The sequence below is a fragment of the Myiozetetes cayanensis genome, unplaced genomic scaffold, assembly GCF_022539395.1.
Source record: "Myiozetetes cayanensis isolate MyiCay16 unplaced genomic scaffold, myiCay2020 scf1, whole genome shotgun sequence".
Lineage (NCBI taxonomy): Eukaryota > Metazoa > Chordata > Aves > Passeriformes > Tyrannidae > Myiozetetes > Myiozetetes cayanensis.
The window spans coordinates 68958967-69031055 of NW_026086604.1; the positions used below are offsets into that span (position 1 = coordinate 68958967).

The following is a 72089-nucleotide window of genomic DNA, read 5'->3' on the forward strand; positions in this document are numbered from 1 at the left end:
AAAAATATTAACACCCCACTCATTTTACCCCAAAGCAGATCATTTGACCCTGAGTTTCCAAGGCTGAGAGAGAATCAGGGCAGACTCTCCTTTGCTCCTCTTTGTGAAGCACTCAGCCCTTCAAGATAGATCTCAGCGCAAGTGAGAAAGGTAGAAACTTTCAATTAAAAAACCCAAACCAAAAACAAAACCCCAACCAACCAAACCAAAACCAACCCACCAGATTGTTAAAAAAATTCACTTGAAATTTGTGTCTTTCTTTATTACCAGATTTCAATTTGAAGTGAGGAAAGTTCTGAGAATTGAGGAATAAATTCCGGTCAACTATATAGATTATAACAATAATGCCTACTACAAGTCACAGATTAATCCAGCCATGACAAAGCTTTCAGCCATGGGAACTTTCCTATCGCATACGACTACTGGAATACACGACCCTTCCTACGTCATTTCTGCCTAACCTATATGGAGACTGTCCCAGCACAACTCTGCCAGCTCACAAAGAGGAGCTGCAAGCATATTCACAATTTCCTCTAACTGGCGTCTTTCAGTCCCACCTTTCCCCTGCAGCTTCATTCAGGCTGTTAAAGCTTCTCATTTAAAGCAAATGCCCCCTCCACCTCCACACAGCTATTAGCAACACTTATTTTTGCACCAACTCTTTCCCTTGCACTCCCACTGAGAGGTTTTTGCTGGATATGATGGCCAAAGCTGACCCATCTCTTCCCAGTGCCTCCTAGGTTCAGGATGCACCGGCTCGCTCCCACACGGCTCATTTCCTCCCCCATCTCGGTTTCAGCACCTCCCACTGACCTCGGCAGGAGAGTATGAAGTCTTGACTATATATAGTAAGGTGCTGAAACACTTCTCACATAATCTGTGTGGGCAGAAGTTGGGACCCTACTTGGAAGGGAGCACATTCAGACTTGCCTTAGAAAAAGTTGGTCTTCCTAAATATCAACAGTTTCAGTGTAAATACTTTGGAGTATACCCTCATCTACTGTGCAGCTCTTAAACTTGAGCCATTACGCATCTCTGAATGGTGTTTTAATTATGAATACAATGTTTTAGTATTTCTATAGGGAAAAGGTGCCTATAACAAAAACTATATATTGCTCTACATTTGAAGTTGCTTTTAAGTGCTTATCTTAAACATCACTTACTATAGGTATCATATAACTAATGCCAATTCTCACAGTATCACTCAGCTGCAGATTTTACTGGGAAAACTGTTTTTGTCCTCAGGAACTAACAAAAAAATCCAAACTAACCAACCCATAAAAATACCCCCCAAAAAACCAACAACGAAAAAAAAAAGAAAAAGAAAACCAAAAACACAAACCCAAACCAAACCATAAAGCAAAAGCTTTCTAATAATGGATTTCAAAATTTGAAATTTTTCATGTGTTGCATCTTTCCTTTTTAAGCCATTTTCTGTCACCTACTCCATGTTCCAAATATTTAGCAGAAATGAACAATTTGCACATAAATATTTTCTTTCAGCAACAGAAATCCACTTTTTGTTTTTTTTTAACTACTTTCCCCAAAATTCTTTTGGTAATTTTGTAAATCTTCTGGCTGCACTAGAAACAGCCTTGGCTGACAGAGGCCACTCCTAAACTGCCTTCCTCATACACCACATGCATTGCCAGAAAAAGGACTGTGTTGGTTGTTTGCAACACCCTAGCACATATACATGGCAGTGCTGGGGTTAGTTTCTCACCCTTAACTACTGCAGCAATATTGGTAAATTCTGGCAGTGACAGCTTTCTCAGCTCAAAAGTGCTCCCATTGAAACAAAGACAGTTCTGCACTAACTTCCGAGTCTTTTCCTGGTCTAAGAGTCCTCCTTTCTGCATTGCCCATGGATATTTAAGCTCCCTACTTCATACATGCAGACTTACGTGAAGCAACACTGAGGAATAAGGAGCCTTAAACTTGGATTTCGGTGGTACCCAGCTACTGGTCTCACTCAGCTTGAGACTGAACCCTTGCCTCTGAATGCAACTCTTTTTCTTGAGGTGTAAAGTAAAAGCCTATCCAGTGACCTACAGAGCAGAGACATTCAGGCACAGACTTTCTCTGAAGCACAGATACAACGTGAGAACATTGCCATCTCAGTGAGCGGTGTGAAAGATGAGCTAATACACAGGTTATGAGGACATCCTTTAAAATTCAACCCTTCAGCTGTTGACTGCAGTAGCATTCTGGCTTCTCTAGGAGCAAATTCAAGCCATAAAATAACACTCTGGGTCAAAAATAGACCTTTAAAGAAATTAGAAAGAAAAAAGAAGAAAAAAACCAATCAGAAATCATGATCAGTTACCCTCTTATAAACTGATCTTATCAGGGTTGAGTCACACCAGCTATAAACTAATCTCCAGGAAACAAACCCCCCTATTACTCTTGCTCTGGAAACTCTTTGCAAGCAACACCTAATTTTTGCCTGTGTAAGTGTTACACAGAGACCATGTGAAATAGCGAAAAGCAAAGCTCAACAGTGAGACATCAGCCAAAGTTACATTCTGAATTACCACCACATTATTCTTCAAATAGGTATTCCTCCAGCAAGATAAAATTTAGTTGGGTTCTCTGTCCAGCTGCATCCTTTAATACTGAATGTGCGGCACAAGTAGAACCATGAGAGCTCCATCTCTCAGTTTTCACCCCAGAGAATCAATCCCCTTCTTCACAGGGATCCTCCACAGCTGGGGAGTTGGCAGCAGCTTTTCCTGCTTTTACAGCAGTTTTAGTGCCTCCTGCTCTGGGTTGAATGCTACAAGGCATAGTGGGAAAATACATGTCAGGGGTGTGGGGAGGAAGCATCTTTAAAAGGAAGCAGAACCAGAAACTTTTCAAAGAATGAGAGAACGAAAAGGCCAGGTAGCAGATCACCAGAGGAGAAAATGCACTCTATCTTTAGGTCTTTAGATAATAAAAACAATGTGCAGAAGCCACACAGCTACATCTTACTGTTTTCAAAGCACAGGTACAGGAAAAATAATTAAAGGCTTGAGCTGATGTTCAGATACGTTCCTGGCAGCTAGCAGAATTAGAAACATTGCAAGAACCTCAACAAACTCACTCATTTAATGGGACAACACTGAAAGGCTACATGACGGGTAAATAATTAAATAAAAAAGTAGATTTGCCATAGAAAGAGAAGACCAGGGCATGATGGAATAAGCTTCATTATAGCCATACACCTGAGGAATTAACTACAGGTCAGATTTGAAAACCAATGCTTAATAAGTTTTCTCAAAATAAATTATGGAAAGAGGACATTGATGTACCTCCAAAACAACCTCTCCTCCACAAAAAGAAAAATTAAATCACTGTGCTATAGACTTAATACTAGATTAATACTTTTGTGTCTCTCCTGTGTGTAGAGGAGGGCTATGATTCTCTATTGTCATGTTTCCTATTAGACCACATGAAAACCAAATGCATGGGAGACTGTGTGCCCATCTATGTCTGTGTTGTCAAATACCTGAGTGTGAAACACTTCCAGTGGAAACTGTCCCCTGTTTATGTATTTCCTATAGTGGATTAAATAAAGTATCATGTAGCCCTGCAGTGTCATACAATTATACAACTACAATTATATATCATATACGTACTCACTTGAAAGTAGGTATTTTTTATCTGGGATTAAAATCCTGTTCTGATGACTTTGCTGTCCAAGTTCCTTCCAGTTTCAGTGAAGACTTTTTTCCCTGCAATACTTCATGATCCTTCTCATTTTTAGCTAATACAAGTCTTGAGGAATGTGCAATACAGGCAAATTTTAAGTGTTGAGTTCCCAAGTCAGACTTTTGGGGGCATTGGAGAGAAAAGTCAATACACAAAGCAGAGCTGCCTTTAGTGTTAATCCTCACTAGATGTGTGAATTTGGGCAAATATGTGCTTTTTTGTCTTGGTTTCCCTAAAACTAATGTTGGGCTCTATTGATGAAAAGTCATGTAAATAGACCAATGAGTTATTATTGCTATATAATAATTAACCCTTCAGGGAACTTAAAACAAAAAGCATAAAAAGTAGCCTAGCTTCTCATCTCCCGATTAGTTTGACTCAAGGCACTTTGGCAGGGCAATGTAGGAAAGCTTTGGGCTGGATTCACAGGAGACACTGGGGCACACAAATCCAGCTTATATACACTACTGGTGTCCATTCCACTCAACAGCTAACTCTAACCCTGCAGACACTTTTGTTTCATCCAGGCAAGCCCCTGATCTCCAGGCACGCCTTACAACTGCTAGAGCCCTGATTCCTCTGGGCAGCTACACACTTCGCTCTCGCCAAGCCATGGTGGGATTCAGATTACTTCTAGTCAGCGGCTTTCAGCACAGCGAGTCCTACACAAAAGAAATGGCAGTAGTAGGATCATTTTTCACATATTAAATAAATTGCTCAGCTAGAATACAGAAAATGCAAGTTTCTGAGAGATGCAGAGCAAGCACTTTGAGTCCACTGCACAGGTCTGCACAGGAGACAGTTTCTCTGGGTGTGATCTAGAGGAATGTTTGCTAATTGATCATTGCTCATGGTTTCCATACCTGCCCTGCCTTGATTTAACTTACAAGAAAGGAAAGCAGTTTTGAGGTAAATATTATTTAACTCTTGGGGAAGGACCATGAGACAGTTCTACCATGTGTCTTTGCTTTCAAATTCTTGAAGCATTTCATCCAAAAAATTGCCTTTAAAAGCGAGCTCATCTCTTTCCAAAACATTTTTGGAGTTAGTTAGGGCCACATCCTTGTACACAAATTGAATTACATGGACACAATGCCAGTTTTGAGAAAATGCCCTTACTGACTATACAAACCCAGAAATGTGTAGCCAAGCACCTCTCTACAGTACTGCTCTGGTATATATTTCAATAAATTTTCTATTAAAAGACAAGAAAACCAGAGGCAGGCTTCAAAATTACTGAACAGGATTATTTAACCTGTGAGGAGGTGTGAAATCAGGAAGCAAGGTACAGGTAATGGAGGATTCCATAGCACTGCCTTCATATTCAAACACGGCTCAAAACTTCCAGGTACCCTCTGCGTTCACACAGTGCAAGCCCATTTTTCTATATGATATCTCACATTACTGAACCTGGAGTCAATTTGGACGTGTGTGGAAGTAACTGGAGGTTTGCAGTATGTGTGGTCATGTGCTGCACGGGCGGTATCCTTCTCCTGGATAGAATCAGACTGCAATGCTGAATACTCCATCAACTGGGACTGACTGTCCAAGTACTAATGAATACTGAACTGGCATTTCTTAAATTTCTAGTGCATTCACTAAACAAAATTAACTCTCAGTTAGCATGTTATTTTTGATGAAAAAAACCTCACAGTAAAAACCTTAAGAAATACATTGTTGTAGACATTTCCTGAATTCAGTAGATCTCTGCAGGGACAGACTTAATTTTTTTGCTACCAAGAAGAAGAGAAGTAAAAAAACCCAAAAAACCAAAAAAACAAGCTGGTCATTGACCTAACCTGTCAGTTTATCTTAAAAATCATGAAACAGCAGAAAGAATACCTTTGAACCTGTTTCTGACTGCTTTCTGTCTGTTTTTAATGGTTCCTTGGGACAACATTCAAAATTTGACCAATCCCTTTTCTTCCTCACCAGACTACAAGAGAACAAGCTTCTAGAACCAAAGTGAACAAGTGTCTGTTTGTTACCTGTGACTGGATTTGTTTGTAATTCCCAACACAGGCTAGTTAGCTTTGTTGAGTGTGGAATCAATTGCCATCCCAAAAGGCATTTCTGGCCATTCTTTACTTGCAATTGTGATTATTGGCAATCCTATGCTGTGTGCTCTAGGATGACTCTGCTTGAGCAGGGGTTGACCCAGCCCATTCTGTGATTCTGTGACTGCTAACGATAGTAATGTCTAAATTTTTCTGGAGAAAAAGAATGACACTACTATATTGTTTTGCATGCAGTGAGTAAATGAGTCAGCACGTTCTTGTAAAACAGTAGTAACTTCAGTGTGCTGAATCACAGTTTCAAAGGTAGTCTAAAGTTCTCTTATCTCCATGGGCAAGACATTTTCTGTTTGCTTCAGCAGGGAGGCTATTACTCTGAGACTGAAAAAAGGGGGTTGTGGTCTCATGTCTTATTCTGACATCAGCATTTAACTGTTTCAGTTCATTGCTTCTGCATCTTCACATGAGAGTTTTAATTCATTTTTCTAAGTGATAGCTAAAGTCTTTCAGAGGTAAATGTACAGCCTACCCAAACTCCATGCTGTCACAGGCTTGGTTAATGAGTGTGGGAAGAGAAAAGGTCATGTAAAAAAGAAACTGTGAAAAAGAAACAGAATATGTAGTATAGATTAAAAAAAAAAAAAAAAAAAAAAAGGTTCTTTGAGTATGAAACATTTTTTCCTCCGGAATGAAGTACCCCACTTTTCTCATGTCCCCCTTCTACAAAACCCAGCCCCTCCTATGTCACCTTAACTTCCTATGTGCCTCTCTGTCACTCTCGCCTCCTCCTGCTCTCTTCCCACATCCCTTGACCACTTAGTTGAGATGGAGGCAGCGTACTCAGTGGTTGCCTCTGTGTGACACGTGTTGGCAGCCTGGCGATAAGCACGTGCTGCCTGGAGACCTGCACTCTGCCATTAGTTTGGGCAGGACCCAGCCTCTCTCTGCTTTCTCTCAGTTCAGACTCTTTTCCATGTACAGACACGAATTCTCTAGAATGGCTGGTAGGAAGTTAATATACTTTTGATCCCTACATCATGCCAACTTTAGCCAAAACTCACCAAGCAGCTTGCCTGCTTCCTAAGGTGTTGTAAGAACACAGCCTCATAACCCTCATGTTCTTAAGAAAGAGACCAAGAAGAAAAGAAGATCACATATAAACTCTTTGCAGTTGAGGAACAGGTGTACTTAGGTACTGGAAAAATGAGATTAAAGTTCAGCAGATATGTTAATCTTACATTGCCTGAACTCACACTTCACAGTCTTTCTTCATTTCCCTGCTTTTCCTGATGAGATGGCTCTAGAGGAAACAAGAGGAGTAAGTGCCTGGGCTGTTTTTTCCTCCCTCTCTACAATCTGTCCTGTTCCAGATGAAAACAAATCCAGGGTTTTTTTATCCCAAGGGAGGACTTCATTATATCACAACTTGTCCTTTCTGAGCCAAACCTTCTTTGTGTTGTAACCACTGGCAGGACTGACTTCACTGGGAGCAAGAGGTTCCTACATCCACATTGCCAAGTGAGTTCAAAGTTGGGGCTGTGAAGTCATTCTCAACACCAGGGCTCATTTCCAAACTCATGAAATCAATCCCATGCAATTTTCCCACCAAGATCATGTGTGGAAAGCACAAACATGTTTTTCCCTGTAGAGGTAAAAGTATGCAATCGTCCTATCTACTTTTAAGGTGTAATAAATTTTGCACTTTAGTATTCATTCTATAGTCCAGTGCTTTGGTATTAATCATTTTGTTACTTGCTTTTTTGCTCAAAGATTATTTTGGTAAAACCTTTCCTTCATATTCTCAGAGGAAACTGGAATAAACGATTGCCAAATGCCACATTTCCCATTGGGAAACAGCATTCTCAACCATCTGAACACTTGGTGTACCACTGAACAGCAAGGCTGTGCTACAGATAGTATTTATAGTACATTTTATGAGACCAAAAGTTGTCAGTTAAACCACTAGAAACTAATAAATGGGCCTAGTGTCATTTGAGTTGTCAACAGGATATAAGCTGATGTAAGGGGAACACCTACATTTTGTAGGCTTCTTTTGCATGAATAAATGTGCCATTGATAGTCATGCTTGACTTTGTAGGAATGTTTTGAGTAAGGAATATAGTAATTTCCTCCATTTCAACAGTAATGATCATCAGATGACTAAAAGACACTCGCTCTATAGACATGCCCAATTCTTGAATATGATGTTGCTCAGAAATCTTTGGTTTACAGTAAGAGTTCTTTCATACTCCAGTTTTGTTCAGTGAGACAGTTAGCAACAGAAAAATCACAGTATTGAAAACTGTCTCTGTGATGCAAAGGGTAGATGCTAAAACACACAGAAGAGGGAGATAATATTTTATTTAGTAACCAGAAAACCCCTTTGAATTAAATCACAATTTTTCAATGCATTAAAGCCAATAAATACATTGTCTAAAGTGTGAAATTGCATTTGTATATATATATATATTTATAATATAATGCATATATATGTATAACAATAGCAAAACCTTCTTAAAATAAAATAAATCAAATTCTCAATAGATGAGATTCTGTTCTTTGTCCCCTCCCCTCCCAAATAAGTGGTGTGAGAGTAACAATTTCAAACAACTGCTTTGAAGAGGTATCAAGAGGCAGAGGTTCTTATTACCCTTCTGTCATAAATACAGAAACTATGGATGAAATATGAATCTAACCAAGGGCAAAGGCTTGACCACAAGGTTTGAATCTGCTAGTTTCAGATCAAGAACTCTGAGTGACAAGATACCAATCTATTTCTTTATTTGATTCTACTTCTGGTTATCATTAATACTTGTCTGCATGATCAAAGAAAATCAAACTTGGTTACAGATCCTTAGGATAAAATGCAGTTAAATCAGTTGCTGTAAGCTGAAAAATCTCAAATTTTCAGTGAAAGAACAGCCTGACCCTCTTGCACGTTAAGTTTTGAAAGTTTAACACAAACATTTAAGTGCATCTCATCCCCTCCTGGAATTACAAGATAAAGCATAGATGGCACCCTGAAAATGTAAATTACAATCTGCTCAGAGAACATGTGCTTTTAAACAAAGGCAGAGATTTCCCTGAAAAGGGAAGCCAAGTAACTTGCCTGTGCACACACTTACCAAGAAGAAATCTGTGCCACATTCTTTTCAGTTTGGAATAGGAAGTGTATGTGTGGGAAAGATTTTTCTAGAAATATATCAGCCTGTTTGAAAAAAGGAAGTAGAGAGAATCTCAATAGGTAACAGGATTTTTAACAATTTTTGCTATGAAAATTTAGACAGAGATCTGATAAAAATTCCAGTGAGCCTTTGAGCTATGCTTTTGCTCATTAATTCTCTCCTGTTCAACAGAAAGAAAATACTGCACTGTTCAGAACGAGCACTAAACTTATGTCAAGTTGATCTTAAAAAGACAGGTAGTCTGAGGAAACTTGTATTTAGAGCTAGGAAGGACAAGTTCATTGTCAAGAGCCTTTATTCCTATAATTTGCCAAAACCGAACACAATAACAAAGAAGAAAGCCAGATATCAGAGATAAAACAGAAATTTTAGATTATTTTCATGCAGAAATTGAAATAATAAAAGAAAACATGAAGAGTAAACTTCATTCTACTACGGCAATGTTTCCAGCACACCTGACATTTTGCAATGTGGACTGGCATTTGGTGGGATCATGCTAGAGAATGGTTCGGAGGAACAATGGACATTAAGCCAGAATTGCTGGTGCGAGGGAGACCCTCTAATAACACACAGGGCATGTTTGCATTTGTAAGTGGAGATACAGCCCTCTAAGCATGGAATGACCAAACCAAGACATCTTCAGCCCAGCAGTGCCACAGCAGCAGCAGAGACTTCAGCGCAGTCTTGCTCCGGCTGCCCCAGGGACCCCAGGGCAGATCTGTAGATCAATTGATGTACACACCACATCGATTGACGCTTTGCTGACTTGGCTACAGTGTCATTGGGTACTCGAGTTTGGCTGAATCAAGGCAAAGCTGAAGCTGTGCACATCCCAGCTTCTGTGCAGAGTCCATACAGCTTGCCTTGGGCTCTGCTGGTTCTGCTGGTGAGAAGAATCTTCTTTATACGGCACATCTCTGGCTGTGGCTCTTCTTTCACCAGCCAGACAGCACAACAGAGCAACTGTTCTGGCTTCACTCCAACCCAGCATTCCTCTGATGTGAAGGGAACTGCTGAGCTGTGGGCTTTCTTTGGCACTTTGGTATGGAGGGATGCAAACTACCTCGATTCCATGTGATCAGTTCCTGCGTCCCATGTTAAGACAAAGTGCTTATCAGAACAACTTTATAGGAAGCCCCACCAGTTTAGGTCAGCTGTGAAGCTTGATGGTCCAAGGTATTTGCACTTTGCATGAATATGTAATTTTTTCATTGGCAAATGAACACAAATGAGTTATCAGTAAATATATTTTTCTTTTTCTTTTATGTTTCTTTGATTCTCTCTGCTGTAGATTGAAACACAGATACCTTTATTCTAGTCAACTTAAAACTAGAAATGCTCATTACTAGATACAAATGACTGATATTTAAAACTGCATGCTACTCATCATTGTGTACCTATGTGGAATGAGTCACTACCTGGAACATTTATCCCACATCCATAGTCTAGTTCCTATTTGAAAGCCCACAGGAAAGAATCAGGATGACTCCAAAACGTACCTGATATCAGGAAGTATTTCTATCCCTAGATGAAGAGTTAGGATATTCAGGAAAAAGACTATATTTGCAGAACAAAGGCACTGCACATTCCCCTTGTTATCTAGCAGAGCTTACTGCTCGGACTCGGGCACTCAAAATCCTTATCCAATGTACGCAGAGATGCTAAGTGCCTAATGTGGGACCCACAAGAATCACTGCCTGTCTAAAGCACACAGAAACAGCCAAGGAGGGGAGTGCAGCTGGAGCCCCAGCTAGGAGAGCATGAGGCATTTTTCCTACAAGGACGAACCTTTCCCCAGACCCAAGAACACACTACATAGCTGTGAATCAGAGGTCTAAGCCAAACACCTCTGCAGGAGGTGAGCAACCGTACCTATAACTAAATGCTTAGAAGTCTCTCTCAAAATGTGGAAGTTTTCTACATCTGTGAGGGCTCACAGAACCACAGAATGGGTAAAGGGAAAGGACCACAGAGGGTCATCCTGTCCAACCTCCCTGCTCAAGCAGGGTCATCCTAGAACCTAGGATCATTGCACTGGATCGCATCCAGATGGTTCTTGAATATCTTCAGATATTCAACTCAAACCTACTTCTCTGGTGAAAGTCTGTTGTTGATCAGACCATATGTTAATTTGTACCTAAAGCTGTCTTCATTCCATGTTCCATTTTCAATTGTTTAGGGAAATAACTGTGGGTCAAAAGAAATCTCCCAGCTTGGAGCCTCTGTTTCCAAGCTGGAGAGAAATCTCAATGGCTACTAAAAATGAGATAGTTAAACATACATTTATTGGATCTTTTCTTATCAAGCTCTAAACTATCCACTTGAGTTCACAAAAGAAACTTTTTCATGTGCTTTTATGTATCTGCAAACTGAAGACTGATAATTCATTTTAGCCCTTGACTTGCAGAAAATGTCTGAAAATAAGATATCTAACAACAGATCAGTGGTATATCAAATTGCTGCTGTAAGAGGAAGAAAGTGAAGGCAAGTGTGAGTAAATTCCCAAATAAAAGGAAAGTAGGAGGAGAAACAGAAAGCAAGGACAATTTCAGTACTTGTTTGGTTGTGGGTTTTTTGTTTGTTTGTTTGTGTTTTGTTTGTTTGGTTTTTGTTGTTTGTTTTTGTTTTTGCAATATTTTCCTTTTTTGGCTACAAAGATGGATTTACTTAAAAAAATAACTAAGTTTCCCATGCAAGAACTATCCTAAGCAGTTATCTACTCACTAGCACCTAGCTACCAATCCACTTGTTTGATTCTTTTTCGCTTACTTGCATAGCTTGCAGCAAACTGATTTCTCTGGGGATTCCATTGCATGAATTCTGTGACTTTACTGAGAAACTATCTGGGCAGTCTTCTCTATCTGTTGATATGATAGTGTGATATTATTTCTTTGACTCTGATTTCAATGCAGACATAGTTCAAGTACCTGATCTATCTGCCAGCAAATGGCCCTGTTCCAAGCCCATGGAAGTCAGCAACTACCTCTCTGCTGGTTGACCACACCACAATTAAATAAAGTTCTATCACAAATAAATCAGACTATTTAATTGGATGTAAGAATGCTAAATGGACAGGTCTCTCTTGAGGAGGCTTTTTTGTCATCATTTTAAAGTCAAGTCTTTGGAAGAAGAGGTAAGGCTTTAGGCCCCATCATTGTTAAGTCTACCTTACATCCAAGTATTATTCATACAGTTTATCAGAACAATTATTTTTCCAGCTCCTAACTACCATGCACACCTGAAAGAAAAGACTACTCAGTGCCTTTAACAAAACAGAATACTTTAAAACAGCAAGGTGGTAGTCATATAGCCCACTGCTCATTCTAGCTGGCAGAGTTCAGAACAATAAGCATGTAAGTTATTATAGAGGTTCACACCAAACAGTATGGCGGTTGCTGGGACAGAATCACTCTCTTCCAGTTCTAGTTCTTAGATGTATGATACTCTTTTCCTCCACCTCTTGAGGCTAATGTCCAAAACAAAATACAAAACAAAACTCCAAACCAATTCCTGTGTCTAGCTTCATGGCATGTCAGACAGCTTAGTGAGGTTGAGGTTGCTGTTTTGGGTTTTTTTACGTTTTGGTTTGGGGAGTGGGGGGGACAATACACACACCTGAATTTTTCAGTAGAGCTCTCTCTAGATAGTGTGTGTGGGATTTTAGGTGGTTAGTATTTGCCCAACTCTGCAATCAATAGTTAATAATGAATTCACTACTAATGAAATTTGTCCATAGATTTTCTTGGTTTCCTGTAAACCCAAGACCATCTGTTTATAAAACCATGGGATTTTTGCCTTTGCCCTTAGTAACAACATTTACATAGTATCCCCATATACCTACCCTTTCCTACCTGTTTACACACCCAGGCACTAGATTCTTTTCTTTAACAAAGAAATATTTGTACTCTGCCCCTTAACTCATGCTCACCTCTACAGCTCTTCCATTTACCACTCCCCTGCTGTCACCAACCATTTTATCGTCATCTCCACTTCTTCCCCCAGTCACTGTATTTTCTATCCACATCTCTCTTTTTCTCAAAGTTGTGAAGGTTCACCACTTTGGTTACAATCTTTCCCACACCATTAGTGTGCTCATGTCCTTCCCCAAACCTCTATCATCCCTTACTGCTTCTTCCTTGAATCAGGAATTTACTGACAAGCACTTACGGTTCAGGGATGAAGGCTATGTCAAATGTGGGGCACTGCTGCATTTTCCGCTTTGACTGGTTTTCCTGGAGCAACTGTATGGCATGGGAAGGCTTGTCAGCCTGGCTGTGCTGATAATGTCATGGAGGAAAGCAGCAATGAATCCCAATCTCAAGCTTCCCCAGCACTTGGGAAAGCTCCCTTCCCTCAAGCAACCCCGCAGCCTCATTGAGGCCATCCCTCTCCCTCACCAGTTCCTTTCCAGTAAAGTCAAAATATCTGGAAAGGGGATTATCTAGCCATTTGGCAGGCTACTTATGTACATATTTACTGGGATAAGCAACACTATTTCAATTAACAGAAACTTTTAACATGATGAAGTTAAGTACATGTGTGATTATTCACAGAATGGGGGCTGGCGACTGCTGCCTCTTTGGAAAATGGCGGCGCTGCCCTGCATTTCCTTGTCAGGACTGCTGTGGGAGGCTCCAGGGAAAACACGGGGGCTCACAGCTGAAGAGAAAAACTCAACCACCCCCTATTATATTAGACATCCTCAGCTATAACAAAACATAATTATTAAATTAAAGCTGCGCGCTCATTAACTTAATGACAAGAAAACCAGAATTGAAACGAATTTAACTCAGAGAAAGCCTTAGGGAAGACTCTGTTACAGGGCAATTTTTTAAAGGCTACCTTGACAGAAACTTTCAAGCAAGCTTTCCAGAAGCCCGTATTTTAAAAAATACCCAACAATACAAAGCACATACCTTTGGGCAGCTGGGAGACCTGTGCTGCTTGGGACGGAGTCTCCCGCCCCCTGCTCTCCAGTGCCCCGGCACCTCAGCACAAGCTGGCCGGGGCTCGCCTGCTGCCCCACAGCGTGCGGTCACCCAGGGCCCGGCGACAGCTCTGCTTGGCACAGCCAGGCACAGCCCTGCTGGGGCTGCCCGGGTGCCCACAGAGGAGCCCTGGCCTGTGGGCACGGGGGTGGGTGAAGTCCCCAGACGAAGCTGCTCAGGCCCGCCGAGACCCATCAGTGCCCTGACATCATTTTACAGGGGCTCTCAGAGGGGTCAGTGAGTACCAGCACAGGGTTTATCACTGCTGCAAAATGGCTGCCCCCCAGGGCAGGCTCACAGCGCCTCAGCCGGGGCACTGCCCCAGGGTGGTGAGGTGTCGCTGTCATGGCTGGGCGCTTGTCCCAACACCTCCCCGGGAGCCACAGCCCAGCAGGGTGAGATGTGTGACACCGGCATGGCAGACAGGCAGGAGAGAGGCCTGCCATTTCCAGGAGCTTATCCTAAAGCCGGAGCATTTGCTGTCACCTTACAAAGCAGCGAGATGAGACACTGTCTGCTCATCCCGAGCGAGAAGCAACTAACTTTCTTGTAGTTCACAAATCTGCCTTTCAAGTCCATTTTCCACCCCAAAAAATGCTCCATTTGGTTATGTCCCTGGCTGTCCACAGTGTGCAGAGACAGGCTCTGGCACATGAAGCTCTAGCCAAAGAGTACCCTGGACCACATGTTTTTACTTTGTGGGATTGTTTTATGAATGATATTCTGATGTCTTCTGAACACCAGCAGTTAGTTCCCAGACCTCAGGCAGAGAGGTGAGACTCAGGTCTCCCAGGGAAATCCCTGTTAGTCTGGTCCTGGCTCTGCACAGGTGTAGAGGATGCCACCTTTCCTTCTCTGACTATAAACAGTGACTTCAAACTGTTTGATCCTTCAGAAAAACAAACAAAAAACAAAACCAAAATTAACAAACAAACAAACAAAGACAAGAGCATCCACAGGTTTTAAAAATGGCCTCTGATTATCTTTCGGTGGAAGTTAGGGCTTTTGTTAGATATTGAAAGGATACAGCATACCCTGTGACATATTCTTATTAATAAATTAGTCTATTACAGGACAGGAGTGGTATATCCCCCTACGTCTCTCTGTTAATGCTGTGCAATAATTTCCACTCTAACCCACTCTTCTCAGTCACCCACCTAAACTGCTCACTCAGACTTTCAGCCTTCGGGTTAAAAATTTCCATGCCTGGCTTCTTGTGTAAAGCTACAACTTTTTGGAATTATGAGATAAAACTGGCTTCTGAGAATAAGAGGAAAGGAAAACATGTCTCTTTGTCAAAAGCGCCCAAACTCAAAATTGAATAAAAAAAAATTCACTGCTTTTTCACAGCTCTGGGAATGATGTAAGATGAAAAGAAGAGTCATTACAAAAAGAGTCTTGTAAAAGAGCAGAACTTTGCCTAGGCTTAAAGGCTGCTGGGTTGGACTTGACAGAAACATGTGTTTGCATGCTTTAGTAAACAGCTGAAGTGTGCATTTATGTACTTTTATAGAGAGAGAGTATAAAGTGCATACTTTTGACATTATGTATGCTTTTCTATATATGTTTATCCATATATATAGTAAAAATATGCATAATTATCTATAAGTCTGCACTGTGCTGATACAGATACTGTATACATAAGTTTGTAAGGTGCCTATTCAGAATCAAAAGTCTTAGAGGAGGTGAGGCAGTGGTGGCAAAGGCACAGCTAGATGTCTGCAACACATTTGCCGAGTTCCTGCCTAGGCTTTATAAGGTAGGCAATGATTCAGAAAATACAGTCAGGGACACTGACTGAGGGCCATTGAATTTCGTAGTTTTCCCTCTAATTATTTTGAAAGTTTTGTGACTTTGATTTCCTAAAGACTGCAAACACCTATGTGAGTGAGGCCTTGTTTTGTGTACATATCTTATATGTACCTCCCCCAGCTGTTCATCTTCTCAGTTGCCAAGGACTCCCACTTTCTTAATCCCAAACATGCCAAGCTCAGGCAAATATCTACCAGGCAGGATCTCAGAGTAAGGGATTCTTGTGCAAGCTGGTGGACTTTTGGCAAGCTTCAGAAAGTGAAATAATTTCTTATGAAATTATGTAGAAGAATTTTACTAGCAGAATCCTGATCATGACTAAAAAGTGGGGAGAAAATATGTTCCATGGTAAGTGGACCTACTCACTTGGAAGAGAAATTGCTCAAGAGACCATCCCAGCAGGTGATGACTGCCATAGCCAGTGATGTTCCCTCCTGCTTCCTCCATCCCTATTAGCTGTCGCTCCCAGGTAAGCAGTGACCTGGGAGAGATATTGACTCCAGTGATATCCTCTGTGCTTCTGCTGTTATCGACTGTCCCTTTTCTGCATTGTGGGGCATTCTTACAAGTGCAGTTCTTCAAAAAAACAACTGATTTGAAGTGAGAGCTGATGTCATTGCTGACATTATGTTCTTTCCATTTTACCTCGTGTATCTATGGCTGTAACTAAAAATGGCACAGTTTTACATTTTTAGAAATAATATTGAGTCACATAATTCTCTCCTCCTGTTTACAGTTTCTTAACTTCTCTTCTGCAAATATGAAAAGCATGTCTTCAACAAAGCTGGTTCAAGAAGAATCTATTTTTAAAATAGATTATCTGAAGCACCAGTAGTTGATCTTATTCTACTCATACTAAAATAATTTTTTATTTGTTTTTTAGTGTTTTTTTATTTAAATAATAAAGAATAAGAGAAAATACTATCTGATCAGAAGTCCTCTGAATCCTATAGATACTCTCGTCAGACTGTGAGTGGTCAGGAGGTTTCTCCTGTTCCAGATTGGCAAAGGTCCCCTGTCCTGACTGTGCCTCTATAATGGGGTGTCAGTCAAGGTTTTGACCAGCATAATTTCTAGAGTGTCTTGAGATAGGCAATTCCTGTCTTTGGAGAAGGCACCTCAATCCAGAATGAAAACTGCGTCCTAAGAGAGTTTTTAAAATCAGCATTAGCTCTATTTGTACAGCAGTTGTGCAGATGCTATTCAAATTCTATTGACAGATCCTGCATCTCACAGATACTTTCTTTGTATTTTTTGTTCTCTGACTGTACAACCTCATGACAAAGTGAAACATGGAAAAGTTGTCTTAAAATATCTAGCTAAACTTCAAACAAACAAAAAAGAAAAAAGAGAAGGTCTATAAAATTCAGTTGATCTAACTCTCCGATTGAAGTAGTAATAGTAAGGAGGTTCAGTGATCAAAGTAAAGCCTCTGGACTTCACACAAGAAGGCTTTTCAGGAATAAAAAATTTTATCTTTCAAAAGACCCAACCTTTTGGGCCTTCCTGGTTATGCTTTGTGTGTTCTGCTTGCAAGGTACATATGCTGTATGCTAGAAAGAATGCTTTCTCATGAAGAGTAGACAGTTTTATAGAGATTAATTAAATTTATCTAAGTCACATAAACTTCTATTAAAGTAATCAAAACCCCCAAATTAAACATAAATTAATCACCTTGTTTAATTGGGATCTCAACAACTCTTTCATAGTTCTATCATTTTTGAAACATTATAAGCGATTTGTATTTTTGAATAGGACTAAAGAGGCTTCCCTGACCGATGGAGTTGAGGTAGAATGGGCTGATAACAAAGGATCTATTAAAACATCATTGGAAAAAGCTCTATAGTTCATGCATGGGCTCAGTTAATCTTTATAGATTTTTTTTTAATGCTGTTGCTGGAAGGCTGGTGGTGGAGAGGGAGAGAGAAAGAATGCAACCTTCTTTTCTGTACTTCATGGATCCTTAACCCTTATTTAAAGGTGACTTTGGATTTCAGACCAAATAACTGTTCTTGTAATTATATCAAACAGTTAAAAAAAAAGCTAGTTAATGATGTTCAACATAAGTAATCATGTTAAATAGTGAAATTTAATTTCTTAAAAACTTAAATCCTCATATCTTTTGGAATGCATTGTACTGTAGGATGTCTGAGTAAATTAAATTCTCCCCTGCACACTAAAACATCAATTTCCTTATGGTAATTATCTGCTAGATTGGATCTGTCAGTAGCAGGGAAGCATGCCTGACATTATACCCTTTTTACAAAAAATGATTACAAAAAATTAAGACGAATGAGTAAAATTAAGGCTGTGGCTGGTAAGCCTATATAAAGCCCTCATAGATCACTTTACATAAGCTACCATTGTACTGGATACTAAGCTTTTAATGACTAGTTGCATAATGAGGTGAAGGCCATTAAAGAACAGCAGGGGTAACCGATCACAGAGATAAGAGCTAAAAAATGATTTTCAGCCAACTAGAAGCAATTTATTATACACAAAAACACAGGTCTAAATGAAATGTCTGGATGGATGAGGAACTTTTGAAAATTGACAAGATTTTCTTACTAGTAAAGTTTTACGAATATGGTGGGAGCCTGTCTCTGTCGTATTAGATTCCTTTTCTCTGCTATTCAGTACTCTAGAATTGGGGAAGTGGGTTGGGGTTTTTTATTTTTGAAGATGGCTGGACTGTAGCAAAGCATTTCATTAGCCCACTTGAAAGGTAAATTAGAGTGAGGAGTAGCTGATATGAAGGAAGTTCATAGCACACTGCCAGGAAGTAGTATATGGAGGAAGGTAACTTATTGCAAGTCAGCTGACACCCTGGGCTGAAAAATAACATCCAAACTACAGAACTGCCTCTTTAGGGTTGCAAGATACCATATTGCTCTCAGGGCAGTGCAAAAATGAGTATGTAAGTAAATTCTTTTATAATGAGCAGCCACTCGAGGACAAACAGGAAAAAGAACCTAAGTATCTTGAAGGTAGCGCAAAGTCAAATTTTGAGGTAACCTCATCTCATAGGGGAAACCACATCCCTAATTTAGACAAAGGGAATGTGGGGAAGAGTTCCTAAAGAGAGGCTGGAACGGCAGGCAGAGGTGAAAACCTGAAGCTGGGCTGTCTGAAACATTTGGTGTCTAGCCTCTTTAACATAGGCAGTGGGAGATAGATACATTCTCTTTCTCTCTCTCCATCTATCTACACACACATGTATATGTGCACACACATGCACATGCATACTAGCAGACTTACTGTGTCTGTATAAACCCCTATTGTTTACTAGGAATATAACCTTTACAACAAAAAAAAGTCTGCAAGAGTCTTTCTAATATAAAAGAACCTGAGAAACTAGTTTCCCTTCTTTCCTCCCTTCTTCCCACTTCTTCTTTAGTGGTATGGAAGTTCTGGCTTAAAGGTTTCAACAAGGCTGGATAAACCATAAGCTGCTTGGAGATAAGGGAGGTTGCTACTGACAAACAGGAGTGTCCAGAGGAGGGCCGCAGATAACGGTTGTGGAGCACATCATCTAAGGACTTAGGAACTGTGTTGCTTTAGCCTGAAGGAAAGGAGTCAGATGGGAGGGTATAATAGACAGGTTACAGAATAGACAGAGCCAGATGTCTCTGTGAGGTGCAATGCCAAGTAACATGAAACAGTAGCCACAAACTGTAACAAAGGCAATACAAGGAAAATACATTCTCAAGGAGAATTTGGAATCACTGGAATGTGTTGCTCAGAGAGATTGTATGTGGAGTCTCCATTCCTGGAGATTTTTCATAATCCAGCTATGCAAGGCCCTGAGCAACATGGTTTGCTTTAAGCATTGGCCTCATTTTAAATTTGGAGTTTATACAGATAACCTCCAGAGTTCCACTCCAAACTACATTTTCTATGATTCCATGATTCTTTTGAGGCTTATGGCCATCTTATTCCCATTGCAACCGTGAGTCCTATCCATATCTCTTCTTCCCAAAGACATATCCTAATTCTCAGGGAACTGGCTGCTTATGGAAACAGTTTCTTTATTATTGTTCCTTTCTGGAACTTGATCTGGCTTATGCACTATATAAGGTAAGCTCTTTGTAAGCTTATCTGTGTAAGCTCTGAAGCAAATTTCTGTAGTCGTGTCTATGTGAGGTAATTAAATATCACTAGAGACTGTGCCTGGCTATTCAACTACCAAAAGATATCTCAGAGATACATTTTGAAATTGGCATGAATTGCCAGTTCTTATTGGTGGCACCCTTGTTTTGGAGTCTTGTCAAGTTAACAGTATGGACACTGGCTGTTCCTTGACCTAAGTGCCATCAAGTGGCCCTTAACGTGTTTTATTTCACCAGCATGGTCACAGCCTCAGTGTCTATGCAACTTTCAGGCCAAAGGGTCAACTTCAGGATGTGTTGGCAGTTGTGTAGCTTGATATATATCATGGGCGGGAGAATTAACCTCACTTTTTGATTTGATAATTAAATCCCACCTGACTTCTGGTTTAAGCATGTATTGCCCTCCACACTCCTAATCTTTATTTGTTAGAAAGCTGTAGCCTGATTTACAAAGCACTGAAGTCAGTGGACACTGTCATTAAAGCTTTTCTTTTTAATTGCTTACATTTGTGATGTGGCTTGCCTTCTAAAAAATCTTCAGCCATTTCAGTAAGTTCTCCCTTATTCTCTAATTATTTAAAGTGTAAATTAGTTTGATCAACAGCCTGCTGGCTGTGTCATTATTTGAGATGTGTACATACTAGCATATTTACTGTTTCAAACTGATAGTGACTAATGCAATTATATGCTTTTTTTCACTGATATCTGATCTGTTAATTAACTGGAAAATATTTTGACTGGGGTGACTGCTTACCCAAATTATTTAATTGTTCCATGCAAGGCTGTCAGGAAAAAAATATGGAAATGAGCCTAGGAAATTCTATGAGATTTCACAGTAACAGCTCTCAGGTTTGGGCTGGAATTAGACAGACAGAGAAACAGCAAGAGCAACTTGGATCCTGCAGCAAAAGAAATTAGCTCACATTTTAATTTCAATACAGAATAATAAAAAGAGTACTTAGGTTTTGTCTATCCCTTTTCCTCCTTGATTTTCTTACTTCTCTACAAAATAAGACTCTCTTATCTCTGTATCAAAGGAGTCTGTGTGAATGAGATGAAGATTAAGAGAACTGAGAGTAGGATGCAGGTAAATTCAGGTCTGTTCCTAGTTAGGATTCTTTCTGATCTTGGGTAGGCTTTTTATCCTTAATTGTCTGGCCATCACTGATGAACTGAACATGACAGAAAGTTGCAAGCAGTTTCGTCAGCTGAGAGTTTTATTTTTACCCCATGCAGAATACACTGGACATTGTTTTTTTTGAAAAGTATAGAGGTCCTGCAAGAAACTTAGTCCAGTTTTTAAGGAGAAAGTCTAAGAATATATATGGATTTACCTAAAAGTAGTGGACTAACTGAATAGTCAAAGGTTCTTGTTGAAGGAAATTCAAGGATTTAATAAACGCATCCGTGCTTTACTGAATAACTTCAATATTTGCATATTAGACTTTATATCAGCAATAAACCATTTAACTACTTTAAGTGGTGTTGAGTGACTGATCTACAGGGTATTAAAAGATCATCAATATAAACAAGAAGGTTTAAGCTACAGGATTCCGCAAGGTGTATGATGTTCTAAAATTGAGAGACAGCAATAAACTTGTGCTTAGTATTGTCTGTAAGTACTTTGTTATATATGAATAATTTCTTGAATCAAAGGGACACAACAAAGATGAAAGGGACACAACAAAGATGAAAGAAACTGCACAAATGTAATTTTATTCATGTGAATAGTTCCACTGAATTCCTTCATACTGCTACTTGTGTTGTTTAGATCTTTATTAGGAGGTCCTGGAAATTTCATTTTGTATTCCAGTTATGAGAATGTTGAAGTTCACATCAAAATTCTAAACTAATGAGTGTACACATAATTTTACACACACAGATTTGTTTCATGCAGGATGACAAGAAGCCATACAATGCCTTTTATCTAAAGATGGAACCTGATTATTATCTATCTATGTATATATGTATCTATAAAAGATAGATATATACTGTCAGAGGCTTGCAGTATAAGCAGGAGGAGAACCACTTATGACCCTCAGATATCACCTAGCTGCTGAATTAGTGATGCTCCAAAATTGCTCTAGCAGGCAAACAAAAACGTGAGTCAGTGGAACGTGGATGCCTAAAGGCCTTTGGCTTTCAGGGCTACTTCATAAACTTACTACACATGCTCATTACTAGACTAAGTAATGAGCACAGACCTTCAGAGCAGCTGCAATGGCTTTGTCTGGTCCTGTAAGCAAGTACACATAGGCTTGATTCCTATTTCTTTGAGAAGCACCCAATGGAATTCAAATTTTGTACATGAGGGGTGATTTGGGGACTTATTTCCCTTCTCTGCCTTTACTGACACGTTTTCTAAGGCTGATCTCAGAGCTGAAGTTTCTCAGAGAAGATATGAGGCACAGTCTTGATTTTTACCACCATAAAATGTCACCACAATGGTATTTGCAAGAGAAGGTGTGTCCTCACTTCTTACTACAAAGCCAGCAATTGCATGTTCTAAGTACAAATGGACCATGGATGAGGTGATAAGCAGCCGTGCTGCCTCAGCACGTGACAGTATTTTGGGAACAATGTCCTCTGGGATGGCTTGATACATACTTTGAAGGGCTGTTTGCATTACTGCACATTAGGGAAAACATATTCTAAAGCATAAGTGAAGCGTCTCAGGTCCTCTGCATTCTGGGGAAGAGAAAAGACAGAAAAGGCTGAGAGATGCTGAGAAACAAGCTGATTTTAGCCACCAGTGGAGGGGAACACCCCACTTAAACTTTGTTTTCTTCTCTGGTTTGCCAGAGTTCTCCAAGGAAATCATACTTTACCTGTCAATTTCTGAAAGCAACACAAATTCTCTACTTGGTCATAATGTTTTTCTGTTTTTAATGACACTTTATCAAATAAAAAATGCTGTCATCTACAGCAAAAGAAAACAAAGTTGCCAGTTATTAAATGCTTTTTGTATCCAGCTCCTCTATAAGTACCTTATTTTCTTCAGTAATTTTCAAGATTTCAGGCTAGGATCACCACAGACTCTTATATCGTATTATTTTCCTACCATGAAGTTGTTTATGTGTATTGTTTACCCAACAGACATTTCTCTTTCACTTGGTATATTCATTACTAAATAATTCTGTGAGAAGATACAGGCCACTGATTTTTTGCAATTTGCATCCCCATACTCTAAGCTATGTTGAAAGCATAGCTTTTTGGTCCTCTTGCTTTGGGAGTACATTAATATTTCTATGACCTTTACTAGATGGCAGATGAGAAGCATTAGGAATAAAATAACAAATAAACCAAAGGAAACCAATTTTTTAAAACGTGTGTTTCTGAAAGGAGCAATGGGAAAAAGAGTCTAGTCTAAAAAATATGAACTTTAGCTAGAGTTATGATAATTGTTCCATTGTACCTATTTTTCCATGTCAAAATGCTTCTTTATAATCAATCCACTCAACATAATGCAAAAATGTATTTGAAGGGGTTTAGTAGCTGTGCATACAAAAATATATGGATACTATTTAGAGGTATTTAAAAAGAAGCAGAGTAGTTTAAGACGTGATTATTTATTGTGCACATCAAAGTGACCATATTAAAAACATGGCCACTATACCAACAACTACTTTACACAAAATGACTTCAAATCATTTAACTTCCAAACCCTGATGATTGTAAAGAGAAATTTTGTAAAACAAGCTGCAAATGCAGCGACTTTGTGTGTAGTGTAAATCCTTTGCTTTAGAAGATTATACTTTCTGAAGGCTTTAGAAGACTGTAGGAGGAAAACCAACTAAATTTTACCCAGGAAACCATTTCTCTCACAGCAGCATTGTTTTTCAATGTTTTTACTACACACCGGAAGCCTACTCTGTTCCTGTTCATCTAGCTGTTGATGCCATAACTCAAAGGAACAGATCCAAAAATCATTTTTAGTGACTTTAAATTTGACTGCTTTATGAACACTGTGTCTATGTTAACAACACCTGTGATTCAGCGTGGCATTTAACAGAGCGAAAGCAAAAGTTGTCCCATGAACTGAAGTATTTGTTCACTGGTTTCCAGCTGGAGGGAAAGCTGAGATTCTTTAATAACAATCCTCTTTCATGAACCTTTTAACATACACTTATATCATATGCCACAGTATCAAGTGAAAGGATATTCAGGGAGGGAAAGAGGTGTGGATTATTTCTCTTTAGGATAGTGTGGAAGAGTCAGAACATTTTAAAATAGCAATAACCAGATCATCATACCTCAAATCACATGAATCTAGAAGGGTTCAGATGAAATCAAGTGGTTCTGGTTACAGGATTGACATGATGGCAGGAATCCCCTTCTGTCTTTACTATCAAGAGCAATGCTTCTGTAGCCAGTAGAATCAGGCTAGACCTTACATTGAATGTGTCACATAGTTATTTTTTAGACTTTTGTAAGTCTTCTGGAGGAAAATTTGCCCTTCTTGAGTTTTCAAGGAATACTACCTTATAATTTCAGGGATGAAATATAGTTTTATTATAATTATAAGAACTTCTTAATAGAAAAAAAGAAAGTTTAAAAACATGCTTATTTTTGGTTTAGTTAGTTTATTTTAAGTGAAATGAGGGACCTCTTTATAGTTTGGATACACAGATTTCCCCTCCATTTGCTCTTTAAGTCAGCTTGTTGATCTTTGCTCAAGTTTTCAGAGAAATTGAAAGTAACTAGAAACTGACTTTGAAAATATCTTTTCTCCTCAATGTTTTGTTTTGTTTTTTTTTTTTTAACGAATTTCCTCAGTTTGATCTATCTGTATGGAGAAGTGTAAATCATCTTTTTTTTTTTTTTTTTAACCGATTTTCAATTATCTAGAGTATTTCTAAGACACATCTTTCACTCATTAGATGTAGAGATTCTGGTTCTTGACCAATACATAAAGTCAGAGGAAACTACGCAGTTATCCAGCTGAGAACCAACTTATTTTAAATATAGTTTTTCCTTAGATTATTGTGCTTTAATTATGCCGTGTGTAAAATGTTTTTATACATAAAGCCACCAATCTGAACTTACTGAAGTGATGGCACCTGTCTTTGCAGTCAGTGTTCTCAGCCCACTAATGGTATAAAATATAATCAGTTTTCATCTGCTAGTTTCAATGGAGTTAAAGTTTCTGTTCAAGATGTAGCTGTGATACTGCATTGCATTGCACAAAGACAGTTTCTGCACTTCTACCCAGTATCATATCACTCACTTTGCACTGCAGAATTGGGGCTCTGAAAGATTTCACTGGAATCCTTCTCAAGCATATAACAACATAGTCTTTGTAACCACTAATAATTCAATAGGAATAATAAAAAAAATTTGTAAAAGAGGCTATGTTTTCATCTAGAATATTCACTATCTCATATACATGTGTACCTCCAAATGGACAAGCACAAAAGGCAAAGGTAGGTTGCAACTTTTCATTACCTGTACATATGCTTTAACTTGGCATGTGTACATGCAAGGTTTAAATTTAATGCATACAAAGAGACTAACTAGATGACAGCATCTCTTTTAAAAAATCAGGGACTGGTGATTTTTGCATGATGGAAATACAGAAAGCCAGAAGTGTAGAAGTTTCTCTGTAGGTCAAACATTTCAAGAACTGGAATCTTTCTGCCCCACTACAGGATAAACAATCTGCTACAGTCTTATTAGGAGAAATGGTAGACCCTAGTGTCTTGCTTAGCTATCATCTCACATTCCCTAGGGGCTTGTATATCCTCTGTGACTGAGATTTGCACGGCAGTCTCAGGGATTTGGATGTTCAGTTCCCATTATTGTTGCTGATGACTCAATTCCTTTGTTAAGGGATGTTCTTTCTGTGGATTTTCTGTCTTTTGGTTCTGTGGCCTATGTTCCCTACCTTCCAGTATTTCCAATGAGTCTTCAGTCGGCTCTTGAAAAGCCCTTTCACCATTGGTGCACGTTCTAATCCTTCACAGAAAGCCCTTCCGTAGCTATAGGAAAGCTATTTCTTACAAAGTTGTTACACACATATCTCCCTCAAAAGCCTAGAGAAGCTGTACTGGAGAAAAGCAAGCAGGAGAGGTAGTAGAGCAGAAATATAGATTACTTGGATGATATCAGAGACCTTGGGACAGAAACTTCTGAGGAAGCTGCAAGGCTGTCCAAATTAGAATAAACTATTTGGACTATTTTGGCCCCTGGAGCACAGTAGAACTCCCTGACCTATAAATTCACATTTGATCTTCTCTTTTTCAGGGATGCTCCTTCCTCATGTTATCTACACCAACACCAGAAAATAAAACAGTGCCAAGACAATTGCTTAAATACTGGTCCTCCATCTTCCCTATTTAACTGTTTTCAGATTAAGCATAAAAGAATTTAACCATGGATGCAAGGCACACAGTCTTAATTAACCTTCAAACCAGAGAACATAACCTGGATCTTTTTATTCACTACAACACACAAAGCCAGTACAGGCAAAGGTTAAAATCTCACTCTGTGACATTTAATCATCTTTGCAAGGCACACTTAGGACAGCTGATGAGAAGGGCTGCTGCTCTGTAATGATTTCATAGTTAATAATACATTCACATATGTGTGTCCACATGTGTGTGTGTGTGTGTCCACAAAATGTTTATGTCAATGGATGGAACAGCTACAGCATTATTTTCAGCTGTACTTAACAAGGCAATCCAGTACAGAGGACAAGTTTCAAGGCTTTGACTTACAACTCATGTTTTTAATATGGTTTTAACTGTCTATGTTAGTAAGTCATAAATATGAAAATAATACACCAAGAATAAACACAAACACCCACTTCTATGTTATTTCATTTTTTCTCTGTATTTAAAGTGTCCATGCATCTTCACGTTTCCCTCCTTCTCCCTGTCAGTCACTGAGGTTCTCAGTTATCCAGGTGAAAGGGACTGACACATTCTAAATTGTAAAGGTTTCTTTTTCTGCCTTGTTGAAAGAATTCTGAGGACCAACTGGAGTAAACACTTGAGAAAAAAGTCCTTGGTGCTTATACTGAGACAAGCATGCATGTTTTGCTATGTATCTGCAGTCACACAAAACCAGGGGAAAAAAGACTTCCAAAGCATGTCCTCATGTTCCTAAACATTCTCTCTTTCCCCCTCTCACTGCTTTCTTCATAATGTCCTTTGGCCTCAGAGAATATTAACAATTTGTAATATTCCATAGTGTTAGAATCAGCCGCCTTAAGAACAGTGGTGGTAAACCTTACTAAAAGTTTTAAATTTTCCTTTCTGAATATATGTAACAAGCAGTGTGAGAGAGTGTGTTCTGCCTCTCACTTTTTTTCAGCATTTCTTGAACACACACACACACACACACACACACACACACACACACACACACGCACATAGATACACACAGTTCTCTCACAACTAACCTGCACAGTATCTATACAGAACTGCCATGAGCATGCTGAATGCTTTCAAGCACATAAGCACATCATCCAGAGATGCCTGGAGATCATGTTGGAGATTTGACTTTCAAGCCCTCTAAAAATACTTTTTTTGGCCCCATTGCATGCCTGCTTTAAATGCCCAGTTCTCATAGTCAACAGAGAACTGACCACAGAGCTTTATGTTCATTCACTCTCCGAACAAAAGTTTTTTGTTTTTTTGTTTTTTTTTTTAACCTAAAGATATCTTTTGAAATCTTCAATGCTACTTGCTGAAAGGACACAACCTTTCTCTCAAAAATCAAATTAAATCTAGCACTATTTTACATTAACCATAGTGAAGCCAGTGAGTTTCCATGCAACTTGAGGTGCAATTGGATTTTTATTTCTGTGAACCACTGGTCAGTCCTTTTAAACACAAAACAAAACAACACATAAAACATTCCTTCTCATGCAAAAGCTAAACAAATCTGCCAGAATTTAATTGCACAAAAGGACTTTGAAACCTAATTTTCTGACTTCACCTTGGGATTACCTGGATATAAAAGTACAATAAAAATACATCAATAAAGCGTGACATATAAAAATGCTATTCATGTTCAAAGATGAAGAAATCATATTTCTCCTGTTTCATATCCTATGCAGTCTTGTTGACTTCCTAATTCTTCACACCGTTGTGCAAAGATTTTGCCCCACATACTGTAGGAGCACCATGCAAAAGAAACACAGCGCAGTAGTGGTTGCATGCTGCCTCCTGTATCTGATATTGCTGATACTTTTGACAGGAACATTTATTAGACCATGTTAGCAGTAGACAAGAGATTCCCTCAGATACCCTTAACTGTCTTCAGCAGACTGACCATACATTGTAGACATGTCAAATAAAGCAGCTATAAAATATCCACCACATGCAATCACTTGCTACTTTATGAGAAATTGTTACAATCATGGCTTGAGAATGATCAAAGAGAGAGAGAAAAAAAGAGGCCATCACTTTAAAAACAGTTAGAATGAGACCATGTCCTATATGAAAAGCACATGGAGGTTAAGCGGGTAGTCCGACTCCAAATTCCAGGAATAATCTCCCTTCTCTTCATCTCTCCACTACAGTCTAGTTTAACATGGAATTACTGAAATCAGTAGGATTTTTTATAATTTATTTTACAAAGGGAAAGAATCAAATGTTAAGCTTTTCTCTTTTATGGGCATCACTAACTAATGTTGAGGGGAGATTCTCAGGATCCCTCATAGGTTTACATTGCAGTTTCACAGAGGACTAGAACCTTCCATCTTAACTCAGTGAACACTAATTTACTCCACAAGTAGGACCAGAGAAAGTAAAACAGATCTGTTAAAATTTTGCAACCAGGGATATTGCCTACCCAGGGGAATGTACAACACAGCTCAGGAAAATGGTGGTAAAACCTGCTCTACAACCTCTGGATGTGAAAGTGGGAGATTCTGTCCTGCTCCTGGAAAGTATTTATTAGCACAGAACAAGAACCATGTTCTTGATATCCACTATTAATTACACCCACATTAACATCCGTGTAAAGTGAAAGGAAATAACTGATGTGTTTTCCTTACATCACAGTGGCACCTGTCTTTTTGCTTTTGAAATTTGGTACCTATGCGAAGTCTCTCAATAATCTTTGCTAAGATGCCTTTGTCTTTTTATTTATCTATGACATTTACAAGCAAATTAATGTTGCATCAGGCTGGTACGAATACAGCTTTATTAGCCTACAGAGACTCAGGACTTCATTGCATCTTTTCATTCCCTGTCAACAACAACCCATGACTACAGATGACTGCCTACTTTCCAAGTTTAACCACAAGAGAAAAAGAGCAGAGGTGACATGGATGGGCATGGAGGGCAGAAGAATGGAAATCAGTGCATTCATCACAATGATGAAACACAAGGTGAATTCTTTAAATGCCATGAAGCTCCCTAAATCTCCTCAATACTTTCTCTGGATACTTTTCACAGGCAGTGCTGAAAAAGAGGGTGATGTGTTGTGAACAGAATCCTAAGGCCGATGAAACAGTTTAATTGGAGGATAAATTTCTCAGGAAAAAGTGGAAACTTGGGATAGTGTCATCATCCTAGATCATTACAGATACCAAGAAAACACATATAAAGTACAAAATCATAAAGGATAGATGAAAACCAAATAGTTACTATTATAGCTCATATGGGGAGACAGGAACCTTCACTCAGGGAGGTTCAAAACATTATCGTAGGTTGAACCAGAATGAACACTTCATTAAAATGGCTTCCCCCTTCTATATGGGTAGTAGGGAATCTTCCAGAAGGATGGGTGTGGGTACAACAAATATGGAAAGGGAAGGAGGGGGCTTGCCCAAACTAGGTAATTAGGGGAGGGGTTACAATCACATATGGGCAAGGAGGGAAGGGTCTTTAACCAAAAAAGGGACATTACATTACAGCATTTTTCAGCCAGTGGGTGAACAGAGAGAAAGAGACTAACAACTTATAGGGATTCCTATAAGGATTATGGGGTACAGTATAAGAACTTTACATAACAATACTAGAATTCAAATAACAAGGTATTTGGTTTTTGAACGTCCTTAGCAGATTTGAACAACATCTTCATCTCCAGTTGACTCCTTTAAGGTCTCCACAGATCTTCTGTACTGTTCTTCCTCTTCTTCCTCATGTCCATCTCCCACAAGTTACTAAGCTTTTCCAATGCTACTGGAAGAAAGGCTAGGTTGGTCCTCCAACAGTGTCAGAAGCTCTTTGTACTAACAGCAGGAAACGGATTTTTCAGTTGTTCTGATGTGTCCAGCTCTTTTGAAACCAACAAAATAGACATCTAAGTACTTATGCTACCTCATAGTTTTAAAAAGCCTTGCATGGAAGAGCAAGAGAGAATAAAGATTGCTAATTCACTTCATGAGGCAGCCACAGTAGTGATGGGGGAGTTAGGATGATTTTGTAGTCACAGGGTCCTGGGCTGCATCAGTGTGGTGGCATGGCATGATTTTGCCTCTCACTGCCCTTTAAGTAAAACAACTGATTTTTAACAACTATTTTTGTATAGAAAATAGCCATTTCATAAGTCTGCCAAAACAAGTTTAGAAACTTCACACAGTTTTCCTTTCAAGACTTTGTAACTTTGACATTCATGAGCCTCTTTGAAAATACAGAGATTAGTTATATATATAGTCAAAAAAGTCACCTTCCTAAAGCACAGCTGACAATGTTCCAGAAAAATTCTAAAACCTCAAAAGGATTTCAGATTAGCATCACAGTAATGTGGTGGGATCCAATCCCAACTGTTCTGTATTTTTTAAACCAATAGAATGTCATGCTTAACATTTAATTGTTCTTTAACTAAATAAATACAATTATGATTTTCCCTGTAATCTTCCTGAACAAGCTGAGAAATATACCTCATACCTACCCATGCATTCGTGCAATTACTGATGGGGTTGTTGATGGAAGATTAGAATTTCCCGGGTGAGTTGCTGATCAATGAACCTTGCCAGTGTATCCAGGGATAGCTGGAGTGCTAAAGGAAACAGTTAAAGGAGGGGGGAGGGAGGGTGGGTGGAGAAAGGGTAAATTAAATGACTAGAGGCTTGAAATATAACTTATAGGTCAGTTCTAAAATGGCTAATGCTTATCAAAGATGGATGGGGTAAAATGTCTTCATAATATAATCCTTAGTCCTTAGAATGTATCAACTGCCATAGCTTCTTTAAGGTCAGGGAAATGATTTTATCATGATCCAGCTGATGATCTGGGCCAAAATCTCTGGTTAGACATGGTGAAAGTGGCTTCTTTAGAGACTTTTTTTTTTTTTCCAATTTGTTTATGTTTAATATCTGTATGATATTCATGATTACAAGAAACATTTAATCACAAAGAAAAAATGGAGCACAGGGTTTATAGAGACCACAAAAAGCAAGAAAATATACTTTAAAAATGTAATAAAGATTTAGCTTATATTTAGTTTCCACCTTAAATATGGAATTTAGATAGCAGGCTTTATGCCAACAGGTGTGATTTCTCATGAGCTAAAACATAAATGGTTTTCCAAATTATTCTAAAGTTATCTAAATTTCCCCTTGAATTTATTAAGATGTAATATTAACAACACTGCTTAGACATATCAACTTCAATTCCAGTTCGAGTGCACCAGTGGACTGAGACATTAAGTGCCACATTTTGGAAAACTAAAGCCTTTTGTTAATTCTGATGCTAAGTTTTAATGTGAAAATGAAAAGCAGAGTTCCTTAAAGAGATGGAGTTAAAAAATTCTACTTATCTGAGGTAGCACAAGAGAAAATTTTGATAACAGCTACTGGAGATGAAGTGAAGATGGACAAAATTAAAGAAAAAATAGGTACTAATATGAATTCAGACAAATAATCAATTAATATTAGAAATAAAACAATATAAACGCCTAATATGGTACTTTTTTGCAGCTCAAAATTATTCAGAGTATCATCAATATTGTTCTATATTGACAGCTCAAAATAGGACACTGTTGAAGTATACATACATCCAGATTGCCCATACACATGGAGATAAAAGCTCATGACAGGTTGTTTCATCCACTGTATCAACTAAATATTTGGCATTATACACCTTGTCTCCATTAGTCCCTTGTGGGTCTTCACACTGTATAAATGATAAACAGTGCCTCCTTTAAAATAATTTCTGAGGTATTCTTTGGTTCCCTTGTACTCCAGGTAAAAATAAACAGTTCCTTTGATAATAAAGTGCATAGAGCTATTAGTTTCATACAGTTGATCAGCTACTTCTCCACAACTAAGTTCAGCATAGGATACAAAAATGGGCATATGTAAGTGATGGGGTTTATCAGACTTTGTGTGTCTTTGACTTGTGTACTAGGAAACTTGGCTCTGAAATTCCTTCCCAGAATAGCAGAGGTAATGACAAAATGCTGTATCTACTAACCATGGTTATAATGAAGGACTGTGGGTGAACTATAATTGCCATGGGAGCACTGGGGAGACAAGCTATAGTCTTTGTACCCATAGTTAGCAGAAGCACCATCTAGGTCTTTCTCTTATTTTGGAGTAGCCTTGCACTAACCCATACATTCATACACTGCTATGCTCCCTGGGCCTGCTCCAGTATACAATCCTCCAGACAAGATGGCTTTGTACAATCAATACAGAAGTTTTGCAGCACTTGGGGAGTTGTTCCCTATAGGGAATCACCGAGTATTTGGCTGAGCACCTAACAAATCTACGGTCTGTCTTGACAGGAGCCATGCAGGCGCAACAAATAGGCTTGAAAATCCAGTATAGTAGCAGGACATATTTTCAGAATTGGCCAAAATTTCTTGCATCCAAATGTGCTTTTTCATGTCAAAGCAGACAATTGTTAGGTTATGTGTAGATTAGGTGACTCTGTAGGAAATTTCTTCTGCATATCAGGATCCCTCCAAAGGACACAATGGATATTGGGTGGCTGTGAGTATAAGCATATGCATTCATTCAAACCTGAAAACATACCTGATACCACCTTGAAGGAATCAGATCTGAAAACAGTTTATCACCCTGGTGATGGGATACATCCCAAGATACATCTCTCACATGTCATGGAATTGCACTGACCTCCTTGAAATTGTATGGATGTCACACAAAGGAGAAGCAAATCACAACAAGAAGTCCTATATTAACTTGCAATATTTTATAGCCTATTTGAAGTTAACTCACATAATAACTATACAACTGTGGAGATATTAGAATACACTGTGAGGCATCTGATTGATAAAAACTTCTCACCTTTAAAACTTGCAAAAGTAGAAGATAAAAGCATCATAAATGTCCAAACATGACCTAAAAGTCAGTCTGAAAGATGATACTAGATGAAGATTTGTTGTGGACCATCTGTTAGAAAAAAATCAACAGAAGTTGGTACATTCATGGGATGGATGTAGATTTGACAGAGAAGAGAGGTGGGTAGGGAGAAGATAAAAGTACTAGGAAAGTGAGTGAGCTTACACTAAAGTAAAGTAGCTGCTCTCCTGGGAACCTGCAAAGAAGATGCAGAAATGTGCTGCGGTTATGTAGGTGATAAAGCAGAAGAAACTGAGGTTCAAAAAACAGTCCCTTGGGTTTTTGGTTTTTTTTCGATCCTGCTGTCTAGCCCTTGTGTGCTTTCTCTGATGAGCTGCTAAACCATATTGCTGCTGCTGAAGAAAACAACTAAGTGCCAAGCTACCACTGGGCAACACACAAAACTCCTCTGTGGTTATGCTGTCGTCAACAAGCTTTCTTTCTCTAACCATGACATCTCTCTTGTTCATGCACTTCCTTATTATCGTCCTAGCAGCTCTTAGTCCTGACAGTGAGAAACATTGAGTCAACACTGAAAAACATTGAGTGTTGGCAGTTGAATATGTGTAAGCACTAAGATTTTTCAATTGGACTGTAGTGATTCTGAGTGCCTCTGCTTTGGTGTGCCTCTGTTTTGTATGCCCATAGAGTCATAGAATCATTAAGGTTGGAAAAGACCTCTAAGGTCATCAAGTCCAGTTGTTAACCCAGCACTACCAAGTCCAACACCAAACCATGTTCCTCTGTGCCACATCTACAAGTCCTTCAAATATCTCCAGGGATGGTGTCTCAGGCAGTCTGTTCCACTGTTTGACAATCCTTCCCATGTATAATTTTTTCCTAATATGTAGTGTAAATCTCCTCTGGTGCAACTTGAGACCATTTTTTCTTGTCCTATTACTTTTCACCTGGGAGAAGGGACTGACCCCAACCACTCCCCATCTGATTTTTGGGTAGCTAGATAAGATCCTCCCTGAACCTTGTGTTCTCCAGGCTAAACAACCCCAGCTCAGCTCCCTCAGCTGCTCCTCATAAGATTTGCACTCCAGACCCTTCACCAGCTCCATTGCCCTTCCCTGGACATGCTCCAGCACCTCAGTTTTAGTTCTTGGAGTGAGGGTCCAAATCCTGAACACAGGATTTGAGGTGCAGCCTCACTATCTCGGGATGTCTTTGAAGACTTTTATTTCCTAGTAATATTCAGGCAAAGCAGTGTGAACTTAATTTAGTTGGTCCTCCATACTGATATTTAGAGCTGTTTGAGATGCCTTAAGGTATCTGAGATAACCTCCTATAGCCCAGGATTCACAGAAGATAAATATTTTTCTGAAGTAGCAGTTGGAAGTGATGGTCTAGGGTGCCTCTAGGGTATCGGATGCTTAGGTTTGCCATGTAAATTCCATGTCAGCTATGTTTGTGGAAGCAAATCAAGATTCCCTCAACCTTGGATCCAGCACTTCAGCTTGAGCAATGAAGGTATCCAAGTTCTTTGTGAAAAAACTCTGTCTAGTGAAAGCAATATGGTAGACCTTGCCCTTCCAAGGAAAGAGTCCTTAATATTTTACTCTTTCTTATAAACAGTCCTGTATAAATATCATAGAACTAAATCACCATATTAAGTTATTAACTAGCTCTTCTTGTTACTGCAATTATAAAGTAGGCCTCTCAGATCCCATTTCCAGTACAGAAGACTTGCAACTGGCTTCCTCCTTAAATTCCCTTTCAGGAAGACTGACATGTCACATGTTTGTGGCCCTTCTTGATCCTATTTATCTCCATGATCCTACTTGCTAAACAGAGTAACCTGTGATAAAAATGCCTCAGACATGATCCTGTCTCAGGAAACTCAATGCATACACTCTCTTGTGTTGGGAAAGAATATACCTGGAATATTTGTAAAATCAAAACAAAGTGCTTCATGCAGAGAATGGAATGACAGGATTTTTGAGCAGTGCATTATGAGTTGCATTTCATATCCTTCTCCTCAGCTATCAAAGCAGGATAGGGAATGCATACTTACAAATGGATTTGGGGTTTCTAAAAGGATAAAACCATCAAAACGGCAACTCCCTAGAAAAAAATTGAATCTTGTTGACCCGAAACATTTTGTTTCTACAATTTCAAACTGTTTTATTCTGCTTTCAACTTTTTCAGCCCCCACTTTTTAGTATGGGATAATATTTTTCAGAAACAGTAATGAATTTCAAGCAGTAGCAAAATCTCATTTGAAGAATGTCAAAGTAGGATATGTCAGCACACCCCTGCCCCCTGCCTCAAGCTCACCAATGAGTCAAACTGGAAAACCACTAAAAAGGCATCCATGCTGGACAAGCTATCAGTTTCTGAAGGAAAGATATGTTGAGAGAGAGTTCTTAGGCATCCCATATAAATGACTGCGCAAGGTGCAAGGCAGCAGAGGGTTCCATTCCCAGTTAATTGTGCCTGTGAGGTTTTTATGATAACTTGAAATTATAAGGGATGCATGCACACAGTCAGTTGGAAAATGACTACTCTGAAGAAATATGACCGAAGTCAATACAGATATACTGACACGATAGTACGATTTTGCTCAATATGCTTGAGAAACCATGATTAAAGGGGAGTTTCAGAGAATAGCTTTGTACAAGAACTTCAGGACTTGAAACACTTAGGACTTTATCTTCTTAGAAACTGTATATATTAAGTTCCCATTTCAATCAAGTGCTTTTGGACAGATCCTTTCCTCTCTCTGACACATGCAACTGTGGGCTTGAACAGGTCACTTCAGCCTCGTCTGTCAATATCTTTCAAATACCAGTACTGTAACCTCTTTACCAGTGTTCTGGCAAGGCATTAGTCGATGCTTCAAAGGTGCTGCCAAGTAACTAACACTTAGTGAGAATGCACATGCATTGTGTAAGCACTGCCCTCTACTGTGGATTATGAGAGCTGAGGAATTACGAGTACCAAGTTTTAAAAAGCTAACGGCTGCCAGATTTTTTTACTTAATTATGGAGGCAAAGGCTTTTAATGTAGAACAAGAAAACATAATCACTGTCCTGCTTTTGTTAATTTTCAAGAAGCAGGTTCCAGTAAGTACCACAGTGAAAGCCAGGAAGTTGTTGTGCTATAACACAAAAGACACACGAAAGACGAAAGCACAACTCAGACATAACACTCGATTGATACGAACTGTTGCTGCACACGTTGGAATGCACTGTGTGCTACACTATTACAGCAACAAGTACAGCCATCTCACTAAAGGTGTGAGCTCTAACCGTACCAAGCAGAAGAATTATTTATGCCTAACATACCAGAGCCCTGCCCATGAATGCTACAGAGGAAATCCCCATCACCAGCGTGGGAGGTTTTTTTTCCATTGACCCTTAAAACACCTGCAGAACTAAAATACCACATAGAGCACAACCTTGTTTCAGCAGCTGCTTGGAGAAGAGGTCAAAAAAGAAAAAAAGCTGGTAGCTAGGGGTGGAGGGGAATTATACAAAACTACATATGTGTATATATATATATATATATATATAAAGATTTTAAAGTAAAAAAGAACAGTAGATGATTATGTTGGAAATACATATGAGGCAGCAAAAGCACTTCCTCTATGGTTTGCATAATTATTAAATTCAAAACACATTTCTGAATAAGAAAGAGAATTTTTCAGAGTAGTTGTTAGCAACAAGAAACAATTATTGGGTCATTACTTATTTTCACTTTTTAATAACATGGAACCTCTCAAAAGTGCCCAAAGGATTTAAAAGTCAGTCTTCTTGGAAGTCACTGTAGCAGTGCTGCAAAGTTTCCTTCCCTGTATAACTTGCCCACAGGAGATGAAAATTCAGTGTTTCTCCAGAATTTGTACTGTTCTGCTCTTCCTTGATACACATTTGGGTTGGAGCAGCAGTTACACGCAGAAGATCAGATTGTGGTGTTTGTGGCCAGGTTTTCACAGGAGCTTAGCGATCAACGTGCACTCTTTCAGAATTCTGGTTTTCATGTGTGGTTGCTGAGCTATTTTTGAAAGCCTATCTGGCTGCACGAAACGTACTTGTTAGCACTTGGTTGCTTATCCACCTAGTATATGGTTAGTTATGTGACATATAAAACCAAATGCAGCACTCATCTTCCACAATTAAGTAAATATTATAATAAAATAATAATAATAAAACCAGAAAGAAACAAATGAAAAATAACCAAGGAAAACAGACAAAATCAATTCAGAGTTTAAAATCTTGTAAAAGAAATCACAGAGGTCGTAGTTTTGCAAAATATATGAACAGATACTCAATCCTACCCCTGTTCAGGCAGTCGTGCTAAGCAGATACATTTAACTCATTGATTTCAATGAAATTTAGACTTCATGAGTTTGAAAGACAAGAAAGCAAATATGAGGGAGGTTAAAGTTGGCAGACAAGTAGAGAAAGTAGGAAAAAAAACCAAGAAAAAGAAATTATGCACAAAAAGAATCGGTACGTTTCAAGTTGAGCCACTGGACAATTATTGTTTAGTAAACCTAACAAAAGCAACATACAATGAAAATACAAAAACCATCAATGCATTCAATTTGGAACCTTGCTATTTAGTGGCATAAAAAGATGAAATTCAAGCCTGCAACACTTGTGCTCTGACAATGTAGCCTACTCAATGAAAACTCTGTAAAATGAGATCATACTCTCAAAAGTGTAAAAGTGTAATCTCAAAAATGTAAAAGTGATTACACTCTTTACAATGAGATCATAAATTTTAGAAAAGATTTTTGGAGATCTGTTGGTGAAAAAGGATTGCATCAGAAAGAGATTTTCAGAGAGCTCTTTCACAACATCTTCCTAATTTTTTGACTGCCTCTTTACAACCCCCTGATTTCTGTTACCCTTGCCAAAGAAATGACAGAAGATGCCAGCTTTTAGGCATACATTGCAAAATAACCAAGGATGAAAGAGAGGAACATGATACTTTTAGAACAAATTCAAGAATGCACATACAAAACATGGATGTTAAGAGCAATGCTACACTCCAAGGCTGGAACAGACTTCAAGAGGTTATGTCACCCATGCCTTTCCCCTAAGGTAGATTTTAATGTAAGCCTGGAAGAGAATGAAAAGAACTGAATTATGATCCAGGATTTTTGGTCAAGTGCAAAGATGAAGCATCTGACCTGAAAAGCCACCGCTTACTTAGGGAAATTCCCACTGATCATCCTAGACTGCCACCAGATCACAAATATAATTATGATTAATAAATTCAGATTCAGAAATGAAGCACTTTTTGATGAATCACAACACATATGACATGGCTTTTTATGCATGCTGAAGGCTCCCACAGCTATTCCATGTCTGAACCACTGAGAAAAACTGGATAAAACATGACTAAAATTCCAAAGTCTTCACTTATGTCTCCACCTAACTTTTAAGAACTGTGGCCATCATTTTGTGCTAATAATGTTATTTAAAATTAAGTTTCTTCAAAGCACCACTTCAAAAGCTTCAAGATCCGAGTTCAGTTAAAAAACAGCACAGACTTGGGCTCAGGTTATATGAATTCTCATTCCTAACTGTGTTACAGATTCTGAATGGGATTTCATAAACCACTTAATCACACTGCACCTGGATTTCCATCTGTAAAACTTCCAAATTTCATTGCAAAGGACTTCAGAATATTACCTAAAGTGCTAGATATATGCACAGCAGCTCTTCACAATACTGATCTTATATTAGGTGCTTTTAGGCTGATCTACAGCACAAGTCAAGACTTTTATCTTTTTTCTAATTCCTTAAGAAAAAAAGAAGAAAAACAGAAGATGGTTTCCTGTTCTGCCAAAAGGAAGAGAGGGTGGGTGCAAGGCTAACATACAAAACATGCCCAGGTTCACCACTCTTCCTGTTTGTCTCTGCAGTTACATGACAGATGACTTTTAGCTACTTGCAGCTTTGCTAATAATTTGAATGTTGGCAACCACTTTCTTGCATGCTCTGGTGAAAGAATAGTGTCTCACTCCAGAGAAATGCCTGAGCATCAACACTGCTGCCCAAGTGCTAGAGGCAGGAAGTGCAGCTGCTGGTCCATGAGAGTGAAAGTGACTTCTCTACAAAGAGATTTTTATACTTTACATTTACAAACCAGGCTTTTAAATTCAAAGAATAAACCTAACTTTTCAAGGATTTTGGGGGGAGTTTAGCAGCCTTAATAACTGTTTACATCCTTCCAGAACTACTGACAAACACACAAAGTGGGAAAAACAAATTATAGGCAACAGTTTTATACCTTCTGACTTTCTTCTTTTCTCTGCTCAGAATCACAGCAACCTTGATGTCTGAAAGTCATAGATAGAGAACAAATATGAAAAACTTTATAGAATTTTACAGGTGGAATCGAGTTTTTCACAGCTTTGACATGTTAGAATCTTTTAACTCTTAAAGATCTTCCTGGTTGCCAGAAATCAATGAAACCTGTAGCCTCACTCACTAAAACCCAGAAAACTGAGATGCAGTATACTAGAAAAGGTAACACAGAACCAGTTGCTCGAATCCACCACAGTACCATATGCTGCAAATAGTTCCAGACAGGATGTCTGCCTGCAGCAGAGTGTGCACATCAGCTTCTGTTCTTCAAAGCTGCACAGCAACAGTAATACAATCTAGCAGAACTAAGGTTTAACAGCTCTGTAATTTCACTACAACTCAGACATCTCTGTTCAGCACTATGTTGTATTCTCTACGTGCTGTTATTTTTCAAGCACATTCATTTCTGAGTAATCATTTTATACTATTTTATGTTTTAATTCAAGCAGAAAAATTTGATGCAGGCTATGAGAAACCAGATAACTTGTGCAGAGGGTGAAATAAAACAATTGGAATGGTGTATTATGTCATAAAAGCTTGGCATTAATAGGCTTGGCTGCCGTAATATGGGTCAAATTTGACCACCTTACAGTGCCTTACTTTGCTTGTGAACCTACTGCTGTAATGAGTAAGGCTGTCTGAAAAATGATGGACTGTTTCCCACATATGTGTGACAGCATTTGATGGATACACATTCACCCTGAATGCCATGTAAGAAACATAAATAAACCAACCTAAGGTGAGGCTCAGAAACTCCAGCTACTTACAAGGCAGCTCCCAACAACAAGAAATGTTTAGCACATACTCTGACATAAGCAAATAAGATCCAGCACTGCATCTTCACAACAGAGAGGGCAATATTTTTACAGCTTCTGTCCCTCTGCTTTCCAAGTGAAGCATCCCTTCTGTAGTTTCCTCACAAATGTGAATTGTGCAAGACCGCTGCAAAGACACACAGGAAAGACTGATGCAAAGAAAAAATCGGATTCGGTACACAGAAAGCCTCTTTCCTCTTTTGTTTTATTGTTTTTAGTTCTTATCACTAAGCTGTTACCTTTATCATTTTACTTTCTCAAAAGTTTGCAAATAAATGCTTAATATCAACTCAAGCTACTAAAGACAGGTTTAGGAAAGGTTTAACGTGAAAACCTTCAAATTTCAAAATTCATCATCTAGCTAAAAGTATGGTGTTCCTAGTAGCATTCGGGGAGCTTTTGCATACTCAAAGGCCATCTAGTGACTAAACTTAAAAATAATACACTTTTAACATGGCAATATTCAAGTCATAATACCCATCAAACAATGGAACAGGTATTCCTACTCAACAGACCTGTTCATTAATACTAAAGAACAGAAAGCATCCGAAGTATGAAAGTAGGGCATAGTTTGAAAATAAACATAATTTTTTGGAAGTAATGACTCTATTCAGAACGGCATCAGCAGAAATTCCTGTTGCATACTACACTCAGAATCTTCTCTTCCATGTCCTACTCAACTGAACCTTGAACATAACACAGATCTACTTCCCACTGCTGGGCATTTACAGGGATGCCTGTGTTAGGTAGTCTCAACATCATTAGGAATCACAAGTCAGGTGTTTTGGGTTGTGATCCAGCAGATGTGCACAAGCTACCTTCACATGGAACCTTTCTCAATTGGAATTCCATTTCGAAAAATGGAAAGGTGCCTGCTGAGTTCCTAAAACTTGGTTGTGCAATTAGTCTATCAAGATTAACAGCAGGAGAGATACTCTGATTTCCATCCCAGCCTAGGTCAGAGCCTGCTGATCGTGAAGAGTTCATTATACCATGACAGTATACTGCACTGGTGTTACCACAGGCAGCTTTTACTTCCAAGGACGGTCACACTAAAGGTAGCTTTTGGTCTGATGATCAATTAATGTCAATTCCTTATGACCATTCTGTACAGAACAGATGGCAGGGTCACTTGGGCCACAGAACAATTCCTGGATGATGAATAAAACCCCAAATCAACATTTCTGGTTGAAAAGCATGATGTGTGGTCTTAGAAGCATAATTTCCCTGAAACTATAACATTAATGTGATACAGTAAAGAATCAGGCCTTAATGTTCTATGACAAATTCATACTTAATCAAAACAGGTTGCATTTCAGCCTACTGTGAAAAAAGTAGATGGATAAAATCTGTTATAGCATCATCTCAGTAGACATATCTCTAGTCAATTTGTATCAGCTTCCTTGACTATTTTTATATATCTGTGCTGGATGGTCCTTTAGGTTTATACAGACCTAAACTGACCACTTCAATGAGTTACCACTGTAGGCCATTTACTATTGACTCAATTATTAAAAAAGACTCTCAAAGTTCAGCCCTGAATCTGAAAGCCCGTGGTGCTTCTTGTGTTAACAGACTTCAGACTTCATTCAAGTTATTAAAAAGAAAAAAGAGCGTTCCCTCCAAATTTTTCCATTCCTTTAATCAAGATCAGATTTTTAACTGCTTTTTCCCTCTTCTCTAAGTAACAAGAACTCAAGAGGCAGTATCAAAATCATGCTAATAAACAAAACACACTGTGCAGTGCTCGTGTAGTGAGGCTTTGAAGTTTGCACATGGTTAAGTGGAAATAAGTCTACATCGCCATTGTCAATGTCTTCAAAATATACTGCACCAGCACAGCCACTGTTTGGGTAGAAAGGAAACCAAAAATATGTACATTATTCATAAGACAGCTGGTGGAGGCAGCTGAACAATACACTGCATGCTCCAAAATTCTAATTATTTATTAAAATGGTCCACAAGAAAAAAACCCCACAGAGGTGAACTGGCCCGGCGTGCTTGGCATGTCCCAAGATGAAAACAATTATCTGCTGAACTTGCAGCACACACCAAATGACAGCTCTAGTACATATGTGCAGGAAAAATCTGGAAATAAGATAGAAATGTGTCATCTCCGTCCTTTTGGCTCATAATCAGATTGGGATATTCTTACAAAGAGGAGATAATGGATTCTGATTTCTAGTTTACTGGTAAAAGGCTGGAGACACCCACAAGCCAGGGAAACTCAACACACACGCTTCTCAGAAAACACCTTAAGATTAGATAACATAGTCCATCTACAACTCTTGTTTCAGAAGATGAGAGAGGGACTGCTTGAGCTAATAAAAAATGTAGAAAGTAGAAACAACCCAGGGACATTGTACTTACGTATACAAAGGGATATGACAGGTTCAAGAGCTTTGGCTTACACTGTTAAAGACAAAATAGATCAATCACTTTTTTTTCACCAGACAGAACATTCTGATAGAATATTTATGAGGGCCTAAAAGACAGGTGGTGACAAGTCAAGGTTTTGCTCTTGGAATGATGCAGTGCCCATTTGAATTTGTTAAAATACTGTGGTAAATAATTAGGTTGGTGTGCATGTGATTCTCATCTCTCTCATGTTTTAATCTCCTCAGATATTGGAACTTCAGTAAATTTCATAACCATGTTTTCTTTAAAAATGAACTGCTTCTCTTCCTGTAACACTTCTCTCATTCAGTTCTTGAGAACACAGGGCAACTTTACATCAGGTCTGAATTTCTCTCTTGGTCTCTCCCTGAAACCGACTCTGGCCATCAATGCCTATATTCTTTGAAAGAGTAACATTCAAGAAACCATGATAGATTTTTCTGTCTACCTATGGCATTTTTCTTCCACCCTGCAGAGGTACCTGTCTCTCCCATTGCATGCCTGACTCTGCCCACTTACACACATGTCCACTGGGTTTGCCTGAGCAGATCGGCTGTCTTGTGGCCTGGAAAGAGAGATGTGTTTGCTTCCAGCAGGGGCAAGAAGTAATTTCTGCCCCTTATCAGACTTGTAAACAACCTGGTTCATTCTGCAATCCCCATGCCCACCTCTGTGTTAAGCCCTACAAATAGAATAACAACTGCAAATTGGATATGGGGGCTTTGTCACCAGGTTTCCAGGTACAAATATACCTCCATGGTCAAATTCTGAGGTCCTCTCAAACACTGCAAAGAAAACTTGAGACCACAGAGAAAGGGGTAGAAACTTCTGTTGTCATGCGAGCGAGAGAAGAGGATTCTACAGGCAAATATTGTAAACACCTTGTCTCCTAGCACTGAGCACCTTCCCTATACTGACCCAGAATACATGAAGAATAGTTCCTCAGCTGTCTCTTTCTCTGGCAGGCTATGATTCTCCAGTCTTAGAATGGCCTTCATTGTCAGTTTCTTGCATTTGCTTTGCTGTTACAGAGCTTCCCTGAGTTTGCTTTGCTCAGCAGGTGCAACAGCCTGCTAGGGAAGTTCAAAGTTGTTGACTGCCAAAGCCATAGCACTACATCTTCTCATAACAGAGAAGCCCCTGTCTGCTGCAGATGTTTTATAAACCGCAGCTCATCCGTATCAAAGACAGCTTCTGTCTCTTTATTTTTTACATTCATCCCAGACACAGTGGAGAAAGTGACTGTAGAATTTGCTTGCAAAATGTGTCACTGATCTCTCTTTCAGCACAACTTCCCCAAACAACTTAGCTGTGGAATGTCTTGGAACTTACATTTAGAAACATTATCAAGTTACATCACACCATGTGCCTGCAGGTTGGTAGTTGGGCCCTGAATTATATAGCTAAAATCTGGAATTTGTTTATGTAGTCTTATTAAAAATAGTAGCTAAAAACTAATCTATTTTTTATATCTATATTTACTCATTTGTAGTAATACCTCAGCATCACAGGAAAACTAGCAAATGCATACTATGTTTGGAAGAATACTTACATGACTTTTCAAAAGAAATTTATACTGGACCATGCCTGTTTCATGGTTTGTCCCAAAGTTAAGTTTGACTTTTCCTTACAGCTTCAGTGGAGTTAGCATTTCACTCTAATAGTGACCTTTACTCAACAAAAAAATCACCAGAAAGCCATCAGACAGTTTCTATCTGCTTTCTGGAACTACTCTCTGTTTCAGACCACTTTCTTGACTGTAACCTGGGTTACTGATTTGATGACATTCAATTTCAAATTTTCTCTGTGTTCATTTCAGATGTGCCCCTATTTGATAGAGTATGTCTCTGTCTCTATCTGCTTTTGTCTGCACTGGAATACTTAATGGTCAGATAGAACTGCATATCTCAAATATTCTTTCCCCTTCACTTTTGCAGAAAAAAACAGCTGAACAGTTCTGACTGATGTCTGAGGTCTAATTTCATATGTAAATGAAGAATACAGTAAGTGAGAAATAAGAGTGAAAATTACATGGGATGGGTAAGAAAGAAAAAGAGGAAAATTATGTAGTCTATTTTTTATCCCTTGTGGTTTCTTATGTTCTTTAGGGTTCTGTTATATGACTGCAGCAAACATAAAGAGATTTAAAATGCAAAGTTTGAAGACAGAAACAAGGAACCAAAACCACTGCCTGAATTTATGACACTTTGAGACTTTTTGGTGACAACAGTACATATAAAGCATCTCTAACTGTGCAGTAACTGCACTACTGCATAATAAAATGGAACAAGGAGCTTATTTACATTTCTTTACCATATTCTAAGAAGTGCCTCCCCTCATCTACGAGCATGTGACATGAGACACCATAAAATTTTGTTCTAGCTGTAATGAGCATCTCTCTATGAAAATTACTGAAATTGTCTTGAATCATATTGCTTATTGCTGATTATGTCTATCCTTAGAAGCCTTGGGCAGATATTTCTGCTTTCCACAATTTTTATAAGACAATTCTGAAATTATCAACCCAATTTTGCTTCACGTTATAAGTAGTAAATTTCTATTTTGATGCTGTAACCAATATGAAATGATAAGACTCAACTTTATGTGTAAGACAGTGATATAAAATAAGAGGGTAATAAGAACTTTGACTAACATGTGACAGCAGTCCTGAACTTCTGTTCTCTGAGCAGCTAGACACTGGAATAGGTCTTTAAATGTGCTGCACCAGAAAGTGTCAGGAAATACTAAAAGACACAAAACTATCCAGGGGATTTCCCACCTCTGGATTGATTTATTATTTTGGTTTGTAGTAAAGTAGATGCTCATTAGAACTATGGTATGTAACTTCACAATTTACATAAATAGATTTTTAAAAAGCATTAATTACCTTCAAAGATTTTTTTTCTTTTTTTAGCATTCGAATTCCCATTAGAATTTGCTGACTAGTACTTTTTGACTGACTAGTACTAGTACTCTTTGCTAAATCAGGGACAATGAAACATACAAATACTACTGCAGTTATTATGTCCAGTTCAAATATCGAGCGCAAATATATTTTATAAACTTGTTCTTTTAGGACCCTGGGGAATGGAATTCAGAAACTAATTTTATTTATTTGTCAAGCATCACCAATTTCTTTGGTATTAAAGAAATAAAAATAGCAATTTGCTTTACCTCTGAATCCCTTTACCTGCTTTACCCTGACTCCCACCCTCTGTCCTGGCTGGTTTCCTCCTAGAGGCCTCCTGTGGGCAGGCTGGGCTCTCTCACCTATGATGGGGACCACTGGTGAGGTTTCATATCACTGTAGTCTACGAGGGGTTCAATAGCTCTTCCAAAACTGGGCTGCTGTTCAGCATCTGCCACTGGACTCACAAAACCTGAACAGGGATCTCTTAAAGGCACAACATCCTGGTGTGAGAATAAAGGGTAATTCACCTCTACAGGAGGGCTGAGTAGATAAAATTTAAGGAAATAATTACTGTTTTTCTCTTCAAAGCTGGAAAAGCCATAATTGCTCTCAGGATCCCTGACAACAGGCATGCACATCTTCTTTAACAGGCTTGGATACTGTTGGTGATCATCTTGTCAACTAACAGCTAACAAATCACAGTAAAACTAGAGGTCATTCTCCAGAAAAACAGTGCATAGAAAAGCATCGCAGTGGGTTAAGAACTGAATTCTTTCCTGAAAAGAGATTTATCAAGTATGGTACAAAAAGAACAGAGCTATTGAATGTGCAGAATTTTTCCGTTGCTTGGTAATGATGGAAAACACCTTACAACGAAATGTCTCCTGGTGTGAAACATGGTTCACGAGTACCACTGTAATCCAGTCCTTCAAGGGGATATACACAGCAACTTGCAATGGCACTAAAAATTACTGACTCATCTAGTAGAGACAAAATGAAGAAGTTTTCAGTCTCACTGACAATCATATGGTGTTTTCATTGAAGAATTTTACAATAAGCTATTCTGTTTCTATAGAAATCACAAACATGAATTAAATTGCAACACAGATTTAACACAAAAAATGTATCAAACCCAACCACAGAGAAATGCAATCCAGAAAACTTAAAATTATTACTTGTAATAAGTAAATCACATTAACATCAGAATTTTCCATGCAGCTCAGTTATCTCCAGAACTTTGCCAGTTGTTCTATCAGATTGGTAAATCCACCAGTGTCTCAGCTCAGAATAAGCAGCATTCATTTCCTGATTCCAAGGTTGATGTATGCATTTAGCACTCTAAACAAAAGCAGTCTGATTTATAAGGGTCCTCTCCAAATGAATTCAGTGCCATCTGCAAAGGTCTGGCTCTTCAGAAAATTCAAACTATGTTTATTTGGACAGCTTAATTCAGACTATGGGGGCCTTTATTTTATGGCCTTGTCAGGAGAAACTGGGGAAGAGAGTCTGATAATTCCCTCATTTATGTTAGTCTCACACAGATGTAATTTCTCTGAAATCCTAACTTGCTGCTGATTAACAAAAAATTAGAAATGAGCCTAGAATTTATTATAGGATAGGTTTATAGTAATAAAAAGTTGTGTTCTGTGATGCAGAATCATGGTGGGGGTTTTTTTGAGTAGTTTGCTGATGGAGTAGAATAAAGAAGTAAATAAACACACCTTTTTTATCGTATATAGATCACAAGAACTAAAATGTGTAAAAAGTGACAACTGAGGATATTTTATATGCTGTATGGGCAGTGTAAGGCTAAGTCAACACTCTAAAGACACAGAACTCTGTCTGACACATCCTGCTTTCTATCACAGTTGTACATTCGCTTGAGTGAAATGAAACTTCCAAAATTTGACTTCTGTCAGTAATAAGCCTTTAAAATGCCATACTGGTGTCTATATTTACTGACAGTCTATAATCTCCATACCACATATAATCAGTTTTACACTATAAATTACATTCAGTATTGCAGTTTGAGTTTTTCCTCCATTCCTTCTTACCTCCTCCTGGAAATATTTAGAAAGAGATGACAGGAAAGGTAGACATGGGAACCAGGTAAAGCATAGGATGGAAGACATTGCAAGGATGACTCATTTTTTGTTGCATTCATTTTGTAGAGTAAAACGCAATTAAAACTGTACATTGGATTTCTGTCCAGTTTATCCTGAGAAGAAAACTTGCCAAGGAAGGCTGAATTATTTCTGCTGTCAATATTCTGAAGTGATCTGTGCTTTTAAAGAAGCACATGGATGAATTGGTCACATGTCCAAGCTAGTCCTCTTTGCTAGATGTCTGCCTTTTACTTTGCTTTAGGATTCCTGCAGAGCAGTCTTTTTTGCTTCTTTGACAAGAAACAGCCAGTTTCCCTCTCTGGCACAGTAACAACTGATACCAAATCTTTCCATAAAGAGACATTTTCATGTCAGACTTTATTTGTGTCCCAGAAAACAACTCGTGTCTTCCCCCTCCCCCTTAAAAAAATCCCTTCTCTACACTACTACACATTAAATACTCATATGCCACAGGAACATGCAAGTGTCCTGGGATTCCAGACACTTCAGTTGCTCCCTTGCAGCAGCGCAATGAAGAAGGAGCAGCAGAGCTGTAGGTGCTCATGACAGTGATTGGATCAGCGAAGTTCTTTGGCTCTGCAGTGGGAACTTGCTTGGTTGCCTTTTCTTAGGAACAACAGCCAGAAGTACGAGGCCAGTCGCCTGTGTCTCTGGCCGGGTGCAGTCCGGAATGCCGCAGGACTGGCTGTTTCAAAGGGGCTGCCCCTGGAGCGGCGATGGATTGGGATTAAGTAATTGTTCTCAGCGGGCGGGAGGATTTTGGATGGCGCTATGGGCGACAGCAGCAGCAGATGTTTCCCTGGGGTTTGAGGATGTGAAAGCCTCCCGTCCCGTGCCTTCCCTTCCCCGCTTTCGCCAGAAATGCAGAGCTTGGCAGTGCGGCTGGGAAAGCCCCGCCGCCGCCTTCCCCGCTGCAGTCCCACGGCAGGGAACGATGTGCCCTGAAGAGCCTGGCGGGGCACGGAGCCTCCTCCTTCTCCTGGGGCTGTTCCTCCTCCTCCTGTATCACTCCTCCTTCTGCTGCCCATCTTGCCCAGGCAACCCTGCGCCGGGCCGGGAGTTCGAGGCACAGGTCGCCCCTTCCCGGCTGAGTCCAAACATTAACCTGGCACTGCTGAGCCCACTACTAATCCGTGTCCCTTCACTTGGACACTTTGAACACTTCCAGGGATAGTGACTCCACTACTTCCCTGACAAGCTGTTCCAATGCCCGACCACCCTTTCAGTGAAGCCATTTTTCCTAATATCCTACCTAAACCTCCCCTGGTGCAGCTTTAGGTCATTTCCTCTGGTCCTGTCACTTGTTACTTGGGAGAACCCTCTTTGCAGCCTGGCAGTTTTAAAGTTGTGTTGCTGTCTGGGACATGCTTTTCCATAATACAGGAGCTCTGCCCTTTAACACCCAGCTTTACCCCTGCGGGTTTTGTTTTACACCTGCTGGTGCTTTTTCTGTCTACATTCACCAGATCTACCAGTGGGATTAAACTTCCTTTCCACAGATTTGGAGATTGATGCAGGAAAGCTAAAGAATTATCTAATTTGACTTCTCCCCCGCCCCGGTCTGCCCCAGATGAGCAGTCAGTGCTGTGGGGTGGGGTTTTTCTCCTTCCCATGTATCAAAGAACCTGCGTTATGGGGTGGGGGTAACACCACAGGTGAGTTGCATGGGCAGCGAGTAGCTGCTAATGTTGGTACCCGGCTGAAGCAGCTGCATCACTTGGTCAAAGGCTCTGAGGTACAGAAATAGTTATGTGTGAGGATACCAAGATTGTACATTTCTGGCATTCTAATGCTGATTTTGTACCCACTGTGTGTATACTCACAGCTGTCAGCAGCCATCGATGGTGAAATTCCGTCACACAGCCTCCTGAGACTGGGAAGGGCCTGAAATGACAATCTCTGCTTCCTACTGAGGTTTTGAAATTTGAACATGGTTAGTTGCTTAGGCTTTCTGATAGTATTAAACTAGGTTATTTAATTTGTGCATTGGTATGCATACGTGCCAGATCTTATTCTATGGCTTGGTTGTGATTGAGTTTTACCAATTTCTTTAGAAAGTCAAGGTCTTTTCCAGGAGTTAGATCAGAAGTGAAGTTCATAGTTCTTCTACTCCCTGACAAAAAAGGGAAAACCATATGCAGTATTTTAGTATATACTCCCTGAAATGTCAAAATATTCTTCTGTATCTGGTTTTACTAGGCATAATAGACATTGTCAGCTCCAGAAGAGACACTTCAATTTTATTGCACTTATTAATATAATCTGAATTCAGACTGATATAAGAACATGTTTTGTTTTGTGGGTTTTTTTAATTTTAATTTTTACTTACTAATGCTGACGGTTCTGGTGTATGTGTTTTTCCTTAAGTGAATAATTAAACTCTTTGACAACAATCTGAGTTTTCTGAGCCATCTTGCTGAAAATACACAAGGTTTTAAACTTAAGTATGCATTATGTTAAGCAAAAAAATCTCCTTTTTAACTTAAGGAATGCATTAGTGGTACAATTGTCAGAAAGAAAATATGAAGGCCCACTTGAAATCATAATATAGTTCATATCTTGTAGGCTTTCTGTCAAAAGGGTTAAAATTAACTGAGACAAATTAGAAACTGAAGTTCAGTTTCTCCCATATGACTTTAATATGACTAGTCATAGAAATGGTAATATTTGTGCACACAACAATGGTAGGCAGCTTAAAAATGCCAGCTGTAATTACACACTTGGATATAGAAAACTGCTTGACTATTAGCATGATTGAAACAAAAATAACATAAGTAAGTAGATCTGCTGTTTATATAACCCTCTGGTGCAGAAATCCCTTTACAAAAAATACCTCAAAACATAATTAGTTTGAAAAAACTTCTAGCAGTTATCATAACTTAAATATTTTCCTATCACTTTATAGAATTTTCATTTCTGAATAAATGGATTTGAATTGTGCCAGCTGAACATCATAGCAATAAAGAATTTTATTAATTAATGAATTGTTTAATTATTTAAGGCTCATTTTAAACTGTTTCCTGCCAATATAATTTTCTGACTGAATTTAATTCTCTGATAAATTATTGTGAAGATGATTAATTTTGCAACTGTAATGCTCATTTTAAGGCTAAAAGATTCAGAATAAAATATTTTGTGTAATTGTAGAATATACTTGATGAGAAAAGTTTCAGAGGGTGAATTTCCTTTCAACTCAACGGTCATAGGAATGAATGTTAATTCAATCAGTACTAATCTGCCCAGATTCCCCCTATGGGCAAGAAATGGGAAGAGAAGCCCTCTTTATCTGAGACTGTTGTAACTTTCTCCTCAGGGAGGAGCAGGAAGGGTTGTTTTTCTGTGCAGGTAAAACCCACCTGCTATCGTCATCTTGAACTGAGACTCTTCCCACTCTATGCAGAACCTGAAATATGTGAGCTCAATTTCTCTGACTCTAAATAGAATCTGCACAGCTGCCCAGATAGATTTTAAATGCATTGAACAGCATGTTGGCATCTTACACTTAGAATTTAACTCCCTTTTTGGCCTGTTTCAGTGGCATAAATTGGTAGTAAAGCTGCTGAATTGAACTCAGTCTGATTTTAAAGTTGCCCAATGAATCCTCAAGTAACAGATACTTTATATGGCAAATGTATTGTTTGGGGTACATTCCAGTCTTTAGGAATGGCTCTTCAGGCAGCTGGGAGGTTTGAACTACCCTGGATTTGGGGACGAATTACCCCAAACTTCTGTGTGTCTGATAGGGATGGAAACTATTTTTCTTCACCTGTGTTCTTCTGCAAAAGGAACTGTTGCTCACACCATGTATAATGCCCATAGGAAGTACAAGATGATGAGGAATCAGACCCTATATATTTTTAGTGTATTTGACCGCTTTAAAAACTTAATTTTGGGAATTAATCCAGAAACTCATTTATTTTGTTCAAAAATGACTGAAACAAATTACTTTTTGCATTGCTTATTAAGTACAGGTTCAGACTGATGGGAATGAATAATATATTTAATGACTTTAAAATGTGGTTTAAGCAGTTCCCTTTCATTTATTTTTTGTTGCTCTTTCTGTGGGATTTAATGAGCTCTTGATACTTTTTTTTTTTTTTTCCCTGTGGAAAGGATCTTTTTAACCTGGTCACATGCACTCTTAAAACAAGACTGCGAATGGGAAGCTTATTTGTCCTAGACACTGCTGCAGGAAGTACCATTTAAATTCCAAAGGAATTCCAGTAGGAAATCTAAACAAAAACTTTTGAAAACATTTTGAAGGACAGTGTCAAATGTTAGGGAAAGAGTGTAAAAGAGTTGGTGTTCATATGGGGACAGAAACATTTACTGAGTGAAATAACTGCTATGCAAGTGAAAGGTGTATAGACATGAAAGAGCATTTAAGCTGACTTTCACTCTAGCATGCAATGTCATTGAAGGCAGTAGGAAAGTAATTCCAGAAGTTTTCCATTATCTTCCTTTGGTAAATGTATTGCTTTCATGTTTTCTAGTTCTTTTAAAATAAACAGTTCAAGAGCTCCATCTTCGGGTTTAAGTTATTATTGTAAAAGAACATTACTTTCCTTTGTCATTGATTAGTTAGTGCCTAAACATCCTATAAAGTTATGTATATCTTATGTTCATACCCTGTCAGTTTGCAGTGTTTAACATGTCTAGATGCACTTGTTCAGTAGCCTTTTGATAAACTTTGAATACTTTCTTTATAATATTGTTGGTTTTAGTTCTTTTCTCATTAATTTATTTGGTTTTGGTGGATTGTTTTTCTTTTCCAATAATGGTATATAAATCAGCTTGACAGTTCATAAAATATTTATGGACCATGAGAGATAACAGTGGCAGAAGGAATTTTAAAAGAGGATAGTTTTCATGTAGGCTTTATTATTTGGTAGAAATTAGCATGGTTTTATTAAAATCAGAGCTTGTGCTGATTTTTGTCAGTGGGGAATCTGATCACATTATTTTGGGAGCAGAATTTTGTTTCTTCCAGTGCAGCAGAATTCTAAAAGACCTAAATATTCCAGTGAGAAATTTTTAATCCATTTTGTTTTTTAATAAAAAGCCTCTAATAATTCCTGGAGATCTTTGGGGAAAATAAAGTTATTTGAAATTTTTTGCTCTTCAAACAAAGTTAGGGAATTGGTACCTAGTGAAAAAATATTGCAAAGTAAATGAAACTGTTAATCACAGAAATTCACCATACATGACATACTTTTATCTCATTGCCTTCTCTCTCTTTTTTTTTTTTTTAAATCTTCCAAAGCTTTATTTCTTCCTACTTTCTAAGTATTTTCAATGGCATACTCTGCTGATATTCTGACATGACAAGTACGGGCAGTTTTTTTAACTAACCTTGATTGTCTTGTCCTTACAGCTGGAGAATTTGCCTTTCTTCTGTTTTCCATAACAACACTGAAGAGGAGTACAACTGCCATTTTTGTAATAAAAGGGGTGAATTGATAGTTACCCATTATTGCTTAAATCAAGATAAATCAAAAGAAAGCTGTGACTCGACCTCATCTCTCTCATTGTCCCCAACAAATGCCTCAATCTATAACCAAATTATGGAATTAGTTATTGTTGCTTTAAGTTTTTGTATCTAATCTAAGTTAGCAAAAAGCACTGATCTCGCACCACATAATTATTTAGCCCATCTTCATAAAATAATTTTTACTGATGTGTTCAGTATTTGAGACTTTCTTGTCCCTTGTTACTTACTTTCCCAGCTTTGTCCAAAAGAATTAGAAATCACAATACCTTAACTCCGTGCAACCCACGTTCTTTCCAGGCAGGAGGGGGAGACAAAGAACACAAAACGCTGAGATGATAATTGCTGTGGTTATCTTTCTGCTTGCTTCAATTCTGTATCTCTGAAAACTCTGTAAGAGAAACTCAGATCTGACTTGTACTGAAATGCCACCTGAAAGACACTCCAGTTTGTTTCCAGAAGCCTTGTATGTCTTGCAAAGCTTTGCAATCTTTATGAACATGTTTTAAATTTCTATTTAAAAGAAAAGCAAATTACAATACAAATAAAATACCTTGTATTTCATTTCATGAGGAAATTAAGAAAATCACAATCATGACAGAGCCCAAATTGACTGCTTCACTAATGCCTGGGGAATGTATTTGTCATATATTTGACATATATCTGATTGACAGACTGAGGGTATTGCAACAATGCAACTAAATTTTATCCACATTTTGGACACTGCCTATTCCCATTTTCCCCATTACAGAAAATCTTAATTTAAAATGTGACAGATCTTTTGTAAATTAATATATTTAAATGTAAATTTAAACTTAAGCACTGTTAAGAATAAAGATGGTTTTCTGATATCAGACGTTTGCCATTGTTTTTTATTGCTTTAATGTGTCATGGTTGTATAAGATATTAAGGAGATATAAACTTAACATCCATGGAAGAAAAAGACTATTAAAAGGTGTAGATTAACCTAAAGTATGCTGCTTGCTTTTTCAGATAAATTAAGTAGATGTATTAATGTAATTGTTTTAACAGTTAAACCCTCATAATAATAATAATGGCCACTCTTCGCGAGCGAAGATCCGGGGAAGGTCTTTCCACCTTCCAGCCTGCACATTGGATTTTTTAGGTGAGACACAGTGTGCGCGGAACTGAGCCCACCCTTTAATCCTAAGGTTCATCTGCCGGGGCCAAGCGAGCTTGGACGGTGGCAGCGAGGTCCTTAGGACGTAGATGGGTTGCCTTTAAGGGCTAACGAGCCCCACCTGCCCGGGAGTGGCCCTGACCGGGAATCGAACCCGGGTCTCCGCAGTGATAGCGCCGCACCTTTACCACTAGACCACCAGGGCCTCTAAACCCTCATAGAGTTTGTTAAAGTGCAATGCCAATACAAAATTACTTAAAAATAGTGGGATCTGTACTGATTTATATATACTTAATAACTCACCCCACAGACAGCTTTTTATGTTATTTTTCTTACTCATAATTTTTATGAAGCCAAGACAATTATTTTCTGTGATTGTTGCAGCATTAACATTCTATGTACTCTTCCACCCGTCTGTAGAACTGTTTACTCCAAAATATTGCTTTCTTTTGCTGTAGGTATTCTAATTTTATCTAATTTATGTTCATAGAACCTGAAGCTTGAATTTTATGTTATATTCCACTAAAAATTAAGAGGAGTTAAGAATTGTTTTCCAAGTTAAATCTATCCAACATCAGGATACAATATTATCACTTTCTTTTTTCATTAAACAAAGCATTTATTGGAAAAATCAAAAGTTAAAGACCAAGCCATTTGTGGTGGTGCAATTTGAAAGTTAGAAGGGAAGATTAAAATGTTTTATCCCAAGCTTTGTTTCTAAACAATTTAGTATTAAGAATGTTTTCAGTATCTCTGGGACAGACCATTGTGAGTATACAGGTGTGGCTCTAGTGTTCCCTTGAGATGCTGGGCAACATCTCTACTTTGAGGTGTATTTTTCTTTTCCCCCCACCAGAATTAGGTTATATACAACCCTGTGCTTTTTAAATCCTGCAGTTTTAAAATATCTGACATAAATGTTCTTTTTTGGATCACTATCTGATCTAAGGTAAATATTTTTATAATGGAGAGAATATGAACAAATCAGGACAGTAGCAAAGAACTTTAATTAAAGTGTAAGGCTATTTTGAAAGGAAGAAGAAAAGGTATTTTCTGTCAGATGCCTTTCTGTATCCTATGTTACATGCTTACAAAACTGTAATGGAAATTTACAGCGGTGTGACAGAATTTACCACCTTGGCAGGTTATGATGATAATGACACCTTAATTTTGTTACTTTTTATTATGGATGCTTAGGTTTTTGTGGAGTTTTTTGTTTGTTTGGTTTTTTTTTGGTTTGGTTTTTGTTTTTTGTTTGTTTTTGTTTGTTTGTTTGGTTTTTTGTTTTTTTTTTTTTTTTACATTGCTCCAAGACAGAACAAAGTGACCTTGAGGAAATAAAAAAACCCCAACTAAAGAATCTAAAGAGAGAGACAGGTCCTATGTATACAATTCTGCCCCAACAGATCACTACTAACTGCTACTACTACAGCCAGCTAGTTAGTAAATTTTGACAATCTGTATTTAAGATTTGAAATGGAAAATGAGTGATCATATTGGAAAATGCATTAACATGTAGAATTCATATTAATTTTCATGCTTCAAGGTTAAAAACTGAAACATCGCTTGTAAATGACATTTATTTCCGTTACATAGTATTGTACATTTGAAAAGGTATACTTTGATGTTTTCTGCATTATGGTACTGTAGAAAACCTAAGTATGGGATGGACCTACCTACTGATCTTAAGTGTATCAAAATTATTAAATTATTTTTATGTATTAAATATTGTATCTAAGTCTTTATTCTGCATAAGCAACTTAATATGTAATGTAAACATAAGAAGCTTTTAATTTTTTAATTAAAGCAAACAATTGTACTTGGAGTGGAGAGAAAACTGTGGTGACATTACTGCCAGTTGCCATAATAGAAAACTGAAAACTTTTTCTGTGCATTAATCCTTCCCTGCAACAAATACTTGAATTGTTTCCCACTTGCAGGGAATCTGAAATAGTCAATGGTAAAAGAACATCAAGATAACCTGTTTATTTGATTCAGTTTTAATTATTACTCAGACTCTCCAAATCACAAATGTTGTAGTAGCTGTTTTATACTTGTTGTAGCTTTTAAAGTGGCATTTAAGTAGACTGATACAGATCATAGATGTTACTAAAGTGCAAATATCTAGCACCCCATCCTTTTGAACGGGACAAATCCTTTGCAAAATATCACTGGGAATGAAAGTGAAAGAATATGTAGAGCCTGGGGTAGGGCTGGAAAGCAGTCCTTGCTGGGAATAAGTGAAACAAGGGAGATCTTGCATACCTCAGTGTTTTCCATGTCATTTGTCACTAGGTCACCAGCCCCATTCTGCCTGGGGATGACATTTTTATTGTGCTTCCTCTTTGGCTCTTCACATCCCTTGCCAGTTTCAACTTCTGGTTAATCCACTCATGGAGAACTGAAATATTCTTCTTCAGAAAGATGCCTCTAATGATGTCACTGTCCTAATATGGTAGTAAGGCATGAAAACCCAAAATCATTGTTTCTACATGGAGTATGTTATTTTTCTCACATAATAAGGGTTGCTTAGAGATTGTGACTGGCTCGTCAGCTTCCAAGTCTGAGCAAGGAATGGGAGTTCTGTTTTCTGTTTCTGAGTTCTGCATATGACTCAATTACCCTTTAGTGTAATTTCTTTTTTGAAAAGAATAATAAGACTATGATGAATTTATGAACTTGTTTAATCCCTTATTTTGGTTTACAATTCAGACTGTGAACCATTCATCCTTTCACAAGGCAAATCCTATCTGCTTTCCTCTTAGTCTATACCAGTGTCTATCAGAACTCTGTCCTTGATGTTTTATTTGCTTGTTACAAAATCTGAAATACCATTTATACCACAGCGATTCTTCATTCTTAATCCTCTACAAGCCACCCTTCATAGTAGAGCATCTCTCATTTATATGACATCTATCTAACACTGATCTGTGTTTTTGCTCTGAATCTGATAAAGGAATTTGCCTTCGGAATTTTTAGCACTCTAAGTGATATAGGTGGTTTTGTTTGTATTTAATAGGTGGTTTTGTTTGTATTTAAGCCTGTTGGCTGTGTAGTTTTACTTCAGGCTGCTAATCTCCCTCTGGACACAAATGTTCTGGTTATCTGAGTGTCCTGCATTGTAACTGATATATTTTAATGCCCAGTCTTGTGACAAATGACAGACACAGTATCAGGCATATTGGCATGTGTCTAAGTACTGAGCTTAATCTGATCCGACAGAAAAAAACCCTCCTGATTCACAATTAACAAAAATTGCTCGTTTCACTCCTCTGGCTTCTATTTGCTCAAACTACAGTTTCATCAGTGTAGAACAGAAAACCATGAAGACCTCAGACTTCTTTCAGTTGACAGGGTTAAATCCCTTCGTGCAGACTGCTTGAGCAGTATCCAAAGTTGCTATGCCAACCTTGGTTCCTGAGCAAAAAAGCTATGGTGGCAGGGCTTCTTGGGTCTGTGGCAACTTCAAGTGTACAAGAATCAGCAGCAGGCAGGCAAACAACATTTCAGTAAGAGAAGAAAGCTTGTGATTTCCTGTAACTTTGAATAGTGATGAGACAGGTTTTTGAAAAAAATATTTTTAAAAAGTGGTAATCAAAGGACTTCAGCTTCAGCCACCACAGTGTTGGGTAAATACCACAAAAACAATTCTTATTTTAGAGCTGTTGACAAGTTTGTGGGTTTTTTTGACTCAAAGAAAGTATAAACAGACAAAATGCAACTTAAAGTTTGTTGCTCATTAAATGTTTGCTGTGTAAAAGAATTTAATCGCTTGGCCTCCTTTCAGAATAGGTGTAATCCTCTGAAAGTGGTAAAAAATATCGAGGTTTTGGTGTGACAATATCTCTCATAGTGAATCTCCATAATAGCAGGAAATTAGGATTCATAAACCTTGCGTGATACATAATTTCATACTTTTTCAGTTTGGTTGTAGGTAAGGAAAGAATTCTTTCAGTGTAAATGTAAAATTTTGAATCAAGTTTTAGGAAACAGTAATAAAATACTGTTTCATCAGATGCTTTAAAATAAATGCAATCATTTAAGCATAAATCTGTAGGAAGAGAACCCATCTTTCATTATGCTATCTATCAGAGTTGGAAGAAATAGATTCTCTTTCAGGCTCACCAGCTCTTGACACATACATACTCTAAGAAGGTGTTTTGTGCCCCAAAATTCTGTCTAGGTATTTGCATCAAACATCTTGACTACAGTAAAAGCCCACAAAGTGCAATAAACACTTTCTGTAGCATTAAAAACCACTTGGGTTTTTTTGAAGAAGAAACTTTGTTCACAGGTTGTTCCAGTCCGCTTATATGTAGTTGAAAGAGAAATGAAAAATTAAATACTGCACAAAATGTAATTTAAAATCATTACAACTTCAAAATTAGCAAGTCATTTTTCTTCAGTTGGCATAGTGACTCTTTTGTACTGAGATCTGGAAATTGTACTTTGAAGTTTTTAAGCAGCTGTTGGGCTGGTTGAGAATAAGAGGTTTTCAAAATATACTTTAAATGGAGGAAAAAACTCTTCAAAATAATTGCTTCTTATGTTCAGGATCTTAAAGTTTTACTGCATAAACCAGCATTTTTGATGGTGTTCTGAACAACTAAATAGAACAGAAAAGAGATAACGTTTCAATTTTTATTTTCAAATGCAAACATCAGAATTGGCCTGTTCCAGTTGGGTGAAAATGAATGTAGGAATTTGGATTTACAGGAAAGTAACTGCTTTTCCTACACACCACCATCTAATACGTGCATCGAAGGAATATATGCATGTATGGGAAGATTGTGACTGTCCTTTCCTAAGACTGAAAAAAATGTGTACTACAATTTTGTAAAACAAGGCAATGGAGAAATGAAATATCTGCTCAACCTCTCATCTACAAGCTAAACCCCAGATATTCTAAAACCTGCTGTTGGTCTATCAAACAGTTCTTCTGTGGGTAGGAAAGAGAGTCATAAGAAATATGAAACTGCTTTTAGTAGATGTGTCTATTTATATTAATCGTTATAGCTGATACATGACTTATACATATTTCCTGATAAGACTGTCAGAATCCTACAAAACAGAGTATGTTTCATTCCTAAGAAGCTTTTCAATGAACTCAAGTTTATTATTTAGTTATACATATATAAATATATATATATGTATCATATATGCTTATGAAACTATTACATATGATAGCTTTTGTTTCTATACATGCATCATAAACAGAATGACTTGACCTATCTGGACATCGTTAGATATTTCATATTTAAATTTGAACATCCTTGGTAGTTTAATCTGAATTTATGGTTTGAATTGATAGCTGCTTCTAAATGTCTGAAAAATCTGTTTCTGAAAAGCTCATTGCCCTGATTCTGCTGTCATTTAGTTTTTTTCTTAATATACAATTTCAAAATATGTAAGTTGCTCTGCTGTAAAACTGGTCTGAATAAGAGATGGGGTGAGAGGATGGGAAGCTTTCTTTACATTGAAAGAACTGGAAGGAGAATTAATCTGTTGGTTTTAAGTTTAGTAAAAAGAGAGAATAAAATATGGGAACACTTAGCTTTAAATGTAATTATATAAGGGTTTGGAAAATTAAGGGATTTAGAATCCATAACATAGTTCTTACAGGAATAGCTCTGTTTGGCACCCTTCTAAATCCTGAGGGTCCTGGAAAATCGTCTAGCTTCCTCTCTTAGCATGAATTTAAAAAGAACTGTTTTAAAACATGCCAGTTTCCACTGTCTCCAGGGAACCTCTGATATTCCTTTTGGTCCATCATGCATGTGAAAAGCCTTCTGTGTAATAAAGGCATATTCACAGAATCACAGAATATTCTGAGTTGGAAGGGACCCCAAGAGGATCACAGAAGTCCAATTCCTGGCCCTGCACAGGACAAGAGTCACACCATGTGTCTGAGAGCATTGTCCAAATTCTTCTTAACTTTGTCAGGCTTGGTGCTGTGACCTCTTCCCTGGGGAGTCTTTTCCAGTGCTCAACCACCCTTTGGGTGAAAAACCTTTTCCTGATATCCAACCTAAACCTTTCCTGACACAACTCCAGGCCATTCCCTCAGGTCCTGTCACTGGTCACCACGGAGAAGAGATCAGTGCCTGTCCCTCTGAGTGCCTGTCCCTCTGCTTCCCCTCACAAGGAAGTAACTGCAATGGAGTCTCCCTTCAATCTCCTCTTCTGCAGGCTGAACAGACCAAGTGCCCTCAGCCGCTCCTCATACAGCTTCCCCTCAAGGCCCTTCACCATCCTTGCTGCCCTCCTTTGCACAATCTCTAGGAGCTTAGTATCTTTCTTATGTTGTGGTGCCCAAAACCGCACACAGTATTCAAGGTGAGGCTGCCCCAGTGCAGAGCAGAGCAGGACAATCCCCTCCCTCAACCAGCTGGTAGTGCTTTGCCTGATGCCCTCCAGGACATGGTTGGCCCTCCTGGCTGCCAGGGCACTGCTGACTCATATTCAGCTTGACATTAACCATATTAAATCATAAAATGTAATTCACATCACAAACCTGCTCACCTGTCTTACTAAACCTGCTGCAGAGAAATAACATGGGAAAATACTAGATTTCAGAGTAGGGTGAATAGATCAGTCACTTTAAAAATTTTGCTTCAAAGCTAACAGTCTGTATGTGAACACAAACTCATCTGAGTAGGCACTATGCATTTACATAATCCCATGGAGTAAGGCATTTTAAGTGTGGTTTCTTTTATAAAACTAGGTGGAACGTATGTTGCTATTTTTGAATAGATAGGCTTATTTTGAATTTAATTTGCAGAGATAAGGACATTCTGTCTCTCTTGGAAATTGTTTTTAATATTAGTTACTACCAGGCAGTTCATTTCATGTCATTTACAAGGCCTCAAATGAAACTCAGTGGCTGACTGAGAAACTTTAGATAAAACATTATTAAATATAACAAATTGAATTGGCAATAATCCTTAATAACATTAAATAGTATAATTTTAAACAGAATTATTTTTATGAGATCAATATTAGCATAGCCATATAGATTTATTTCACATGTTAATGCCTAATTATTATCTGATTGTGTTTTTACAAAACATATAATATATACAAAATTTAATGATGTAATATTTGTAGCTTATTCTTTCCTGTTCTGATTACATTTTCTACTGTGAACAGGTAGAAAATCTTTGATGAAGCAAAAGATTGTAAAGGCAATATCATTTATTCATTACTAGTTCTTCCTTTTTCTGTAAAGTCTGTTTTGTCCTTGGGGAGATGTAGGCATGAGTTCCTACAGTCTACAGCAGGAACTATGTCTGTTGTTGAACTTAAAATGCACACCAGTGCTCATTCAGAAACATGGTGAAGTACAATAGCTTAAGTTAACCTCTGACATAAATTAATTTTACTTTGGTATTGGTAGCCTTCATTCAGAACAACCATGACTTTTATCAGTTAGTTTCCTTCACAGAACTGGAAAGGAAAAGGTTTCTTTGAAACAATTTTGATGAAAAAGGTTACAACTTTCAGCAGTGCAGACTTATGTCCTTCAATAAAGATTAATTTGGATATTAACATAAAAAATTCAAGTTTGATACATATATACAAAAAAGTCTGGAATATTCAGCATCGAGGTAGAGGATCTAATGAGCTGTCTTAATTGGGTACCATATTTTGGACGCTCTGCTTTCTCTTTCAGCTGGTTTGGTTTCTGTTCCTTTGTTCTTTCTTCCTTACTGCCCCCTTCTCATTTCTGTGACCGTACTCACACCATGATGCCTGTTCTTCACTCTTTTACTCCTCTTTTCTATTTAACATTGTGCTCTGTTGATCTTAAGCTTTGGATAAATGGAGTGGTTATTATGAATTAACTAGAAACATGCAGTTTATGGTACATTGGTTTATTTGTAAAAGATGCCCAGGTCTGCATTTAGTTTCACAGTAAAGGTGAAATAGCTGATCCATTTGTAAAAGTAAATTTCATACCCATATGGAAGCTCTTTCAGTTGCTTCTGCTCAGAGATGGAATTCCTGTTCATCTTATTAGTTCATCTTCTATTGATCTCTGGGCAAGAGGATTTGGTTTGCAAGCCCTTTAAAACACTTTTGTGATAGCTGACTAAAAATATTTGACATACTATTGTAATGGGCCATAAAGTGTGAGATGAAACATTTTGCCACATATTAAAGGGTATTTTGTATGCTTCTTAACCTTGGAGTTCATATTCCTGATCTCATTACTGTAATCTTCTGCTAGTTTAAAAATTAAAAAAATTACAACAATAAAGAGTAAGACTTACCTATGGATATAAACAAGCATGTTGAATTGTAAAACTCTCCTTAGTGTTTCCAACAGGCCCAGTGTGTGCTATTTTATCATTAAAAATTCTCTGTGTGTGCAAAATACGTTTTTTTCTATACATTAAGGATTTAAATTGGCAATTTTATTTCCAAATACACAAATACTTTTCTCCTTTTGACTTCATGTATGTTCCTCATCATCTTCCACATTTTTTCTCACAGTTTATTCTGATCTTAAAAATTGCTGTGAGTTCACAACCTGGTATCAAACAGACCCCTGCAGCAGTTCTCATGAGACTTCTTCTGAGGAAGCACTGCTTTCAACAGTAAGGAAAATTATTTCTGAACTTTGTGAGTGTCTATTGCTTAAGTCAACCTGCCATCAGTAAAAATGCAGAGAAGTGGTCTACAGAATTTAAGTTTTCAGGTAAAAATCTGCCTTCTTTTAAAAGAATGATTAGAAATGACCAGAAATACTAGTTAATAGTATTTGCTGTTTATATGCAGAAGGTATTTTAAGAGCTTAATAATAAAGTTTCTTGATTGTAAAAATGATATGTGAAATTCATGTCAATAGCAAAAGGATACTGTACTCAAAAGTTCATATTTGACATTATTTCAAAGAACTTTAGAACATTTTATGACTGTGGATAGATCAAGATGTTTTTAATTTTGATCATAAACCATTATAATGTCCCTTGTTGCACAGTAACACAGGAAGGAAAGTGATTCAGTGAATTCTTTAATGCCCCTGATAACTTTCATCTAGCCACCCACAACAGGTGTATAAATCACTCCATGGATGTGCCTTGGTCTTTATAAATAGCTTCCAAATGACAGACTAAGGCTGGATGTCTGATTTTCAAAAAGTTAAATGAGATGAACCTCAATACTTTTCCTTCTTTAAGTGGCCACAGTAGAAGAGGAAGATTTCGTAATTTTCCATTTCTTTAAAACAAAAGAGGCCTGAATGAGACCGGGGTGAAACTGAGTTGACAGAAATATTGAGTTGTCTTGATTTAAAGCAAACAATTAGGTGGCTTGGGAAGAGGTCACCAAATTATGGGATATTTAAGGATTCTTTCTCAGTATGACTATGTATTGTAATAATTATAAAACTTTATCTCTAATATTTAGGTAAATAGGTATTTAGGTATTTGTACATAAATGATTTTATGTTTATACATAAAGGAAGACCCTATAGAGTCTTATCCTCCTTTGATAAAGTTTAGTTATTAAAAAAAAAATTGCACTTTAGCATAAATTTGTTTTCATAAAATACTTCCATTACCAGCTTTTCACTTAAGGGCATTAACTGTGGAAGTCAGAAATCTCAATGTCATGTTAATCCAAAGGAGATTTTTTTTTCTTCAGATTTGTTTTTAAAACATTCATTCTGAATACTGAGACCACAGGAAAATAAAGTCTCAACTCAATTATGCTGTGAGTGAGTCCTGAAGGAACCTGTAAAACAGTCCTAATGTATGTTCAGTTAAGTTCTTTGTTATTAAAAGAAGTATCTAAAACCCAAAGAGGTGCTTTTTATATTTGATGAGATGAATGTACATAAGAACATAAACAGTATTTTTTGAACGTACTGTTTCTAATTATTTCGGTTCTAAAAAGGCCACAGTTCCCACATGTTGTATTATATAAGCCACTTTGTATCAAACCATGCAAGTTGAAAAGATCCCTTTCTGAACAAAGTACACCAATTAGGCTTAATTTCTTTTTTCATAAAAGCAATGAAAGCGTTAGTCAGTTGTGTTTGTCAGAAAACTGTATTTGAAGTGGATAGCACGGATGTATCTGAAAAGTCTCCTTACTGATACGTAGTTAGTTAAGGTTAATTCTAAGGTTAGTGAGACTACGTAAACGAGACTTAGCCAATGTGCAGGCTTTATAGAACATTTGGATATTAGTATGAGAAATTCTTCAGTTCGAGATTTAGATGAATGTAAACTTTTATATGACCCCATGGGTAGGGAAGTACACGGGTAATATCAAGAAATAGTAGGTATACAAATCCTACTTTGGAATTCCAGCAGAGGGTGAGGGAATCTAAAGAAACATTGTACCCATTAAGCAGCTTCCATCTTGTCCACTGAAAAAAACCCTCTAAATCTGTGAGAAAAGCTCATGATCAAAGTTCATCTTTTCCATACAGACAAGGGGATCAAGTTAAGAGAGGACGAATAAATTTGTTTTTGCCAATTTGTGTGTGTACTGAACCTTGTAGCCCATTAAAGGTTTTTTTTTTTTTGCTTTTTCCTTTTAGCTTTCTCTCTATATAATTAATTCCTTTATACAAAGAAAGCACTGTCCGGATATGAAACACCAATATCTTTTACTGTTAGGCTGTCAAATTGCTAACGGGTCTATTTCTGTTACGTATTTGATGTATTTTAGTCAGCTCAAAGTCACAATTTTAAAATGAACTGCTGTGACAAACGCTTTAATATTCCACTGGAAGCCACTGTACAAAAAATGGTTGAAAATTTGTGAGAAAATAAAAGCATTTTTAAAAACAAACGTTGTCTTTGGCTAGGGAAATAGAGCAGATATGACGGAATGGAGTGTCCTAACATTTCTGTGAATCTGTGGTGCAGGTTCCGCACTGACTGAAAGGTATGGTTTTCCTATCTAGGATTGTATTTGCACAACTCTGAGTTAGGGCATTAATCTTCCACGATTATATTTGATAAATCATCATCATCATCCCTGTCATCCCTTGGCTTCAGGAGACTTTTAGCATTTTCTTTCTATTGAACAGAAATATTTAATATAAATGGAAAGTCTGTCTGAAATGAAAGTGCACCTAAACAATAACACCTATAGTAGATGGGAAAGCTGTGAGTCTATTGATGGGGGCTACAGATGCCTAATGTACGCAAAATTGGCATGCATTAGTGTTTAAAGTTCTATTTGTATAATCCTGAACGCTTTCAAAGACAGAGTTGATTGCTGCTACCCCAGGAATACCCAGGAAATATCCATGAAGTGAATGCTCTAATACATCCACACTGTGGTGGTAAGCGGCAAATTCATTTATCATACAAAGTATTAAATAATGTTACAATGGTTTTTGCTCTGATTGAACTCGGTACTTTGCTATTGAACTTTATAACATTGTTACGCCAGACCATTTTGGGACAAGCCTGTCACGGTAAAAAGTAGCAGATCAGGTTAGTACCGGGGTAGAAGACCTTGTTGATTTAGATTTTAAACCAGACCCTAAATTTCTATAGTTGATTCAAATTAAAACCAATCAGATTGAGTTCAGACCTTTAGATAGCAGTGGGTAGGTATTTTTATAATTAGCACAAAAAAAATCTGTAATTTGGCAAGGTATGTTTCAAGCGCTCTTTTAAAGTGCAACAAAATTATTTTTGTTCTTAATTTTTTCAAGAGGGGCATGATAATGCTTTGATCTAATTACAAACTCAAATGTTGCATTCCAAATCTGAGTAAAATAAGAATAATATATAAAATAATTACTCTGTATAGCTTTGCAAAATAAAGCTAAATTTGTAAATATTTGTAATCCATTTAGAATAATAAGGAAAGGGGGAAATGAATTATGGTAATTTTATTTTTCTCAATCCTCATATTAAAACAAACCTTAGATGCTAAGGAGCAGATTGGTGTTTCAAAGAGCGGTTTTGTCAGATTGTATGTCATCCAGGAAAAGGTTATTCATATGATTCTCAAATACTGAGCCTGAAGTCTCAAAGGAACAATGAAGACAAGACACATAAAGAATAAATCTTTAGTTAAGCTTTTGACAAACATGATTCCCTACAGACCTAAAATGGTCAAAAAATGCACTAAATTACATATTGAACAACAGTTTACAGAATAGAATACAGAAGAAATAATAATAATAACATGGAAGAAAAGAGAGACAAAATTGCAGGACATGAAACATGTTTCCAAATGGGATTGTTTTTTCTATTTTGTTGTCTTCATCTGAAGACACTTAAATATTTTGGCCCATGTCTTTCAGCAAAAGTGACAAATACCTGAAAGCGATATATATATAGAAACATAAACTTTATTACATTTATTCTAACATGGAATATTATTGTAGATGATTTCAAGGACAGGTACATGAAAAGCAAGTTTAGAAAAGTAGGCTTTCTTAAGGATGATTTGCTTTGTATGGATTGCAGGCTTTTCCTCAGAATATTTTACTCCATAGTAAATTAATTTCTATTTCTTTTTTCTTCAAAACACAACTCTCACATTAGCTCTAGTGACTGTTTAACATAAGTGGTAAAAAATAGTACTGTTTTCTTAGCTTTCATGCTCCATTACCTCCTGCATAGGCAGGAACACTACATAGCCCTACACCAGTGTCAACCCTAAAAGCTGATCCCTGTTCAGCTGGGATCACAACAGACACCTCGTGGGCATATACAGTGCAAGCTTTCACATCTGAGGAACCAAAGAATCTGAAACTGTCAGTCCTGAAACTTGACTGATGACTATTTCCCATAGATGATATCATTCTGTCATGTGCTCAAAATTTCACTCTTTTCCCTAGTTGACCTCTTGCTAAAAACAGTAATTTCCTTTCCCAGAATCCAAACCACATTGCTTATCACCCTCTGCTTATCATTTTACCTCAAGGCAAGATTTGAGCTTCAGTTATTCCTGACTAATGTACCTTCTGTAATCTTTAAAACCTCAGAAGACTACACAGACTCCCAAGGAAATATAACTCTGTACTACACATCCTCACCATTGGAAAGCAAACCTGTATCTTATATGTTCTGCTTTGGTTTTAATATTCTTACACAGGGGTCACTAGAATTTAACATGGAATTTCAGATGAGCTCTTACCAGAGCCTTTTACATTATTAGTGCTTTTCTTTTTGTCCTAAGAACCTTTTTCTCAAGTGATGTAACAGTACATGCTTCCCCTTTTTCCATTGTGACTGTTCATTCTCACAGTCCTTTTTAATAAACAAATATACAGGCCCTTCTCATTCTTCTGTTTCTTCCTGCCTGTTTGCATGTTGCCCTTATTCACAGCTACTCACACGTCTATTGTCAGCACAGTTCATTGGGACTTTTTCCTGGTAAGTGGAAATATTTAGTAAAGTCTGTCTAAAAGCAAGCTCATGAGCAATCCCTTTAGCAAGTTTTCTCTTATTTACCTTCTAAGCATCATTCAGTACCCTTTTGAAAATTTCTTTCTAATCACAGTCCTTTTCAGTTTATTAAATTCGGATGTCCTACCACACCAGGTGCTTTCAAATTAATTGCATGTTTACATAATTTAAAAAACACATCAGATTGTATTACTTCATGCTTACCTGCATGTTTTCAGCATTCCTTCATTCAGGAAATCTTTACATAGTACAGAAGTCTGATAAGCTGTTCTGTGGTTCCTTGGGTTATTTTCTCCTTTTCTGAAAAATTTATAATACATTTTTTTACCAGTCACAGGCTATCACTACAGATACATTGCAAATCTCAGATTAGCATCTGTGTAACCCTTTTATGGGCCAGTTCTATTCTGGAACGTGCAAACAGATGTTACTTAGACTTTCTAAACTACATTAAACTTTGACGAGTGCATCTGTTTCTAGTCTTTGGGTCTTGATAAGCATATGACAGAATGCAAGAGGTTATGGAGTAGGCCTAAGAGCATGGAGAAATAAAAAAACCTATGCATATTGCCTGCAGGTTTCATAAACAAGTTTACTCTTTTACTTTTTATACAGCAAATTAGCAGGGTGTTCAGTTACACCTGTTCTCTTTCCTCTATTATTTTTAGTTTCATTATCTAGTTTCATGCAGTGTTCTAGCAGTTCTGTTCCTCGATGCTGTTGTGCAGTGCTCTGTGAGCAATGCACCATTTATTTCACTGCCATCACACAATCTCTGCACTAGGTATAAGCCTTTACGTACTGCATTATCTGCCAATCTAAATCTCTGTATCACAACTTGCATTAATTTTCTTCCCCGCGCATCAGTCTCGTGTTCTTCTGTATCAAACTCTACCCTGATTTGTTTTTCCACCTCTGCTTTTATATTAAAATGGCAGTAAATAATGAGCTATTGTCTCAACTTCTACTCCCATCTTCTGTCTAGATCTCTTTCTGAATTAGTCAGTTAAATGTTATCCTGATTAGTCATTCTGTGCTGTATCTATCTTTTGAAAAATCTTTTTTTGCAGGAAACATGGGTGGTAAAACATACCAAAATTTTGTTCATCAGGTACTAGATAAGCCTCAGGCACAACCCTTCACTGAATGATTTTGTAGAGGCAACATTTTAAACACATAGAGTTACTGATGATTAGTCCTTTCATTTAGTCTTCTGCCTCTGTAAAGAAACCTTGAATAAACAGAATTGATGAGTGCAAACATCTTAGAAATTATTTCATATGAATTCATATTAACTTTAATTGTTTTTCTGCTTTTAAAGCCCTGTTTTATGTTAAAAAGCATGCTATTCCAGAATAAGTTAACTGAATATTTTGGTAATGTGTTTGATCCACCATTAAATTTTACTCAACATAGGCAGTGGAGTCACTGTCAGGTCATAAAAACTTTTAAATTGTATGCTTTATAAATATATATACGTTTAATCACATGCAGCTGTGAGATTAATACAGAGAATAAAATGTCATATGTTTCTTAGTGCTTCTCTAGAGAGACAATTTGATATTATACCCTATAGTAACTTTCTGAAATATTTTTATTCTGCAGAGCTTGATTTCTGTGGTATTTTTAGTAGACCAGACACTGAATAGTCAGTTCTAATTTGGTTTTCTTCAGTTCTTTCTCACAGTATGGCGATTATTTATATTACAGAAGCATAAAAACGTCAAAGTTCAAAAGGAAATACATTATTCAAAAGAATTTTGAAATAGTCCTAAAAATCAGAAGAAAGTGCAAAATACTGGTTAGCTTATAGGACACAAGAACAAATTAAGACGTATCTATTTCAGTTTGTGAGTGTGATATGGCAAATGTGTAAAACACATTGTGAAGATAACAGCATTTTGCTAACATGTTTTTACATTCCAACTGAAGATAGAGAAACAGGAGTTTTCCACTAGTGAAAATATTGAAACAATTAAAGGTTAACAGCTGAAGAAACTTTCCAGTAGCTGGCTAAATACATTACAGGTCTCTATCTCAGATTCCTTTCTCTTTTTTGTTTTTCTGCTAGATGGCAATGCTTCTGACAAATAAACTTTTTTATCCCATTCTAAGAGAAGTCTACTGTGCTCCAATTAAATAAACTGAAAATTCTGAGTGATTTACTAGAAGTGTACCTGTATCTTCAATAAAAAGAATATAATTATTCCTCTGGTACACAAGATGATGGATTTTCCAAACAGAAATTTTGAAAAATGCCTTTAGTTACCTGTAAATCTTTCTCTTTCCCATAATGCCATCTTGGTTGGCCTGTACTAATGTACAGAGAAAGGCAAGGTTTTAAAATCACCTGTAGAGAATTCCTTCTCTCTTACATTTCACAACCTCCAAAACTTCCTTCAGTCAACAGCAGTGGCAAAAAATGGTGAGTTAATAACAGCCACTGGGGATCCAGTAATTGCGCCAGCCTCAACAAATGAAGATAAACCAAACCAAATACTGAAAATCCTGATGAAGGTTTGTACAGCAGTGACTAAGGAGTTGTAATTAAGACAGGCAAAACCCAATAACAAGGTAAATACCGTCTCTACCGAGGAAGGAAGGTCTTAAATACCTCTGCATACTGAACACTAGTGCTGTCAATTAAAGATCTATCCTAAAGAATCACAGAATCATAGAATTAACTGGGTTGGAAGAGACCTTTGAGATCATCAAGTCCAACCCTTGATCCAACCCCACTGTGATTACTAGATCATGGCACTCAGTGCCACATCCAGCCTCATCTTAAAAACCTCCAGGGATGGTGAATCCACCACCTCTCTGGGCAGCCCATTCCAGTGCCTGATCACTCTCTCTGTAAAGAACTTCTTTCTAATATCCAACCTAAACCTCTCCTGGCAGACCTTAAGCCCGTGCCCTCTTGTCCTACTGCTGATTGCCTGGGAGAAGAGACCGACCCCAACCTGGCTACAGCCTCCTCTCAGGGAGTTGTAGAGAGTGATGAGGTCACTCCTGAGCCTCCTCTTCTCCAGACTAAACAACCCCAAAAAGCTACCATTGCCAACTTGGAAGTATAGTCATAACCAAGTAGCTCAAATCCTGCTTTTTTTCTGCCAAGAGCATAATGCTGCTAGTCTTTCGTGATGAATTCATCCTGCAAGTGACCGTTCAGACTTTGTCAAATGGCACAACATGATCCAAAAGGAAAAAAGCTTTTTCATTTAGAACACTTGTTCTGCATCATGCACTGATGTCTGGTTTGATGTATTATTTTTGCACTACTTCTCAATAATTACCAAAGCTTAGAGTTCAGCTTTATTTTGTCTTGTATTACTTACACAAGGAGCTATAGAAGTGTATTTAAAATATTACTGCACAGTAGAATGTAACTGATGGACACGTCCCCTGTATATAAACAGAGTGAAAAGGGTTGACAAGTATGATGTACGAAACAGATGATGTAAAAAATACATGCAACTTTTTCGTCAACTCAGAATGCTGAAAAAGGCCCCTTTTTCAAACACATAAAGATGCATTGTACACATTTCAAATGTAAGTATTTTTTATTACTGACCCCTATTTTCCACAGTTAGTTGTATGCAGTAATGGAATTTGCTGTCTTTGGTGCGACAGCAGTTTGATATATGGAGAAACAAAGTGCTAACATCTGAGGGATTTGCAATAGCTCTTACACATGTTAATGTATTCATATTTTTAAAATGTGTACAGTTTGTTTTGTTTACATAAATAGAATACATAAGTTTTTAAGAAATAGTGACTTATCATCATGTTGGTAAAATGTTTTAGGTCATATCACTTACAACTACTTAATTCTTAAGGTCTTGAATACCTGCTAGGTTAATACCAATAGACAACTATTTGAACCACAAAACTATTTGAATACAAAAGTAGAGGCATTTTGTGTACTTACTCCTTGGCTGATAAATCTCAGCTTCTCTCCACATGGACTGATTCAAGGAGTCTATACTGTAATTTTCAGCTACCTGTCCATTCAGTTGTTGGTTAAGAGGATTATAGTGAAACAGCTTATGCTGTTTCATCCAGCACTGAAAGGTCATGAATGTTGCCATGTAGCCTCAGATGCAAAAACATTCTAAAAACTTTCTTTCAAGATTATTTATCATATCACTACTGACTGGTTGGTAACTTCTTTCCAAAAATGACTTGGGTCAGTCCTCTGTTCATCTTTAGGATACACCATGTTGAATGTAAGACTTCTGCTCTTACCTGAAGAAAATAAGCAGTCACATAAAATACCCTATGATACTCACAATCTGTACTTTTGTAAGACTGCTGAGAATTACTAAGTGGTTGACTCAATGCATTCCTCGTCATTCCCTAACAACCTTATTTAAGTTGGTATTCACTAATGGACTTCAGTTTAAAATCCTATTTGTTTTTTACTTG

General features: G+C 37.8%; 1 protein-coding gene across 1 annotated transcript; it reads right to left on the bottom strand.

Moving 5' to 3' along the window:
* Positions 1-26726: 26726 nt before the first annotated feature.
* Positions 26727-48669, bottom strand: SPATA48 (spermatogenesis associated 48). Its single transcript, XM_050329862.1, is given in 6 exon segments — positions 26727-26850; positions 30651-30758; positions 41945-42052; positions 42578-42619; positions 45891-46188; positions 48243-48669. Coding segments are annotated over 6 exon segments (1107 nt in total).
* Positions 48670-72089: the final 23420 nt, after the last annotated feature.